The following is a 72,089-nucleotide window of genomic DNA, read 5'->3' as shown; positions in this document are numbered from 1 at the left end:
AATAAGACAAAAATCATTTAAACTCATGAGAAATTCAAAAACTAAATCATATTTCAGATGTAAAAATTTTAACTACTTATTTTTTAGAATCCTTTCTATTTTCATATTTATCTTGCAATTGAACCTATCCTTCTTACACACACACACACACAAATTGCGATAAGAATAGTATTTTTTTTTGTTTACCACTATTCTTCCTTTTTAACATTTCCAAAGACCACCCACTTTCATACCTAATATATTATTTATTTAAAGTTAAAATATGCTTTGATTCTTTGTATTTTGTACATTTGAAATTTAATTTTGTTACTTTTATTTTAAGGAATTTAATCTCTTTATTCTTTTGGTTTAAAATGCAAATTCAATTGTTAACATTGTTAAAATTCTTCATTAAATTCAAGTTTATTATAACATCATTTTTTTGTTACATGATTATCAATTGAGAATTTGTTTTGATATTAAAAGGCCACACCATCAAATTTAGCAAGATAATTTTAATGTTGTTAACAACTTAACCTAAATTTTGAAATTTAAAAATTAAAATTAAAAAATTAAAAGACTAAATTTTTAAAATAAAAGTAAAAGTTTTAAATTTTAAATTTTAAATATATGAAAAATATGGAGAGTAAAAGATATTTTAAAGCCAAAACCTTTTCTCCTTTGCCTTTTCCGCTTTTTACATGGACAACTAATAAGCATAGATTAAATTTTCACTATTAATCATAGATTAAATTTTTACTGTACAGAAATTTATATTTTTTAATTATATCTATATTATTATTTAAGTGTTTGATTGAGTTAGTGTCGCAAGTTAATTCAATATCAATTTAGTTAAAAATACTAAAATAACCTTATATATTTAAAATAAATTATCTATACTATTATTTAAGTGTGTGATTGAGTTGATGTCACGAGTCAACTCGACATTAACCTAGTCAAGAAAATTACTAAAATAATCTTATATATTTAAGATAAATTATATTATTACGAGAATGTTTTTTTTCTTTTCCTTATTTTTTAAAGGCAAAGATAAAAAAATTACAAATGTTAAGATTTGAAACCATGCCACCAACATTTATAAATTTTTTTACCACGAAGCTTATATATATATATATATATATATACATTTCAATGTTATTAAACAAATTGTTTCACCCACTTTATTTGTATATATTGATTATATCGTTCATTGAATAAGTGTCAAAAGTAAACTCGATACTAACTTAAGAGAAATGGCAATCTCCTAATAAACAATTGGATTACATATAATAATTTTAATTTAATGTTTAAATTTCCGTTTACTCACAATTTAAATTAATTTTTTATCAAATTTTGAATGTATTACATGTATTATTATTATTAATTTGAAACATTACATTTTATTATTTATTTTATTCTATCTTTGAACAAATCCTCATATTCTAAATATTTGATATTCTTTCTATTTATATAGCTAATAACTTTGCTAATATTGTGGAACCTTACCACAAAGTTGTTTTAAAGAGTAGAAGTACTCCATCAAGAGTCTCTAATTTAATTTCGGTTAAATTTTGTTATTAGTTTTGTATTTTATAAAATTGTAGATTTGGTTCTTATATTTTAATTTGTTAAACTTAAGTTCTTATACTTTTCGAATTGGTTAATTTTAGTCCTTATACTTTTCAAAATTTGAAATTTTAATCTGAGCTAAACAATAACAATAAATTTATTTAGTTTAATTCCATTGGTTTAAATATGTCAAAGGTTCATGTACTCTTTCAAAATTTAAAATTTAATCATTATCCCTTAATTTTGAGATATTGAGTCCCTGTATTTTTTATTTAAAATCTTGATCCATCCGTTTAATTTTGTCATTAATGTTAACAATGTAAAAGGTAAAATAACTTTTTTTGTCAATATTTACAGTTTTTTTGTCAATTTGGACATTACATTTTAAAAGAACATAAACAATTTAAAATTATATTTTTCATATTTTAAATAAAAACATAAAAATAAAAAATATTATTTTAAAAAATAAAAATATGAAAAGTAAAAATCTTTAAAATTTAAAAATAATAAAAATATTTTTATAAAATATAAAAAATCCAAAATTCAATGTTATCTAAAAGTATGGATTGGTTAATCCATGAACTGGTATGGATTGGTTGAATCGAGCTAAAAAAACTAGTTGAACTGGTTTGTATAATTTTTAATATTTTTTACTTTTGATTTTTAATAATTTATTTGCTTTGAATTAGTTGGGTTGGTCGTTCTAAAACCAATTGGTCAGGTTAGTTCAAAATCGAATCGATTTTTTAACTCAGTTAAACCAGACCATATTAGTTTGCGGGTTACCACTCACTAGATCGATACCCTATTTTGTTCCCAGTTTGATTGGCTGGTCCAATTCAGGTTAGATAACATTGAATTTTTGGAATTTTTTTATATTTTTAATTTTAAAATATTTTATTTTTATTTAAAAAATAATTATGTACTTTTAAAGGATAATGATCAAATTGACAAAAGCGTAAATCTAAAAATGTTATTTTACCTTTGACACGTTACCTTTAATGATAAAATTAAATGAAGAGACCAAAATTTTAAATAAAAAAAAGTACAATGACTTAATGTCTCACAATTAAAGTATAAGAACTAAATTTTAAATTTTAAAGATTCCGAAACTTTTGATATATTTAAATCAATTCAATTACTAATCCTTTATTATAATTACCTTGTAAATTTAATCATATTTTTCATTTGAAAATTTTAAATTTATATGAATTTTAAAATTTCAATTAATAAATTAACAGAAATTTTAATAAATAACATATACAAATAATATATTAATATTGCATTACACATAATAATAATCATCATATTTTGAAAATATCATAAATAAACTAACACTACATTTGGTTCACTGTAATGGAATAGAGCTGTAATCAACAATTCAACTGTTTGGTTGAATAAAATGGAATAGAATTGTGAATGGAATGATGTTGTAATAACATAATGTAAAGAATCGATATGACCAAAGTACTCTTAGCGATTTTTAGGTAGATGATTATTGTTATTAAATTTTAATAGGATAATTATTAAAATAATTTAATAATAAATAATAAATAATTTAATTATATTTTAATATAATTATTATTAATATAATTTAATAAAAATAAAATATATAATTTAATAATATTTTTAATATAATTATTTTATATTAAATTATATTAAAAATTTAGTTTTATATTAAAGTATTTTATTTTTATATTTTCTAAGTCTAAATTTTATAGGACTAATATGAAAATTATTTTTTATTAAATGTTACATGAAATAACCATTTTTTATAATACCAAAAAAATTATATGGAAAGACAAGATGAAAAATATTGCTTTCAACCAAATAAAAAAATAATTTATCATTAAATGAATAAGGGATTACTGCATTCCCCAACCCAACCAAACATGGTCTTAGTGAGTTTAATCGCAATGTTTGGTACGGTCATTATCCGTCCTTAGTAAAAGAGGTTTGAAGTGCTTCACACTACTCGTAGGGCTTGGTTTTTGGCTACTGAAGAATGCAATTGAAGAATATATAGGTAAAAGAGGAAAACAAAAAGCAATTGAAGTTGTTAAATTTTTACTGGAACAAAAGGCTTCAGTCTAGAATTAAAACTCCGGTGTGGTGAAATGCATTTTCAACACAATGAAGAATGCTTTTTAATAAGCCTTGCGTTTACTAACATTTTAGTTGTAAATTTTTTTAGCCTAAAAAAACCAACGCAGTGTGAATCAAAATCAATGCTATTTGTCGATTGCTATTGCTATGCTACCTAGGAAAGGATGCAAAGTACCAATAAATAAAATATATAGAAAGGACGTCGCTTTGAACTGGTTTAGCATAAATTTTTTTCTTTTTTTAGATACCTCTGCATCTGCTGCAGTCGTCAATAGGGGTGTTCATTCGGTTAACCGACCGGTTAACCGACCCGAAATTACTATAACTGAATTAACCGACCTTCCAAAAATTTTAACCGTTAATCGAACCGATTTTTTTAAAAAAAATTAACCGAACGAAATTTTTAGGTTAATAAGGTCGATTAACGAATTAACCGAAAATTATGTATTTTTTATTTTGATTAAAATTACCCGAATTACCCGAATTACCCGAATTAACCGAATTACCAAAAAATACCCGAATTACCCGAATTTTTTTATTTTTATTTTTAAAATTTTTAAAATTATAAATTATTAAAGTAATTTGGGTTTTAGACTTTAGTAAATTGGGTTGTCTTTTAGTTTTAGTTTTATTGGATTGGGTAATTGGGTAAACTTTAGTTTTAGTTTTATTGGGTTGGGTAATTGGGTTGGGTAATTGAGTTTGGGCTGGGTTGGATAATTTTATTTATTAATTTTTTCGGTTAACGAAAATTTTCGTTAACCGACCGGTTTGAACCAATTAACCGTTAACGAAAAATCATAAAAAAATTAACCGACCCCGACCGAAAAAATTCGGTTAACCGACCGATTAACCGAATGCGGTCGGTTAACCGAATTTTTTCGGTTTTACCCGAATTATGCACACCCCTAGTCGTCAATGGAGAGATTAAGGGCTTGGTTGCTTGCCTTGGCAGTTGTGGTCGTATGCGGCGTAGCGCAGGTCAGATCCAGTGCTTCTGATCATCGTTACACAGCTGGAGATGAAGTCCCTCTCTATGCTAATAAAGTGGGTCCCTTCCACAATCCCAGGTCTGATTTTTCGTGATTTCTGATGAACTTGGAAATTTTATGAAATTTTGACAGAATTTAGCTAACATTGTTTGCTCTTTTTTTTTTGCTTCCTTTAATTGACAGTGAGACATACCGTCTCTTCGATTTTCCTTTCTGTTCCTCAGGTTTTTGAGGGTCTATTTAATCCTTAGAATATAACTTTCTTTAGATTTCCCAAGGTAAAGTTATATAAATAAAGAAATTGAGGGTTTTGCATTGCAGCTCCCGTGAAGGAGAAGAAGGAAGCTTTGGGTGAAGTCTTGAACGGCGATCGGCTAGTGAGTGCTCCTTACAGACTTGACTTTTTGGTAACAAGGAGGCTGAAGTTGCTTGCAAAAGGAAGCTGGCAAAGGAAGAAGTTGCCAAGTTCAGAACGGCCGTCTCTAAGAACTATTACTTCCAAATGTATTACAACGACCTTCCCATTTGGGGCTTCTTAGGGAAAGTTGATAATGAAGGCAAGGCTGATCCAAGTGAGTATAAGTATTATCTCTTTAAGCATCTGATATTCGAAATCCTTTACAATAAGGATCGCGTGATTGAGATTACTGTTCGATCTGATCCCAACTCCCTTGTGGACCTCACCCAAGATGAACCTGTAAATGTTGATTTCATGTACACTGTCAAATGGAAGGAAACTGAGACTCCCTTCGAGAAGCGGATGGACAAATACTCACAGTCTTCTTCGATGCCGCACCACTTGGAAATCCACTGGTTCTCAATCATCAATTCTTGTGTAACCGTTCTGTTACTGACTGGTTTCCTTGCTACCATTCTAATGCGAGTTCTGAAGAATGATTTTGTTGAGTAAGAATTATTTCCTTCTGCTCCATACATCAAAAATCCATATTTAATACAAATTACTTGGTTTGACTTTCCACTTCCTGCTTTACTTGTTTAAGAGGTATGCACATGATGAAGAATCTGCAGATGACCAAGAAGAGACTGGGTGGAAGTACATTCATGGTGATGTGTTCAGGTACCCAAAGCATTTTTCAGCGGCTCTTGGTTCTGGCACTCAGCTCTTTACTCTGAGTATCATCCATCCTAGTTAACAGTTATTCTCCGAACAAAAGACATAGAAAAGGGAGAGTCAATGGTTTAGTTAAATTTGGCCTTCCATTAAAAGTTACTTTTGGGCTATTGTTTCTGAGCAATCTGTTGACTATATTTATTTGCATGCTTTCCAGTACAAGTTTTATATTTATCCTCGCTCTTGTTGGGGTCTTTTATCCATATAATCGAGGAGCCTTATTCAGTGCTCTGGTTGTCATTTATGCCCTTACATCTTTAATTGCTGGCTACACTGCTGCCTCTTTCTATTGCCAACTTGAAGGAACAAATTGGGTATGCGATACTTGTCTCTTTTCCTGTTGCCTATCTATAAATTATTATTATTTTGGTATTAGAGAAAGAGATGATATTTTACATTTTGAGGACTCCTTTTCTAGTTTATAATCATCATCCTTTTTGCTAAAAATAAATTGGCTCTGCTGGTTAAACCAACTAAAAAAATGTAAGCCATTGTGGAGAAGCAAAGAAGATTGAGGGAGAAACCAAAGATATGACAAAAGCAGAAAGGCTTCGGAAAAGAAAAAAGAAAAGAATGAATCAGTAAAGGCTGGAAATGTCAAATATATATGAGGTTCAGTTGGAGAATTGACCAGTTTTTCTTCCATACATTCTGATAGGAAGCCACAATATTTGCGCATGTTATCAGAAAGGATTTTAACTTTTTATAGCACTGATTCTTTTCCATGACACTTGTCCAAATTCTATGTTTTACCATATGAGAAGAGAAATTTATTGACCTACAGTAGGACCTTTGTTCAAAAACCTAATAGCCTGACTTGATAGAATAGTTTCATTGATCATCTTTAAGCCCAACCATTTTATTGACAGCACATGGCAGATTGAGTTTTATGGTTGAAATAATTTATACATATGAATTTTCTCAGTTGGTTGACATCTCAATAGCTGACCCATTGACTTGTTTCACTCAACCAATTCATGTCTGTCTGTGGGTTTTAACTATTCATGTAGCGTTATGGTCTTCAAGGTATATAACTATGTTATAAAATCCAAATATTTTTGCATATGGAGTGAGAATATACTTAATCGGAAGTGTTTACAAAATGGCATAATATGTGAATTCCAGTAGTTAGTGTTTGCCAATGAGAACATTTTATGCTCCCTCAATTTTCGGTTTTTGAGAAAAACTGGAAACAGAGAAGATTGCCTCTGAATGATTTGTTACTATAATGTGCATCCTTCCTTGGAAAATTAGAACTGAAAAACATGAGATGAAATTGGTACATAGAAATTTCAGCTGATAATCATAGATGTCAAGCTAAAATTATAATTTTTTTGTTAACATTGAATGAATTTTAGTTCCTTAATTGCTATTGTATTTCAAAATTTGAAATGCCACATTATATTTGAGTCTTATAAATCTCTTTCTTGAAGCTGATTTTAAGGTTGCTATTTTCCTAATCTAAGCTCATGCAATGGAAATTGAGCAATTCCCTTATCTTAATCCTGCCCTCTCTTTTCTGCTGAATCTCAATGATAGAAAGTAGGAACTTGGAACGCAAACATGCTAGCCTCCTAATTTTAGATTGGTAACAAAAATGAAAATGTCTTACTTATTATATGTAAATATCTTTTCGATCAGATGTAATATCTATTTCTATCCTTTTCAATGACAGGTGAGAAACTTACTACTGACCGGAAGCTTGTCCTATGGGCCTCTTTTTGTCACATTTTGCTTTCTTAACACTGTCGCAATTGCTTATAAGGCCACTGCAGCATTGCCATTTGGAACCATTGTGGTGATTTTTCTCATATGGACTCTGGTCACATCTCCTTTATTAATATTAGGAGGTATTGCTGGAAAGAATACCAAGGCAGAGTTTCAAGTGCCTTGCCGCACTACAATATATCCTAGAGAGATCCCACCATTGCCTCGGTACCAACAAACTCTTCCTCAGATGGCAACGGCAGGGTTCTTGCCATTCAGTGCCATCTGTATTGAACTTTACTACATATTTGCCAGTGTGTGGGGACATAGGATCTACACCATAGACAGCATCCTGTTTATTGTTTTTATCCTTCTCTTGATTGTTTCTGCTTTTGTCACCGTGGCTATGACTTATTTTCAACTTGCTGCTGAAGACCATGAGTGGTGGTGGAGGTATGCTGTTTTTAGCTTTCTGATTTGCATATATAAAGAAACAGTGAAACACATGCATTTGCAAGTAGGCACAAACATCGTACAAGAACATATAGATGATTGGTTGAATGGAAAATATTTTAAAAATTCTCATATTAATATTATTATTTGGTGCTCAAGTAATTTTTTTTGTCTTTTAGCACATGTTTGGTATGTTTTTTCTTTCAGTTACAATATGCTTACATTCTTGTGGTATATTGGTAGGTGTGCGATAACCATGTCATAATTGGCGTTTTCTCTTCTAGAAATCTGAATCACACTCCATTTGTTATGTTCCGAAGAAAATATAAGTGACCCATGTGTAAATCTAAATGCTGCTATTGTTTCTACTCTGTGGTATAGAAGCATTTTGGAGATACATATAGAGCCGGCGATCTTATGATGACGTTTTATAAGAGTGTCAGAAGAAAATATTTTTCTTTAAGTTGGTTATTTTTTCTTTAAAAACTTTCCTGAACCAGATTCATGTTTTTTTAGTATGATTTTTAGTTACTTTTGTCTTGAAAAAGTCATAAGCCGATAAATTGAAACTGGAAGTATATAATCAGTAGCTGGCAGGAGGATTTCTTGAGCCAAATTCTGGATTAGAAATCTTTGGGTTGGGGAATTCATGTTAGATGTATTTATTTTTTCTAAGGTAAACAAACACTTGTTCGAAGCTTGATTCGGAAGGGATAAAAATCTAATATACTTTATATAAAAATATGCCCTAGAAACCTCCTCTTTTCAGGTGCATCGTGAAAACACACGCACACATTCACTCGCTCACTCACCCTCCCTCCCTCCCTCCTGATCTTGCAGAGATATTTATTTTTCTTGCTTCTCCAAGACATCCATCACATCCAACACAATATTCAGCATTACATTCTTCGTTTTACGTCAGTTAAATCTAGAGTATATTTTGAAATATTAATTTCTTATGTTTTTATTCAAAAGAAAACCGGCCAATTGGATCTGCCTCGAGCAAGGTTTTCCCAAAGCTAACTGGGTCTGAATTCGCCCAGTCCATAGATGTCTATATTGCACATACTTCCCAAACAAGGGCTCTATTAACACTAATATGTAATGCTATGTAAGCTAGAACGACATGGCATTTAAGCATTGCTGACACTATTGTGACTATGATAACACTCACACAGATACTTCTGTGGTAGAATTATTTATATGAATTATTTTTATAATTGACATTTAGATAGCATCTAGACTCTTTTTCGATAATCAGCTGATGTTTAAATGATATTCTCTTTGTTCTGTTAGGTCCTTCCTTTGTGGTGGGTCTAAGCCTAGTTATAAGACTTAGACAAAATTGCATCGTTCGCAAAAGCATTTATCATTAATGTTGTGTGTGCGTTGAGACCGTTATAAAATGTCTCCAATTGGATATAATGAGGAATCCCATGACGAGGACATTTACGAAGTAATTCCTTGAATCTTTCCCACGCTTCTTACAAGGACCCGTCATCCAATTGTTGGAAAGTAGTTATCTCATTACGCAACTTTGTATTTTTGCTTGGTAAAAAATACTTTACCAAAAACCTTTCTGCTAATTCTTGCCAAGTATATATTGAACTTGGTGGCAATGAATTCAGCCATACTTGTGCTCGATCTCGCAACGAGTAGGGAAATAATTTTAACCTCATTTATAGTTTTGCAATTTTAATCTAAATACAAATTATCTAAATGTATGAATGAATGACTTTATCAAAAAAACAATCAACATTAAATGGGTTAGGATAATTATATTAATAAATTCAATTTACTTTATCATGCTTAACAATGTTCGGAAATACTTCCATGACAACTCAATCTTTTCTGAGTTTGGAAACCAAATTAAGTCTTCTCGGATATTTTACTTAGTGAAAATATGCATTTTATTGATCATATTAGACTAAGGGTTTTTTAGCATTTATGCAAGGTCACAGAGACATTTACGTTTGCAACAGTTTAATTACATAAACCTAAAAACTATGTAAGGTAATAGAGCTAACTAAAGATATTATGAACCTCAACTTAGTCAGGTTTAAGGATTTAAATTGAGCATTGCACTTTTCAATTATATGTCTACTAGCCATTGTCTAGTTAGGATCGCTCAGCTAATCTGAGTGCACCCAATCACGTATGAATGAAATGCATCATGATATTAATTGAAAACATGATCGACTGAGGCCCAAACATATTAAACATGAATAAAATAAATCTTATTGAATTAACATAATCATCTTAGAAAATAGAATTTAAAATATCATAGTTGATATTAAAAACAATAAACTCAAAGCAAACATAATTAAAATAGATAACAAGAGGAAAGAGTAAACTCTATTCAGTTCAGCAGCCTTTCGGATCTATTCTAACTGATGCGCTCCTCTGTTCTGATCGATGCTTCTTTACTAAGGGTTTCAAGGTGGCCGACCAAGGAATACTTTTGACAAAGCTTTTGTGGCTAAAGGATGGAAGGGAAAATGGTGGTTATGCAAAGGAAAGGAAAAGGGAAATGAGAGAGAGAATGATAGATGAGAGAATGAATGATGAATGACTGTTGAGGGATGATGGATGAATGAAGGGATGCATGGTATTTATAAGTGAAGGTAAGGGGTAGAGTTTGCTAAAAATTGAATTCAAACTCCTTTCTTTTCTCTCACATATGGCCGACCACAATTCATGGAAAAGTGGATGACTTAGTCTCCCAATTTTGAATTCAAGCGAAGGTCATTCATAGCCATAGGGTGGACGGTTTCAACAACAAATTTGTTGGGTTGATTTCTGGTTATTTTCCAACTGTAAAGACCTCCAATTAAATACCCCAAATCTTGCTTTTGGGTAGCTATCTACTTGTCCCGAAACTGGATTTTAATTCCCCCTTGTTGGACAGTTTATCAGTTTAATAATTTAGCAGACATGTCCATCTTTTACTAGGTCAAATTATCAACCTCATGACCCAATTTGCATGGTCTTGCCGTCCACATCAATTGATTTGTGCATGTCTATGTCCATGTTTCATTCATATTAATCACATCTTCAATGGTCCTCTTACATAGTAAAAAATCACATATTAATAAATTAACATGAAATAATATAAAATATGTACAAAAGTCATGTAAGTAAGTACAATTTCACATACTTTATAAATTCATGCCCAATATTACTAATTAAATAAAATTCACTTATTTTAATAACAATTAATCAAGATTAACATATTTATTAAGTAAAAAGGTGGTACAAATATATAAAAAAAAACCTATATAATTTCGTGTTTACACTCGTTCATTCTCTTCATTTTTTCATAGCTTTTACACCATGTCTAGGCCACTCCCATTCATCATTATAACACTGATCCTGTTCTTGCTAAAGAGACATCATCTTGTTATAATAAAAAGTAACTTCCTTTTCCCCTTGTCTAGCTTTCCAGAGTTTTATTTTTTACTCAAAGATCTATGAAGCATTTTCTAAATCTGAATAGGTGTCTTTCACAACGTCCTAAACATCTTTAACAGTTGGGAGAAAAAGAAAAGCTTTACCTATGGATGCTTCCATGGAATTAATAAGCCACACAATTATCATAGAATTTTCTGACCTCCACTTGCTCATCTTTGGATTGCCCACCTCTGGTGGCTTGACTTCTCTAGTTAAATGACCTAGCTTGACGCACCCATCAATTGCTAACTTTACAGACTACGACCATTCGAGATAATTCTTGTCATTTAGCTTGTGAGATGTCAGCTGAAAAGAGAAGTGAGATGCCTCTATCCCTTGAGTCATTGCACTCTCGGTAGTTGTTTCAACAACAAAACTTTCTACCTCCATTTGATTGCTGGATCTCTTATCTCCAGTAAAGGCTATTTTAACCATGATGTTACTAGAGATTTAACTTAGCTCAAATGCCATAAAAGTTTTCAAGAGAGTATTTAATAAAACTGTTTTGTATTTTATTAACTGAAAAAATAAATTTAAATAGAGAAGAGAGTCATATCCTAATTGGGAAATAATTCCTTATTCTAATAAACTACTAAAAGAAAAACAAATTATTCCTAGAATATCTCAAATGATTTATTATAATATTTGTCTACCCAAATAAGATTTATCTACCTAAATAACTTTAAATGTATCCCTAAAATATATGGATTTCATATATTTCAACACAGGGAAGTTAGAATAGAGATTTGGTATCGATACATTTGCTCGAGTATCGATACTCGAGATAAATATATCAATACTCTATAACATGAACCATAATTTTTGATAGTATGATTTTTGTGCAAGAAACAGAATGGAAGTTTGGTATCAATACCATTTAAAGAAAATATCGATACCCTAGGGTTAGTATGATACCTACGTGTTTAACTTTGAAATTTTGCTAAGAGGTCCAAATGCTTGAATTTTTTTAACACGGTAAGTTACATTGATGTATGTTCAGCATGATTCAAAGATGATTAATGTATGTTTATCTTAAAACCTATGCAAATGCAAAGAATAACATGTGTCGACTCTAATAAACTAAACATTGTAATGTACAAGTAGTGAGACGGTGGTGTGGAATCTTTATATTCGAGCTCGGCAACCGAGCTGGGTATAAGGTGTTACATTTGGTGGTGTCAGAGCCTCAGGTTTATTACACCTAGACCTAGGCAATTTTTGTGTGTTTTTGAGTCTCGAAACTAATGGGTCTAAATCTCTTTGTTTCCTTAAAATTGTTGACATAATTCTAATTGAATTGCATGAAATTTTTTAAAGTGATCTGATTGAATTACATGTGGGGTAGGAATGGGAACACATTGCCTTTAATCCTAAAATTTACTTGTAGGAACGAGACTTGGATAATTTCCCTGCCACTCACACCATTTATTTGTTTGTTTGTATGCTAGATTATTAGACATGCCTTATAGACGTATTAATGTGAGAGCTAGTGCTTAAGAGGATAGTACATCCTCTGCATCTCTTGTGCTGCCACGTAGAGTGAACATACTTGACGAGAGTGTAGGCCCTCTCAAGGAAGCTATGATAGGAGTGTTTCAATGGATTGTTGGTGCTAACCTTACTTTTGGACGTGCCAATCCTGCACCTATTAAGTGAAGGTTGTCGCTTGAATGTCTTCAGGAGTTGGGTGGTAAAAATTTTTTTGAAGTGAAAGGTACTGATCCAACTGTAGCTGAGTACTGGTTGGAGAGAGTTGAAAGGATCCTCGAGCAGATGTCCTTTTCTGATGAGGAAAAGTTGGAATACAATTAGGAGAGGTATTTTTTTTATAGGTTGACTTGGGGATACTTCCTTGAGGTTTTTAAGTAGAAGTTTATGGGCGAGTAGTAATGGATGCTTGTAAGTGTGAGTTTTTGGATTTGATTTAGGGTATTTTTTTGTGGCTGATTATGAGCCTGAGTTTGTGTGGCTTAGCCAGTATGTTCTAGAGATGATACTTTTTTAGAGGGACCATTATAAGAGGTTTCAATTTGGGATTAATCGTGAGATTCGAGTTTATTTAGTAGCACAAAATGTAGAGATGTTTGATGATTTAGTTGAGAAAGCTAAGGCAGTTGAGGAGACCTTAGTTAAGCCGCCTCGTTCTGTAGTTACTAATTCTGGTAAGAGAGCTTTTGATGGTGCATCTGGTTGACCACCTAAGAGAGGGTGTGATAGTCATGGTTCTGGTAGGGGTACGAGATGTGAGTCTCAACTGAGTTAGTCTAGGCAACAGAGTAGTGATATGGTATGAAGCTGTCTGATTAAGTCCAATGGTAGTTGGGAGCAATATTTTTCGTTGGCAGAATTTGCTTACAACAATAGTTATGAAGTGAGTATTCGTATTGCACCTTTTGAAGCATTGTATGGAAAGAAGTGTAGAACTCATTTGTGTTGGACAGAATTGGATGAGAAGTGAGTTCTTGGATCTAATTTAGTTCATAAGACTAAAAAAAGGTAAATTTGATTTCTGAAAGGTTGAAAACAGTGTCTGATAGGTAGAATCATTAATGTAGATTTAAAACATCAAGATATCGAGTTTCAAGTTAGTGATAAGGTATTCTTGAAAGTTTCACATTGGAAGAGGGTTTTGAGGTTTGGTAGGAAGGGTAAATTGAGTCCAAGGTATATTAGACCTTATGAAGTCGTTTAGAGGATTAGTTTGGTAGCTTATCATCTCAAGTTGCCGCTAGAACTTGAGCAAATTCACGATGTTTTTCATGTGTCGATGTTGTGAAAGTGTCGTTCAGATCCATCATAATTGTGCCAGTTGAGGAAATTGAAGTTTGAGATGATCTTACTTATGAGGAAGAACTAGTTGAATTTTAGCTCGTAAAGTGAAGGTTTTGTGTAATAAGAGAGTACCGTTGGTTAAGGTTTTGTGGCGTAGCCACAAGATTGAAGAGGCTACTTAGGAAGATGAAGAGGTGATAATGCAACAATATCCTTATTTGTTTAGTTCGGGTAATTTCGAGGACGAAATTCTTTTTAGAGGGAGAGAATTGTAACACCCCAAAATAGAACCTAGGAGTTTAAGGGTTTTTTAAAAATTTTAGCCTTAGAGTGTTCAGAATTTTGCGACATGGTATATCAATAATGTTTTCGATTATGGTTTCTAGAAAATCAAATCAATTTTTGAAAAAGTGTTTGGAAACCTTTAATTTTAAAAAAAGGACTGATTTGTAACAAAGACAAAATTGTGAGCATTTATGTTGTAGTTTTACCAAATTTTAAAATCGAACCTATTATCACCCCCACCTTCAGCATATCACGTTAGTTTTCTTCCCAAAACATTACTTTGTCGTCCCTTGCTCCTTAAGCTTGTCCCTTGCACTTTTGTTCATCAAACCTTGATTTCATTATTTTTCTTCATCTTTAGAGCATAAAACCTTCATAAATCTTCAAGGAAACAACATAAAACTCCATAGAATCCATCTTCTTCATGTGTAAGCTTTCTGAGTTTTTGACAAATCTCTGTTTTTCTTCCATCAAAGAAAACCATTCGTCTACCCATTAGTTTTTAATGTTAATTAGTCTTTAAAACTAAATTAGTAGCCATTAAATTGTATGTTTTGATTAAAAGCCAAGAATAGAGTCGTTAATGGTGAATTTCGGGTTTTGAGTAACAACGTGGTTTCAAAATGTTTTTAAATTAGTTTTGACATGATTAAGAGGTTTCTAAACTTTTTTTGGAGGTTTGATAAAGATTTCTTGAGTTTTAATGAATTTTTGAAAAATAGCCATAAAACATGTCGAAAAAGTTGATACCATGAATTGAGTATTTTATTGTAGTTTAAAGGTTGGGAATTAGTCATAGATGAATTATAATATGAACGGAATTAGTTTTAGGCGGAAAGACTGAGTATAGACCGAGATATTTGAATTTAAAGCTTGCTATGTTAAAAGTTTCAATTACTTGAAAACTTAGTTTAGGCTTATGTTTTTTATTACTTGTGGTAAGTCCTTGGCTGATTTTTGAATGTATTGTTGTGTGAATTTGTTGTGTTTAAGTTTCAGATTCGCTAGGACCATCTACGAGCTAGGAAAGTATAGTTTGAGCTTTTAGTATTTCGGCAAAAGCGTATTGGTGAGTGTTTGGATTCATTGCTCGTAGACACAAGTCATGTGTTATTTGACAATTTAGTAGTAGCCTAAACCCCTACTTTAAATTCTGAGTGTAAGGTTTCTCATACCTATGTTTATCTTGTGAATTATGTGCTTATGTGAATGTGAATATGAATATGTAAATTAGGATGAGATGCTATAACATGTGATATGTGGTTGTGATAATTGTTGTGAAAGTGCAAATGTGCACATATTATGTATGTGTTAAATGTTAGTGATAGTGTTTTGCTAAAAATGAAAATATACAGTGATAGTGCATGGATAATCGATAAGTGATATGTGTTTGTTTCTGATATTTTGGCCTTGAAATCTTGAAATTGTTGGATATAGTTGGCATGCCATAGGATTGTGAGTACTCACCTATATGTACAGTGATTTTGGGCATTGGGGCCTGGGACATGTTGGAAAGATAAGGGAATGTGAACTAAGCTCCATTCGACGAGACATGTGAGGAGAAATAAGGAGAGTGTTAGCTATATGCTTCATTTATGAGATATGTTCGACTTTATGAGTCATTTGGTGTGATTGGAGATCTGTGTATCCGATGTGTGGTGATAGTGCCCACTTTATGTTTCATACTTTAAATGTCAATTTATCGTTATACATGATTGTGTGAAATGTGATACATGATTAATGGAATAAGAGTTATGTGACATATGCTTGAATAAGTATGTAAATGCTATATAAATGAACTAATAGATAATGCATGAAGAGGTATTATATGACACTAGACATAAGAATATTGTAATTGTATATATACATGGTTGTTTTGTGGATGCATGATGACATATTTGCATAGTGATTATTCTAATCATCCACTCTTTTCAACATATGCAGATTAGTGATGTTTCGGTGTGGGCGGTGTGGTTATTCGAGGGAGTGATCCAAGGAAGACTTGTTCGTATTTCGTAGGTGTTCATTATTTATTTATTTACATTTTGGGGAATAAGGCAATATGGTAGACTTGTTTATAGTCATGTTACTTCAGAACATTCTGTTGGTTATTGCTTTTGATTAAGAGGTTTATGAGTTACAAATATGCTTAGGTTTATGAACATTGATGATGGCATGATGTTTCTTGCTTGGACATGTTTCTAACGTTTGAATTGTTAAATTTAGCCGTTTGGGTGATTATTTATTGATGTATTTGATGCATGATGTTTAGGAACTAATTTGGAATGAACTATATACTTTTATATGCTGTAATTTTGTGGTCTGAGGCAAAGGTATCGATATTATTTGTTTTAAAAATGATACCTCTGTGTTTTGAAATGTGTAGGGAAGTCAGAATAAAGATTTGGTATCGATAATTTTGCTCAAGCATCGATACTCGAGGTAAATATATTGATACTCTATGACAGATACCGATAATTTTTAACAGTATGATTTTTGTGCGAGAAACAAAATGCAAGTTTGGTATCGATTTTCCAGGTGGTATCGATACCATTTAAAGAAAATATCGATACCCTAGGGTTAATATCGATACCTACGTGTTTAACTTTGAAATTTTGCTAAGAGGTCCAAATGCTTGAATTTTTTTTAACACGGTAAGCTACATTGATGTATGTTCAACATGATTCAATGATCATTAATGTTTGTTTGTCTTAAAACCTGTGCAAATGCAAAGAATAACATGTGTCGACTCTAATAAAATGAACATTGTAATGTACAAGTAGTGAGACGGTGGTGTGACATCTTTATATTTGGGCTCAGCGATCGAGCTGGGTATAGGGTGTTACACTTTTCATAATGATGACATGATTTTTCATATACATTTTTTAACATGCTGTAATTTCTTTCATGGCAACCTTTGTAGCATTTTCAGTTATTTGGCCACAAAACCTCACATGGTCATTCATACTTTTTCTACCACATTTTGTGCCTCATCTTTTCATAATTTGCCATGCAAATTCACATTAATATTAGCTCAAATAAGTACTTAATTATAACATTAATGTCATAAACCCTAAGCTTACTAACTTAGAAGGAAGATGAGTATCCATGATACTTACCTTGATGGATGCTTTTTAACACTTAATCAAGCTTCCATGATCACCAATCCATCACCAATTAAGCTTGAAATTCCATGAATCAACCTTTTCATATTTCTATACAACAAAAATATATTCAAAATTTAATATAAATTATTTCCAAGCTTTTTCATAAGATCTATCAATAAATATCAAGCTAACGGAAGTGTAGGAAACAATTTCTTACCTTGTTGAAGCTTTTTCACACTAGCTTCAACTTCTCTCACTAGAGCTCCACAAAACCTAGGCTGGTAATAGTGAAATTAATGATTGTAATGAGTTTAGACAGTAGTTCCCATAGAAATTTTAACTAAATCTTAAGGTATGTAGTGGAAATTTTGAGAAAATTTGAAGAAATGAGAAAGGAAATGAAAAAGGAAAAATGGCAGCCATGAAAAGCTTGCTGGTGGCTAGAGAATAAAGAATGAAGTTGATGGGTTTCTTTCCCATCTTTAAAAAAACCAACAAATGGGCTTTGTTTCAAGTTCATTTTATATCAATTTGAAGACCGTTTCTCTCTTACGAGGCTTCAACAATATAAAATAATTTCAAACATAAAAGATTATATTTAAATATTATTTCCACCATAAAAGTATTGAGAATTAATCAAATTATCCTTTTACGAAAAATTACCATTTTACCCCTTTTACAATTTATTTTCAAAATTTAGTACTTGAACTAATCCGAACTCTTAATTCTTAATTTACCTTTTTCTCAGTGAAAATGGAAAAAATTATAATTCAGTCGTTGTACTACTCAAATTTTCCAATTTAGTCCCAGAAGTGATTTCCATCTCACCACCTCGTATTACAATCCGTTCAATGGCAAATATTCCTTACTAATTCATGTTTTCCATTCTGGATAATTTTGTGCATTAGTCATCATACTTTTCAAAATTTTAAATTTGGTCCTTTTTGTCAAATTTTAACTTTTGCAATTCTTTTCACATGTTTTCATCTTTAATATCAAATTTTTTCATAAAATTTCTCATCCGCTTAAATTCAAAATTATGCCACGTGTTATATACAAAAATTTTGAGTTGTTACATTAGGTGATTTTCTTAAAATTGAATTAATTTCTTGTTTTTTTTTTGAAAATTATATTTACCTTCTTGCTGTTATCCTTGCAATTGCAGTTCTTGAACCAAGGATGACCAAGTCAAATTAATATTTGGTTTCCCTTTTCTTTCCTTTAATCTATAGTTATAAATTCTATTTTATGATACAATTTCTAACTGTCAAACAAATAACTCCTCTTTATAGATATTATTGCAATTTATTTGAAAACTGAAGCATACAAGAGTAGAGAAAAATTGAACTTAAGAATAATTTTGTTATGTCCAATACTTTTTACTTATAAACTAATGATTTTATTAATGGTGCTTACATACCATCAATTTAGCTTCATATAAAATAGTGTTGAATTTTGAAAGAAAAATTACACTTTTTTTAAATATTCTTTTAAAAAGAATTAATGATTTTATATTTGATGTTTGATTTTCTCACATGATAAGTAGTCCACTTATATAATTTGCATACTACTAATCAAAATTAATTTAAATTTAATAAAATATTGATAATAATTAATATGAAATTATACTTTGTATTTTTATGAAGATGTTTTTCTAAGGCTACCTTTAATTTCCTTTCGTGACTATAATTTATTTTATATGTTATAAGAATAATAGAACACTTTTTATATAAAATAATAGAACACTTTGTAAGATTTTTAGTCCTAGATCCAATTAAGTTTAAAATCATGTGACCAAATGTAAATGGAATAAGAGTTTTACTTTAATAGAAATTAAATCTTATCATTCATTTGGTTATTTGATGAATGTACCAGATTAAAATTAATTTTTCCTCTACCTATTAGGGTTATACACACAAAATACACGTAAAAATTATAGCCTCCATTGCTTGAGGGTTTGTGTGACATAATGGAAAAGGTTAAGAGAAGAAATCAATTTATGGATTGTTGTTCTTCATTAAGTTTAATGGTCAACTCAATCCCATATCACATAATTTTTAAACTTGTGAAAATCAATTATTTAAAAATACTAAAATTATTATTTGTACTATATTAGTGTTTTAGTTTACATGATATTAACATCATAAAGATTTTACACAATTTATCTAGAATTTAATTTTTAATTATAATACTATCTTTAAAATATCAATTTGTTTCAATCTTTATCTTAAAGAAAGGAAAAAAAGTTGATAACTGTTTTAGTTAAAATGTTGTTACATTTTTCATGCAAGCAATTTCAACATTGAAGGAAAGATAGAAAGATAATTAGCTTACTTAAGAATGTATGAGATGTTCACATTTAATCTTTGTGTAACAAAAAAATAATAGAATTGGAGATATCTATATTTAAAATTTATCAGAAAAACTACAATAGATTATTTGGAGATCTCCATATTATTTAGTATTTAAGTAGAAAAAGAAAGAAAGCTACAAACCTTATTGAACATTATGTCATTTTCAATCATTTTCTCCGTCTATAATATCATATTTTTTTATTTAATTCAGAGTAATTAAATAGGAGTAGTGGGCTTGTAACTAAATTATTTAAATAAATTTTGGCCAAAAAATTATTTGAACAATTAAAATAGTATTTTCCCAGCTAATTTAATTAAGTTTATTAATTGGTTTTGTTTTAAAATTAATTACTTTTATTAAATTTATATAATATTCGTAAACATAAATACTTAATAATTTTCATTCTTCTAAAACTGTTTTTCAAATTCTTAAAAGCATGACTTCACATCAAATTAATTTTTTTAATAATATTCACTAAAACAATTTTATCACACACGTCCATATTATTTTAAATACGTATTTGATCTAACCATAAATATTTATTCTTATGAATAATGAAATATGTTAATATTAAAATATCTTCCTTTAAAAAATAAAAGTGAAAACATTTTAGAGATTGCTGATTACTCAATTAGGAAGTTTAATTCCTTAAAAGGTGAAACTCTAACTATAGTACTTATACATATAGATTTGTGCATGTTTAATCATTTACTTTTATTTGCTTAAAATTAATTTTTTTTACTTTTTGAATTATTTAATTTTTATCTTTTGTTAACTTTTTGTTTCCGTTACTTTAAGTATAATTTTAAATTTAACCCTTATTCTTTACAATTTGTTATTAATTTAGCCTCTGGTTAATTTTTCCAATTTTTTTTACTTTCACATGTTTTCATGGGATAATCTATGAAAAATCTAAAATTTTAAAAACTATTAAAACTATAAAATATAAAAAATATATAAAAAGTGATATATATCGAATAAAATATATACCCTTAGTTTCTTCTTCGAAGTAAAAATTCTCATTAAGCAAAAAAAAAAAAAGGAAAAAGAAAATTTATGATCATAAAACTTTAAACACATCCTTCTCTTCTTTAACACAAAACCTAATAATATCTTCTTCAAAGAAACCAATCACAACAATACTTCTTCAACAAACAATCCAATTTGATTTCTTAAATATATAAATAAAGCTTTAAGAATTTTCAATTTTGGGTGGTATTTAGACTATTTGTCTTCATTATTTGCAATAACCCATAGGGCCCTCAAAGGTCTAAAACATTTTAATTTTCCCATTTGTATACATATTATGGTCCTCCCAAAAATAAAAATAGGTCCCTCCAATATTTTTATAGTATTAAAATAATTATTCTTAATAAGAATAAAGGGAAAATCTTCTTAAAGAAACCAAATTTGTGAGAAAAAATTGGAACTTCCATTGTTTCTTTCATATTTTTTTCATCCTTTATTTGTGAGTTAATACAAGTTTTGAGCTTTACAGGGTCTCGATACTGGCATTTTCATCAGTCAAGTCGTTAAGGGATATACCCTCAACCTACCAGTATGCTATCTCTTAATGGGAAAGAGGTATTTAGATGTACCGATAGTTTATTAGTGGAAATTGGGAAATCAATTTGCATGTAAAGTTTAGTATTTTTGAGAATCTAGTTAGTTATATGATGTTATCATGCTTCAAAATTAGTGAAACAATTGATTTGCATTAGAATGTTATTTATAAATAATGAGATCCACCACTGATGCAACCTTAGCCCAGGAAATTACTACTGAATCCATTGAGCTGCCACGAGGACCAATAACTCGATCACGAGCTAAGAGATTTCGAAATGCAATAGCAAGCTATTTGGAACGAGCAAGTGGCCGAATTCGATAGTCGTGCTTCGAACCGTTCAAAAAGCGTTACTTGCAATTTATTGCAAGCTGAATTTGTTTCTTTTAATTAACTTGTTTTAGTTTAATAAATGAGTAGCTGATCAATTAATTTAACTTATCTTAAGTTTTAATAAATGAGTTAGTTATTGAAATTTATTAAATAAATATGCTTCTTAATTGATCTAGTTCCTAGGATTATTTATTGATGCATAAATTAAGTTCTTTAAATTATGCTTCTTTAATTAAACTAGTTGCTGGAATAATTATTGCATATATGTTTTAGTTCATTTATTTAAGTAAGTTTAATGTTTGTTATGATTAATAAGTGTTTTCATTTGTTTAATAAACTCATTTTAATGTGTTTATTGTAGGTGACTTTTTAGCTTATAGTGGTTACAATTCAAGGCTGTTACTCATTTAATTAAGTGGCTGTTCAAGTTCTTTTGAGTTACAATTAAAGGGGCTATTATAAAGGGAGCTTAAAAATCATTAAAGGAGTTTTTAAAGAGCATTTTATGCCCTTTAAAATTCAGCAGCAACTCTTCCACTTCCAGCCGTTTTTGGAGCTTTCAAGAGAAATTAATCAAGCCTTTGAATGTCATTAAGGAGCTGGTTAAGAGATGGTGTCTATTCAACTAGCCAAGGATAACTCAAGAGTCATTTTCTAAGCCATTAAATACATTCAAATCAACTGAATTAAAGTGATTTTATGGAAGGAGTTATTTGGTTCAAAGAATAAGAAAAGACATCAGTTTTTATGGCACATTAAGTGGATGTTTTTGACCATTCGGTTACCTTGTTTTAGCATTATAAATAGATGTAATCAGCCATAGAGAGGAGAACTTTTTGCTGAATATAGATGAAATATTTGAATTGTGAGCTATCCAATTCTTTTTGTTCTTACGGAATTGATTTGACTTATCAAGCAAAGCTTGTGGCGTCCATCTTTTCTTTGTTGCTGAACTTATCACCTTTGGTGTGGCGTTCAATATACCTTTGGTTCCTATCATAGTTGATAGTGGGTCAAGGTTCCTTGTTGTTTCCTTTAACCTAAAAACACCTAAAGACCATTTTGAGATTCGGGTCAACAATTCGTTATTGTTGGTTCATTTTTTTGGTCTTAGCCATTTAATTTGTTACTGTTTCCTATCTATTTTATTCATTACCTTTGTTTGAAGCCATTAACTCTATTTTGTTACTTTTAAACCGAAACGATTCTATTCTACTCAATTCACGATCGGGCATCACTAACGACTCGAATCAATCACGAAATGAGTTCGTATCAAATTGGTATCAGAGCTAGCGAATTTGGAGTAAGAATCAACGTTGTCGGCATTACGGTATAGTAGTTTCTTTGAAAAAAATATGAAAAAAAAATTCGAAAAAAAAATTCAAGAAAAAAATTTAGTTTACATTCAAACTCAAAATATTGGATATCAAGCAAAAAAAAAAATCGTGAAAAAAAATTGTGAAAAAAAAAAGAAAAGAAAAGCTAGTTTTGAAATTTTGTTGTTGTTTGCTGCCCCAAATTTTTAGTCATTACTACCTTCTATTGTTTCGCCACACCCAACCTTTTCATTTCTTTGTTTCAAGCTTACTTTCCTTTGTCCTACAATAATCTTACCAAGCCCAAACATCAAGTTTGTAAGCCGACCCACAACAATTACTTTTTAAGTTTAAATAATTCCTAAGAACTTAGAGAGGAGGAGTGAGTGGAAAGAGGCAAGAGAGTGGTGAGTTTATTCGAGAGTATAAAAGCCAAGTGAGTGAGATTTCTTTGTGAGCGGATAGTGAGATTCTTTGTTGTGAGTTTATTTTTAAAAAAAAGTCACGAAGTCCGGAAAGAAACAAAATGTGGAAGGAGGGTTACGTCCCGTAAGAAATGTTGGAAGAGGAGTGCCAGATCTTACCCTTCAAGCAATTATGCGAGAGATGGAGCAACTATTTGATAGAAAACTTGAACCGATTGAAGATCGATTATATCGAGTCGAGACACGAGAACCACGTGAGATGACTCTGGAAGGTGCAACACGAGAGCGAGAACGTCCAATCCAAAATCCTTATGAAGCAAGTGAACAAGAAAGTGATCATTCATCTGCCCGAAGTGTACGACGTCGAGGCCGTCAACGACAACGAGGTCCTAGAGATCGTGATCGACCCGATGCCAATCTTAAGAATATCAAGATGACAATTCCACCATTCCAAGGAAAGAATGACCCTGGAGCTTATTTGGAGTGGGAAAAGAAGATTGAGCTTGTTTTTGATATAATTAATGGTGCTTACATACCATCAATTTAGCTTCATATAAAATAGTATTGAATTTTGAAAGAAAAATTACACTTTTTTTTTAAATATTCTTTTTAAAAAAGAATTAATGATTTTATATTTGATGTTTGATTTTCTCACATGATAAGTAGTCCACTTATATAATTTGCATACTACTAATCAAAATTAATTTAAATTTAATAAAATATTGATAATAATTAATATGAAATTATACTTTGTATTTTTATGAAGATGTTCTATGCGGAGAGTAAAAAGGTGAAACTCGCAGCAATTGAGTTTTCTGATTATGCCATAGTGTGGTGGGACCAACTTGTAACAAGTCGACGACGAAATGGTGAATGACCCATCTCTACTTGGGGAGAAATGAAATCAGTCATGCGGAAAAGATTTATTCCATCATACTACCATCGAGATCTTTATCAACGACTTCAAAACCTTACTCAAGGAAATAGAAGTGTTGAAGATTATTATAAGGAGATGGAGATAGCGATGATTCGAGCTGATATCGAGGAGGATCGAGAAGCAACCATGGCTAGGTTCCTTGCGGGTTTAAATTGTGACATTGCCAACATAGTTGAACTACAACACTATGTTGAAGTGATGGACATGGTTCACATGGCGATTAAGGTTGAAAAGTAACTTAAGCGAAAAGGAGTTAGTAGACCCTATGCCAATTCTTCAACCAACAAATGGAATCAAGGAGTCAACAAACCCCCAGTTAGAACAAAGGAACCAACTGTAGCAGTTAAATTAAATCAGCCCATTGGAGAGACAAGTTGAAATAAAAACGAGCAAGCGCCAAATTGCACGAGAGACATAAGATGTTTCAAGTGTCAAGGCCGAGGGCACATAGCTAGTCAATGTCCCAATCGACGAATTATGGTGATAAGAGCTGATGGAGAAGTTGAGTCAGAGGAAGAGGATGAAAATGAACCTGAAATGCCATCCGATGATGAAGATTTAGAGTTACCCGTTGAAGGAGAAATTCTTGTGGTGAAGCGTAGCCTCAGCATTCAAAGTGTTGAAACTGATCAACAAAGGGAGAATATTTTTCACACTCGATGCCACATTCAAGGCAAGGTATGTAGTATGATCATTGATGGTGGTAGTTGTACTAACGTAGCTAGTATTATGTTGGTGGAAAAGCTAGGTTTGGCTACAACTAAACATCCAACTCCATACAAGTTGCAATGGCTAAATGATGGAGGTGAGCTGAAAGTAACAAAACAAGCTGTGGTGGCATTTTCTATTGGAAAGTACCAAGATGAAGTGGTGTGCGATGTAGTTCTTATGCATGCAGGACATCTACTTTTGGGACGTCCATGGCAGTTTGATAGGCACGTGATCTATGATGGTTATACAAATCACTATACATTCAAGCATCGAGGCAAGAATGTAACTTTAGCGCCATTGACTCCAAAGCAAGTGTACCAAGATCAATTGAAGTTGAAAGAAAAGATTGAAAAAGATAGAGACAAGAAAAATGAAAAAAAGAAAGAAAAAATTAAAGGAGTGGAGGTAAAAGTACGAGAGGAACAAGAAAGTCAAAAAGAAATTGAGAGTGGTAAAATGAGCGTATTTGCGAGAGAAAAGGAGATAAGAAAATCATTGTTGTTGCATCAACCCGTACTTGTGCTTATGTACAAGGAATGCTTATTCGATGCTAACGAACTTGACAATTCTTTACCTTTGTCTATTGTTTCATTGATTCAGGAATTCAAAGACGTTTTCCCGGAAGATGTGCCAAGTGGATTGCCTCCTTTTCGAGGTATTGAACATCAAATAGACTTTATTCCCGGAGCTACAATTCCAAATCGGCCAGCTTATCAAAGCAACCCGGAGGAAACTAAAGAGTTGCAACGACAAGTAGCGGAATTAATGGAAAAAGGCTATATACGGGAGAGTTTAAGTCCATGTGCGGTTCCCGTTCTGTTGGTGCCTAAAAAAGATAGTTCATGGAGGATGTGCGTAGATTGCCGAGCTATCAACAAAATTACCGTCAAATACCGTCATCCCATTCCTAGACTTGATGATATGTTAGACGAGCTTAGTGGTGCAAAATTGTTCTCTAAGATTGATTTAAAAAGTGGCTATCATCAAATTCGTATGCGGGAGGGGGACGAGTGGAAGACTGTATTTAAGACTAAATACGGTTTGTATGAGTGGTTAGTGATGCCTTTTGGCCTCACCAATGCACCGAGTACTTTCATGAGGTTGATGAACCACGTTTTGAGGTCTTTCATTGGTCGTTTTTGCGTAGTTTATTTTGACGATATTTTAATTTACAGCAAATCATTAACTGAACATCTTGAACATTTGCATGCTATTTTGAAGGTTTTACGACATGAAGTATTGTATGCAAACCTTAAGAAATGTAACTTTTGTACTGAAAATGTTGTTTTTCTAGGTTTTGTTGTAAGTGCGAATGGACTAGAGGTGGACCAAGAGAAGATTAAAGCAATACAAGAATGGCCACGACCGAATAACATCAGCCAAGTTAGAAGCTTTCATGGCCTTGCAAGCTTCTATAGGAGGTTTGTACCAAATTTTAGCACTCTTGCTGCCCCATTAACCGGTATTATCAAAAAAATTCACCTTTTATTTGGTCTGATGAACAAGAATCTGCTTTTGTTAAAATCAAAGATTGTTTGACTAATGCTCCACTTTTATGTTTGCCAGATTTTAACAAAATTTTCAAGGTGGAATGTGATGCTTCTGGAATAGGAATAGGTGCGATTTTAACGCAAGATGGGCGACCGGTGGCTTATTTTAGTGAGAAACTTAATGGAGCTACACTCAATTATCCCACCTATGACAAAGAAATGTACGCATTGATACGTGCATTAGAAACATGGCAGCATTACCTTTGGCCTAAAAGAGTTCATTATACACACGGACCATGAGGCTTTGAAGCATTTGAGAGGGCAAACTAAGCTTAACAAACGACATGCAAAATGGGTAGAATTCTTAGAATCCTTTCCATATGTGATTAAGGATAAGCAAGGTAAGGAAAATATCGATGCAAATGCTTTATCACGAAGGTATGCTCTTCTAAATTATTTGGATGTCAAGTTACTCGGTTTTGCTTATTTAAAGGAATTATATGCTGATGATTCTGATTTTGGAGAAGTTTACAAGTTATGTGTGCAAGGTGCGTATGACAGGTACTACCAACAAGATGGGTTCCTATTTCGAGAAAATAAGTTGTGCATACCCCAAGGATCAACTAGAAATTTGCTGGTTCATGAAGCACATAGTGGGGGTTTAATGGGACATTTTGGTATTGCCAAAACTTTGACCATTCTTCAAGAACACTTTTATTGGCCAAAGATGAACGAGATGTGGCTAAAGTGTGCAATCGTTGTATTGTTTGCAAGAAGGCGAAATCAAGGGTCCAGCCACATGGACTCTATACTCCATTACCGATCCCAGAAATGCCATGGATGGATATTTCTATGGACTTTGTTTTGGGTCTTCCTAGAACAAAGAATGGCAAAGATTCTGTGTTTGTTGTAGTTGATCGGTTTTCAAAAATGGCTCATTTCATAGCATGTAACAAAACTGACGATGCTTTAAATGTTGCCAATCTATTTTTTAGGGAGATTGTACGATTGCATGGCATTCCAAGAACCATTGTTTCGGATCGAGACACTAAATTTCTCAGCCACTTTTGGAGGACTTTATGGGGAAAGATTGGAACTAAGCTATTATTTTCCACAACAAGTCATCCCCAAACTGATGGCCAAACGGAGGTTGTTAGTAGAGTTCTGTCAACACTACTATGGGCCATTATACGTAAGAATTTAAAGACTTGGGAGGAGTGTCTACCTCACATTGAATTTGCATACAATCGATCGGTACATTCAGCTACCAAGTTTTCACCATTTGAGGTAGTGTATGGATTTAATCCCTTAACTCCATTGGATTTATTGCCTTTACCTTCTGATAAATTGGTGCATGTAGATGAAAAGAAAAAGGCAGATTTTGTGAAACAATTACATCAGCGAGTTAGGGATAATATTGAACGAAGAACGGAGCAATATGCTCATCAAGTTAACAAGGGCCGTAAACGAGTAATATTTGAACCTGGTGATTGGGTTTGGATTCACATGCGCAAGGAGAGATTTCCCGTTCAAAGACGTTCCAAGCTTTTACCACGAGGAGATGGACCTTTTCAAGTCTTGGAAAGGATTAATGATAACGCTGATAAGTTAGATTTACCTAGTGAGTATGGGGTTAGTGCTACTTTTAATGTTGCTGATTTATCCCTTTTGATGTAGGTGACGATTTGGGAGCAAATCGCCTCAAGAGGGGGAATGATGCAACCTTAGCCCAGAAATTACTATCGAATCCATTGAGTCGCCACGAGGACCAATAACTCGATCACGAGCTAAGAGATTTGAAATGCAATAGCAAGCTATTTGGAACGAGCTTAGGAAGAGCAAGTGGCGAATTCGATAGTCGTGCTTCGCATCTGTTCAAAAGCGTTACTTGCAATTTATTGCAAGTGAATTTGTTTCTTTTAATTAACTTGTTTTAGTTTAATAAATGAGTAGTGATAAATTAATTTAACTTATCTTAAGTTTTAATAAATGAGTTAGTTATTGAAATTTATTAAATAAATATGCTTCTTAATTGATCTAGTTCCTAGGATTATTTATTGATGCATAAATTAAGTTCTTTAAATTATGCTTCTTTAATTTAACTAGTTCTTGGAATAATTATTGCATATATGTTTTAGTTCATTTATTTAAGTAAGTTTAATGTTTGTTATGATTAATAAGTGTTTTCATTTGTTTAATAAACTCATTTTAATGTGTTTATTGCAGGTGACTTTTAGCTTATAGTGGTTACAATTCAAGGTCATTATACATTTAATTAAGTGGCTATTCAAGTTCTTTTGAGTTACAATTAAAGGGGCTGTTATAAAGGGAGCTTAAAAATCATTAAAGTAGTTTTTAAAGAGCATTTTATGCCCTTTAAAATTCAGCAACAACTCTTCCACTTCCAATTGCTTTTGGAGCTTTCAAGAGAAATTAATCAAGCCTTTGAATGTCATTAAGGAGCTGGTTAAGAGATGGTGTCTATTCAACTAGCCAAGGACAACTCAAGAGTCATTTTCTAAGCCATTAAAGACATTCAAATCAGCTGAATTAAAGTGATTTTATGGAAAGAGTTATTTGGTTCAAAGAATAAGAAAAGACATCAGTTTTTATGGCACATTAAGTGGATGTTTTTGACCATTTGGTTACCTTGTTTTAGCATTATAAATAGATGTAATCAGCCATAGAGAGGAGAACTTTTTGCTGAATATAGATGAAATATTTGAATTGTGAGCTATCCAATTCTCTTTGTTCTTACAGAATTGATTTGACTTATCAAGCAAAGCTTGTGGCGTCCATCTTTTATTTGTTGCTGAACTTATCACCTTTGGTGTGGCGTTCAATATACCTTTGGTTCCTATCATAGTTGATAGTGGGTCAAGGTTCCTTACTGTTTCCTTTAACCGAAAAACACCTAAAGACCATTTTGAGATTCGGGTCAACAATTCGTTATTGTTGGTTCATTTTTTTGGTCTTAGCCATTTAATTTGTTATTGTTTCCTATCTATTTTATTCATTACCTTTGTTTGAAGCCATTAACTCTATTTTGTTACTTTTAAACCGAAACGATTCTATTCTACTCAATTCACGATGGGCATCACTAACGACTCGAATCAATCACGAAACGAGTTCGTATCAACCACTTAAACTGCTATTTGTCTTGATTGGTTGCGAAATGTGATTGTTGAAAAATGGCCAACCATGCTACTCAAATGATTTTTGTTGAGTGCATGCAGTTTGCATGTATGTTGCAACATGTGTGTATGCTTCTCAATCTTAGTTTCATTGCTGTTTTGAATCGATTGTTTGTTATTTTAAATTGATTCTCTGCTTTTTGAATCGATTGTTTATTGTTTTGACTTGACTCTTTCCTGTTTAACTCGATTCAAACTTCAACAATGATAGTTTCATTTATTTTTTTTATGTTTTTCTTATTGTTGAATCAAGTCCTTGTATATTTGAAAATATAATGTAGAAATTTTTTTATCTAATTATTTGTAATATAATTAACATACATAATATATGTTATAGGAAAAAGAATTTACATATTACGTCTAATTTTAAGTTGATGCTTCTAAAATTAACATCTTAATTCCGCAACTCGCAATAGGTGCCTTCTTACTTGGATTTTCACCATTTAAGCATTTTGGACCTGTGAGAATTCATCAAACTCTAACAACTTCTAGGTGTTGGGGTGGGGTCAGACCTGGATTTTTTTTGTCATTTTCTTTTCAATTCTAAAGACGAATCCATCTGTTGACTCTCATGCTTTCTTTTACCATCTTTTACTCTTCAATTTTGTAATGGAGAAAATATTTTTTGGGTAAAGAAAATTGAATAAATAAATTTGATGAATTTCCTTCTGTTTGAAAATTGATATTTTAAACTACTAGAAAGAAAAGTTAGCACTGTAAGATTTTTTGTTAAATTTAAATAAGAATAAATAAATAAAAGTCGAAGGAGATCTAACAAAAGATTTTAAAATTTTAAAATTTAAAAGTAGAGGTTTAAAAGTTAATGAAAAAGTTAACAAAAATTGAAATTAGCAATTAGAAAAAGGTAAATTACAAAAATAGTTATGCTTATTTGCTTCAGTTATATTTTAATAATTTATGTTTGAAATGTTACGTTTTATTCATTAAGTCGTTATTTATCGTTAACGATGTAATGTAAGCCGATGTAACACGTTAAATCATCATTTTAAACGAAAATTTTAGGTTAAATTATATTATAGTATGCCCAAAGACCAATCATGAGATGATTGTAATTACATACTTGTTTTACCTTATTTATTAATATAAGGCATTATCATTATTATTTTAATTTATTTTTCTATGTATATAAATAAACTGAATTGTAATAAAATCTTAAGAAAATATGATTATTCTTAAAAGGTTCTTAGTCAAGTATTATTGTGGACTTGGACAACAATAATGCATTAAGACTAATGTGTAGTTAATTGATGACATAGTGTTGTCATTGACATAGGGATGTCAAAATCAATACATGAGTATGTGCTAGAGAACAACATATTTGACTGACTCACTATGAATATGTTTCTGGATTATTATGTAATAGTCACAACATTACTCATAGTGATTACTATATATACGATTCTTAGACTTAAAATCATCATTATCCCAACATTGTGAGTCGTATATTTTGATACAGTCAAACGTCTTCCGTAATAGGTTGTACTGAAAAGACTAATGTTGAATATGCCATAATCTATATAGCGGGATATGGTTGATCAATATAAGATTTGTCCCTCCTACATAATGGGAGCAATATCTTAGGTCACTTGATTGAGTGAGATTAAAAATGCATGGTAATGCTCGAATAAGTTGATATGAGATATCATACTTATGTGTTTATTGTAGTCTACTCGAGATATCAAGAAACATGAGATTAGATTATGCAAGTGTGACTGTTCTATGACTTGTGTCTGATCTAGATATAAATGATAAAATGATGTAATACATGAAAGATTTATCATAGAAAGGTTATATCGAATTACGACTTCTTGTAACTTAGGTAGCAATGATGCATTGCTAGATGCCACTCATTGCTTGTATTATTAGAAATGTTCTTGTATTACTACTAATGTTACAAGAACCTACAGGGTCACACTCTATGGTTAAAACGAACAAAATTCAAACACAGTTGGTATTATGTTTAGCTATCACATGAATTAAATTAATTATTGAATTAATATAATTTAACAATTAAATATTAAATGAATTAAATGTACAAGTTTTTGTACAAAAATAGAGAACATAATTAAAATTAATATATGAATTTGATTCATATAAAATTTAACAAGATATAGTTTACGAAATTATTTTTATAAATTGTTATAATTATGATTCGGTCAAGCATTGAAACATGGAAGTTATAATTCTTTTTGGAAAGAATATAACGTTTTTAATACTTTCCATATGTTCCCTACAAGATGATTTTATTTTCAATATATGGATACCAAAATTTTGAATTAGAGTTAAGTGTGTTTTAAAAGAAAAATTAAGAAAAAGGTCTAGCAGTCGTTTTGGGAGATTTTCTCTAGAAAAGTTCCAAAAGAGTTTTTTTTTTTGCCGTTCGTTTTAATATTGGGTAGACTACGTAGAGGCCGGGACGTTTTCGTTGTGGCTTGGAACAACCTTATGTCAACCTATTTCATTCCTTGTACATGGATCCATGGATGAGGATCGTCGGACTATATTTTTCTGCTGTGCCATGGGGCGTACCGGCGGTCCCAACAAATTATACAATTATTCCCTATATTTTTTCGTTTTGAGCAATTTTTTTATGTTTTTAACTTTCTTCTGTTTTTATTTATTTTTCATTCTCTTATGCTTCTCTCCTCCCTTCTCCATTTTTTTAACATAGTTTTTCTATGTTTTCTATTTGTTAAAATTAGTCCTTATACTTTTATTTTTTTGAACAATTTATTTTTTCTTTTTATTTATTTATTTGTTAAAGCCAAATATAAGGACTAGTTTTAACAAATGGAAAATATAGAAAAAATTGCGTTAAAAGAAATGGAGAAGGGAGGAAAACAAAGGGAGAAGCATAAGAGAATGAAAAAAAAACTTAAAAGAACATAAAAGAAAAGAATTAAATTGCTCAAAATGAAAAAATATAGGAACCAATTGTATAATTTAACCTAAAATTTTTGTTTGAAATGATGATTTAATATGCCACGTCAGCTTACTATTACACGGTTAATGGCAATTAACGGCTCAATGACTAAAATGTTACAACATGATAACTTAAGTGACTAAAACGTAACATTTGAAACATAAGTGACTAAAATGCAACCTGGGGCAAACAAAAATAACTATTTTCTTAATTTACCCTTAAAAAAGTAAAAAAAAAAAAATCAACTCAAATCCGGTTACTTCCTTTCTACTTTCCTTCTAGTAGTTAAATTTATCAAGAAGTACAACAGCAAGATTAAGCTCCTTAAGAAATTTCGTTTTCAATCAAATCAAACCAAATTCCTGCATTAAGTTTTCATTATCATAAAAACCACGAGGAAAAAATAAAAATAAAACTAAGTTTCAGCGTTTCACATTTACAAAATAACAAACGTTGGACACTACAAAAATTCTCACACAACCAAACATGAATTGCATCCTGATTCCAATATCTTAACCTCTGGAAAATACTTTTCCACAAGTGGAAATTAAAGCTTTTTCATTTTTTCTGAGCAAGAAAAACTATGAAGCTAAATTCCAGCATATTCTGTTTGTGCTTGTTCTGGACAACATTGTTTGTTAGCATGAACTCGGATCTAGCTTCCGACAGGGCAGCCTTGGTGGGTCTTCGAGCAGCTTCCGGTGGACGCACACTTTTATGGAATCTGTCAAGGAGCCCATGTAATTGGACTGGTGTACGTTGTGTGCAGAACAGAGTAGTGGAGTTAAGACTCCCTGGAGTGGGGCTGTCAGGTCCGCTTCCTATTGCCATTGGCAACTTAGCTCAACTCCATACCCTTTCACTTCGTTTCAATGCTCTCTCTGGGTCAATCCCCTATGACTTTGCCAAGCTTACTTCCCTTCGGAAACTATACTTACAAGGAAATCGATTTTCTGGTGAAATTCCTGCCTTCTTGTTCACTTTACAAAAACTTATTAGACTTAATCTTGCAAACAATAATTTCACAGGTACAATCCCTGAGAGTATTAACAATTTGACTAGGTTGGGTACTTTGTATTTGGAGAACAATCACTTATCTGGGTCAATACCAGATATTGACTTGCCTGCACTTGTGCAATTCAATGTTTCTTTTAATCAGTTAAATGGTTCAATCCCAAAAGGGCTATCAGGGAAGCCAAAGACTGCTTTTGAAGGGAACTCTTTATGTGGCAAGCCTTTGGTTTCGTGTAATGGAACTGAAAATAGTAGCAGTAGTAGTGGCGATAAATGGTCAAGTGGAGTCATTGCTGGTATTGTTGTTGGTTGTGTGACCGCTGTTTTACTGATTTTGATTATCTTAGTATTTTTATGTAAAAGGAAGGGTAGTAAGAAAATGGAGACAAGGGATATTGCACCTCCAAAACAGGCTGAGGTTGAAATCCCAGCGGCTGATAAGGCAGCTGGGGAGAGTGATAATACAAGTAATCGTTTATCTGGGGTAGTAAAAAAGGATGCTATTGCTAAGAGTAGTGGGAGTAAGAAGTTGGTCTTTTTTGGGAACAGATCGAGGGTATTTTATCTAGAGGATTTATTGAGAGCCTCTGCTGAGGTATTAGGGAAGGGAACATTTGGGACGGCCTACAAGGCCACCTTGGAGTTGGGGATGGTTGTTGCAGTGAAGAGGTTGAAGGATGTGACGGTGTCAGAGAAGGAATTCAAGGAGAAGATGGAGGTCGTTGGAGCCATGGATCACCCGAACTTGGTACCAGTCAGGGCCTACTACTTTAGTAGGAATGAGAAACTTCTAGTTTATGATTACATGCCAATGGGAAGCTTGTCTGCACTTTTGCATGGTGAGTTATGTTAGTTCTTTCTAACTAGGCTTTCTTCTGTGTACATTATGTTTTTTGCTTCTTGTGTTGTTATTTCTTCCTTTCATCTTTTGATTGCTGGAATCTTAGTATGCCTCTATTTAGCAATCCTTTTGGTTGTAAATTTCAACTGGCGTGGTCCAACGTTATCCGTTTCTTTATCATGATGCAGATCTTCTTTTGGATTCATCAATTGCTTTCTTGTCTCTGTCTTGTCTGATGAGTAATTTTAGATTTGGACAGTCGATAAGTTCTAAAATAAAGGAGTTTGAATCTTTGAAAATAAAGTCTATAATTGCTCAATTTCCTTGTAATATGTTTGTTATATAAATGACTTGGCCTTTAGCATTTCTGAATCTGATAAGTATTCTGGTATGTGTAGGTTTCTGTTTATCATCATTTGCTATGCATTTAGCAGCTGGGAAAGAAATCACAGAGTTTCAATTTCTGACATTCGGCTATTATTTTATATAAGCCAGCTGAATAAATTTTAGGCATGTTGCTTTACTGAGCTTATACTGAAACTCTTATTTACAGAATCATGGAATGGATTTGTGCATTTCATTTCTGACATATTCGGATTCACAAATAAGTATATTATTATTGTTTCGTTATTTATCATTATTGATCAGGTAACAGAGGAGCTGGTAGGATTCCATTGAATTGGGAAACAAGGTGTGGCATTGCCCTTGGAGCTGCCAGAGGCATCGCATACCTCCATTCAAAGGGACCCGAAATCTCCCATGGAAATATCAAATCATCAAATATCCTACTCACCACGTCCTATGAAGCTCGCATATCTGATTTTGGTCTTGCACAGCTTGCTGGCCCCACATCGGCTCCTGACCGTGTTAATGGCTACCGTGCTCCAGAGGTAACGGATGTCCGTAGAGTTTCCCAAAAAGCTGATGTCTACAGCTTTGGCATCCTGCTTCTAGAACTTCTTACTGGTAAGGCACCCAGACATGCCTTATTGAATGAGGATGGAGTAGACCTCTCAAGATGGGTCCAATCCGTAGTTCCAGAGGAGTGGACTACCGAGGTCTTTGACCATGAACTTCTGAGACACCAGAACGTCGAGGAGGATATGGTCAAGCTACTACAGCTTGCCATAGATTGCACAGCTCAATATCCCGATAAACGCCCTTCGTTGTCTGAGATGACGACTCGAATAGAGGAGCTCCATGGGCCTACTACAGAAAAGGAGATTCATCAAATCCATGAAGCAGAGAATGGCTCTTCCGAGCATACTTAGTTGATGCAGATGGCCATCTTCACTAAAGGGCTAAAAATATCGGCAGTCTTTGAATTCTTATTTTTCCATCTTTCCCATGCATTTAATCATCATTGTTTGTTTCTTTCAAAAAAAAAATTGTCATTGTTTGTTTATTCCTGGGCACACACACACGCACACGCACACGCACACATGCACATACATGTAAATAAGAAACAGGTATACGTACTTCTCATTTTTCCTTCAATATATTACCCATCATTCATTGCTACATTTTTTTCCTTATTTCCTGTAATTTCCATTATTCTAATTGGTAAGGAATTCATATGTTATTAAATTTAATTGAGTTTTTCTGTGAAGATTGAATAATGAGTATTTAGGGATTATGATTTTAAAATTTGAATTTGGATTTCAAAAATAGTGTAAATTAAGTAGTAAGCTATTTAGATACATCAAATTCAAGATGATTTTTCAAATACATGAATTTGTTAATAAATTTAAAATCTTAAAATTATTTTGAATTTGACAAATAATGGTTTTATGTTTTTAATGTACATTATATTAAATTTCAACTAATCTATGGATAACATAAGCATTTTATTCTTACAATTTATATAATAAATAAAATTTAAATCTAATTTTTAAATTCATTTTCCTAAATCTTAATTTTCCAAGGAATTTTCCTTTTATTTTTACCCAAAAAATGAGGAAAAAAGTCTCGAAGCCAATGCCAATGGCTTGGTATTAGTAAAAGTAAAAGTGAAGAGAATAAGATAATTTAGATTCTTACATATTATAACTAAAATATAGTTATATATATTTCAAATTTCCTAGAAAAATAGTTTATTATATGAATTTATTTATTAGTTTGTTAAAATCTTGCAATTGGAGTTTTAGATAATTTTTGAGAAAATAATATGGAATAAAAGACCAAGAGACTTTTCTTTTTCAGTTTTAGCATTTACATTTGCTTTTATTTTCTTCCTTTTAATACCCTTTAACATTCATAGATGGAAGATGGATAGACACAAACGATTTTATTGGGAAATCTATTCTCTACTAATGTCATCACATATTTAAAAATTTAATTGCTTTTAAAAATTATTATACAGAATCTCACATTGTAACATCCCATATTTAATTTGGATGTGGATTCAAATGTACGATGCTACATCCATTGCTAAAGCAACTCAAACAAAATAGAAATGTAACACCAAAGTTAAACTAATTAGTGTAGTGTTCAATTTAACGAGTAAATATTATGTTAAATACATAATATTAACTCTAGTGGGTCCTCTTACAAAAGTCCGAGGTCAAAGACAGTAAAAAACGGGACCAAGTTACAAATCCTAAATCAGTTTTTCAAATTGAACATCTAATAGCATGCTAAAGGTAATCTAAACACTTGTAACATGCCACCAAATAATTTTATATAAAATGGACTTTCGGCAACTCAAAATGCAATCAACGCATTCTTGTATAACTCAAAACAGCCGTGATGCTATCCAGATGGTGTTTTAGTCAAGTTCAACTTTTAGGACAGCTTGCTGTCCATCTGAATGGATAACATCCATCATCTGAACGACGTTTTAGTATAACTCAAGTACTAGGAAAGTTTGCTCTCCATCCGAATGACTAATATTCGCCATCCGAATGGCGTTTTGATATAACTCAACTACTAGGACATTTTGCTCTCCATCCAGATGGCTTTACAACTGTTAGCCTAAATAATATTAATCAATGATACTACATTTCTAAAGCTTTATGAAAGAACATAAGATCATGCACTACACCAAAACAGGTTTTTAGCGGCATTTTTAGTGGCGTTTGCATAAAAAATGCCGCTAAAAATCGAGCATTAGCGGCGCTTTAAGGAAAACGCCGCTAATAATGAGTATTAGCGGCGTTTTTACAAAAAACACCGTAAAAAACCTAAACCCAACGGCATCGTTTTCTTACCTTTCAGGGCTTTAGCGGCATTTTTGTAGAAGCGCCGCTAATGCTTAGGGCTTTAGCGGCGTTTTTGGAGAAGCGCCGCTAATGCTCAGGGACTTTAGCGGCGTTTTTGGAGAAGCGCCGCTAATACTCAGGGCTTTAGCGGCGTTTTTGGAAAAGCGCCGCTAATGTTTCGAAACTTTAGCGTTTTGTAAAAGCGCCGCAAAAACATTTTATATGTCTAATTACTATTTAATTTGTTTATTTTATTAATTAAAATTCAATTTATTTTAATTGAATATTTGTTAAAATAGATAAATTTGAAACAATGACACGTAGAAATAATTTTAAATAAAAACATAGAAAAATATTTGTTAAAAATGGAAATATTAAAATACTATTATTTAAAATAATTTTAAAGTTTGTACAATATTACTTGAGTGTTTTTAATTTACATATTAAATAATTTCTTATATAATAGTATAAGAGAATATTAATTTTAAAATATTGAAATAATTATCTCTATAGTTTAAGGTTTTTGGTTTAGGGTATATGGTATAGAGTTTAAGGTTTATGGATTATGGGTTTAGGGGTTATGGTTTAAGGTTTAGGGTTTAGGGTTTATGGTTTATGGTTTAGGGTTTAGGGGTTACGGTTTATGGTTTAAGGTTATAGATTAAGGGTTGGGGTTTAAGGTTTAGGAGTTAGGGGTTAGGGGTTGAGGGTTAAGAGTCAGGGGTTTAGGATTTAGGGTTTAGATTAATTAGTTTTTAATTTATATATTAAATAATTTATTATATAACTGTAAAAGAGATAATATTAAATTGATATATTAAAATTATTATTATAGTTTAAATAAATTATATATTAAATAATTTAATATATTAAAATAATGATTATAGTGCTCTTGGTACATGACTAATTGTTTTTCAATTTATATAATCGTAAAAGAGATAGTATTATGGTTTATGGTTTATTGTTTAAGGGTTGGGATTTAAATTTTAGGGTTAGGAGTTTAGGGTTTTAGGGTTATGTTTTATGATTTATGGTTTAGGGATAGGGTTTAGGGTTTAGATTAATTAGTATTTTTAATTCATATATTAAATAATTAATTATATAATTGTGAAAGAGATAATATTAATTTTAATATATTAAAATTACGATGATAGTTTAAATTATTTAAGAGATAATCGATAAACTTTATATATATTAAATGATTTAGGATTTAAGGTTTACTTGAGATTTGTTAAATGATGAAATTTTATACAATCAATAATTAATGCATTTATATTTAAAAATATTTAATCTAAACCATTTGATATATTTAAATATTAGATTTAAAAAATTGATAAATAAATAAAAAAGTAACATAGTATATGGATAGATAACTATCTATTTTGGATAGGACCAAATTATAACAAATAAAAATGAAATACAAGTACTAAAATAATTCCACATCGAATATCTAGCAAAATAATAGTAATTATATTTTAGTTAGAAAAAATATCTCTAATAAAATGGAGATTAGATTGGAAAAGAATAATTTAAAATCATGATTAACGTCTCAATCTTTAATAGAAATTTGATATGTGAGAGATTAATTGCTTACATTGAATAATTCTAACTTAATAATTAATTATAGTCATTTTATTATTTTGTTTTCTTATTAGAATATAAAATATTTATTTTGAGAGTACTTGGTTTTTTATTTTATAAAAATCAATTTATAAAAATAGTAATAAATTTTTTTTTATAAAATTACTTAACTAATAATTTTTAGGAGACAAAATAAAATTTTGTGTCATTTTGTTTAAAATGAAATAATTTTTTGCGGCGTTTTCAAAAAAACACCGTAAAAAATTAGCAATAGCGGCGTTTTTATAATAAACGCCGCAAAGAATAATTTTACTCCAAAAAAACGGCGTCGTTTTGTTTAAAATAAAATTATTAATAACGGCGTTTTTTTATCCCGCTCAGTTTTTTGGTTACCCGCTCGTTACTCCCTCTTTTTTCTCATCTCCCAAATAAAAGTTTCTACTTAATTCTTTTTCCCTTTTAATCTCAAAATTTGCCCCAAAATTTCCCATTTTCAGCAACACCAAGTAAATACACCTACACTAATCACACTTCTTTTTCCTTTTCATTTCACTGCACTGAATTCACTCACCATAGCTACTCATTTTCTCTCGATTTGTTAGGGTTTCTTTTAATTTTAGGGTTTCAAGGGAAACATACAGTTTCCTTTTAATTTTACTGGTGATTTCTATGGAGACGGAAACCCTTGATGACAAGAAACCGGAGGAAGAGGAGGTGAAAGAGCGACTGAAACTTCCCATTGAATAAGAAATCAATAGAAGGAAAAAGAAATCAGATCTTTCTGAATAAGAAGAAGAAAAATCAGTACTTTCTTTCCATTGAAGAACAAGAAGTGAAAGAGGATATCAAGGGAAAATGTCAAGAGATAAACTAAGAAGAGCCGCACTTCCTCCTGTTCAAAAGGTGTTCTTTTTTATTTCTATTGCTTTCAGTATTTTTTTTTGAGATTATTTTCAGTGAAAGAAAAAATTTTGGAAATAACCCATCATTTTTTTTTCGTGGAAAATTGGAAAAAAAAATAGAAACAAATTGATAATTTTGTATGTTTTACATTTATGTCCTTGTTCCCTAAGCTTTTGTTTGGTTGGTAAGAAAATAGAAGTGTAGGAGGTTGGAAGGATGGAAAGTTTCATTCAAAAGGAGGAGCTTTTAAACCTTTTTGTTATTTTAATCTTGGGTTTGTAGTATTTGCATGTGGAAAGTTCTGTTCTTTGAAAAACAAGCTCTTTTTTTCTTTAATTCAAGAAAACCAATTAAGAGTGTAGCTTTAGATTTAAGTATGATTTTACTCTATTTTTATGTTGAGGAATGGTTTCTAATTAGACCAATAAATACTGTAGTTTTATATCGAAGTATGAGTTTATTTTTTTGGTGAAGAATGATTTCTAATTGCTTTGGTTTTTGCTTTTGATATGAAATGCAGAATATTGATAAATTAGAAAAAGCTATAAATGAGGGTAATTTCTATGGAGCTCAGCAGATGTACAAATCAATAAGTGCACGGTATGACACTATGACTGCTTGCCATCACCAATTTTATTTTATTATTTTTAAGAGTTAAAAATTTCTAGAACTGTTATTGTTCTATGTTTCTCGGGTGTATGTCTGGTTGGAATGCCATGCCCATTGTATATGTCAAACAGAGGGACTTCACAAATGAAGTAAAAGAAAAGAGCCTGAGCAACAAAGGATTTAACTGTACTTAGTCTTGGATGGGGCTTAATGGGGTAAATCCCCTTATGGTTGGATAAAAGGCTTGTAAGATTGAGTAGGTTAGCATCACGTGATTTACTGTGTATGAAAAATTGGTCTGCAAATTATTAGTTTTGATATACTGGTGTAAGTGTTCAATTATTAGTTTTGGCATTGACTGCAGCAAGTGTGACTCAACTGATCTGTTAATGTGCTTTTGTTCTTTTTAATTCTTAGACATCATATTTGTACATTTAAAATCATCTGTAGATCCATCTGCTTTAAGAGATAAAGTTATATTTGCAAATTGGCAGAGAAACCGAAGGAAACCTGAAGAACTTAATGGGGGAAAAAGGTGAACAGTAGGAAGGTATGCTAATGAATTATGTAATTTCACACAACACTTAATATTGATTTCTTAGTTCGTTTTCCCCCTAAGTAGTGTAAGACAAACTTTTGGGTAATCTTCCAAGATGATGTTTATGATGAATTTAGGATTAAGAAATTATGATTTTGGGGTTTTAAGTTATAGTATGATGTGGATTACAATTATTATTGCTGAAATCATGAGATTGATCTGTAGTCTTCTGAAATAACTGGAAAATAAAATAATTTTGTAAATGTTTCAAGCATATGTGTCGACAAGTTTTACCTAGGAAAAAGTTTCAATATTTTATCCATAAGTGAACATGGGACTAGGTGTCAAAGTTCAAACATGATTTTATCTTGAAATTTTACACTCTAATGGATTAGTTTTGTGGAGAGATTGATTACGTTTGGGCTAGAGTTTATGATCTACTTTGTGCATGTTGTCATACCAACTGCTTAGTTGACTGCATGTGAACAGCTTTCGTAGTTTTTTTTTCACAGTCAACAACTGTAAGATCTTTCATTCGTGCTTCATTAAAAAGCAATGTTATAATAAAAGAGAAAAGATCAGCTGTTCTTAGGTTAATAATTTATATTATGTGTATTACTTTTGGTTCTTCGATTGTCAGTTCTCTATAGACTGTAGAGGAAATGTAATTTATTTTCTTGGTTACAGGTTGCTCTTTACCTCTGCTATGTCATAATATTTTATAAATTGGATATAAGTGACTATTTAATCTTTGCATTTCAAGGAGGAACTTATCTGTTATTTAAACTGGAATATGTTATTCAATTTGCCAAAATTTACAGTCAATTGCCGACTTGTTTTTAAATATAATTATAAAACTATGTAATTCCTATCATGCGACTCATTTTGCTTGTTTTTACCTGGCACCTTAGGCTTCTTCATGAAATTTAATGTCAATATGCATTACCAGAACTTGCTAAAAAACCCGTGTTTCTGGTTTTCATGAATCATGAATTGAAAGATGCTAGTTTTCTTAGCAGTTGAAGATTATTTTCTTCTATCGATATGTATGTCTTTATGATAATGATGTTTGTTAAATACTTCATAGATCCTAATGCAATTTGAGCAAGATCAAAAGGAAACAAAAGATATTCTGTTGAAGTGCTTCAGGTACTCATCGTGTTCAAATTTCTTGTTTTTTTGTTTATAAATTTTCCCCTCAAACATATTTTATTGAGGCACTTAATTTTTTTTCTTCTGAAAAGTAAGCAGATGTTATATGTAATTTTCCCGGTCCCATCACTGCTATTAGCTTCAACATTTATGTTAATGCAGGAAAAGTATGAAAAGGCCATTGCTGCGCTTGCTGAAATGGAGAAAAGAGCAGTAATGGCAGAATCAATGGAGGAGGGTACCTTACATTACCATTCTGGACAAAATAAAGCTCAGCTGTCTCTTTCTCCACGGTGTGTAGTTGACTTCCCACTTTCAAATCTTTTATGCTTGGGTGAAAAACATTTTATAATGGATGATAAAACCAAACCAGACCAGCTGGTTCAACTAATTCTACAGAGAACCTGGTAGTTTGACAGTCATATAGGTAAGCTTATTTGCATACCATTACAAGCCTAGTTGTAAGGTACTTTGTTCCATTTTTTTGTACTTAATTGCCACTTGATTTTATATTCTATAAGACACGATACCCTATTTGTTAACAACTTAATATCAAATTGCAGATATGCTATTGCTTTCCTAAATTACAGATATTGCGCTGCTATCGCTGGGACTGATTACTGTGTTATAATAGCTGATACTTGAATGTCTACCGATCACAATATCCTCACCGGTGACTACTCCAAAATCTCCAAAACTGTATGTTCTTTACCCATCCTTCGCTTTTACAGTGCAAAACTTAATAGAGAAACTTGATTGTAATGGTGTTTTGGCACTGAAGGGCTTTTCTTTTTTGCACTTTTATGTCGTAATTAGTAGGAAGGTTGGGTTTTAGTCTCCAAAACTGGTAAGCTACTTTGAATCAAAGGAATAGAAAGCTTTAGAGAGAAATTAAGAAATTTTGTGAAATTTGCTACTAAGTGTCTTTGAATCAAAGTGAAATTAGCTGACAGAATAAGAAAATAGGTATTCTAATAGTGTTTTTTAAATTTCCCTTATTCTAATAGTGTTTTGGTGGATAGTCATGCACTGAATTTGTACCTGAAAGTAAAATATTAAAAGTATGCCGGTGATGGAATTAGCTTTTATAAATCACTTCTGGACTGTTGTGTGATCACATGTTTTGATGATTGATGTTAATATATATATATATATGGTTTTGCTCTATGAAAATCCTTTTGTTTTCACATGTTGCCATGCTAAACTAGTAGCACTCTTATTTTAATTTTGCAGTCATTACTCAAAGGTAGGTTCTTGCATGAAAGACCTGTTGAAGAGGAGAGACCACCTTCAGTGGCAGTGAGTGAATTAAATCAATTAAGTCACTACTCAGAAGTAAAGTATCCATTAGCCTTTAGCCTGTTACTTTATCAGAATGTGTTAGATTTCCTCAACAATGTCTAATTTGAGTTTATAGAATCAATAAACTCATGTAGTAAACAGTGGATGTAGTAAACCCATTTCAGTATAATTTCAAAGGGTTTTTGAATTTCTATTTTAGTCTATAAATTTTCAAGTTTATTATTGTACATTTTGAAGTTGTGCATTTTATTTTTTTTGCAATTAATTAGTTGGACTATTTGAACTTGTAATTTTTCTATTTAATTATTAACATATTTTTCAATATTTTGACTAAAAAATTAATTTATTTATATGATTAAATATAGTCTTTTTGACTAAAAGTATATATTTAATACTAATTAATTTTTTATATTAATAATGTTTGATTTTAATATTTAATATTTTTAAATGTTTTTTAAAAGTTAGTGGCGTTTTTCCATAAATGCTGCCAAAGAACGGTATTTTTAGCGGCGTTTGTAATCAAAGCGTCGCTAAAGGTCTTGAGCTATAGCGGCGTTTTTGAAAAAAGCGTCGCTAAAGATTATGATCTATAGCGGCGTTTGTGAGAAAAGCCGCTAAAGGTCTTGATCTATAGCGGCGTTTGTAAAAAAGTGCCGCTAAAGTTTATGATTTATAGCGGCGTTTGTGGAAAAAGCGTCGCTAAAGGTCCAAATCTATAGCGGCGTTTGTAGGAAAAAATGCCGCAAACGTTTGCGGCATTGACAATGGCGGCGTTTTTTGCGGCGCTTTCAAAAACGCCGCAAATACTTTTAGCGGCAAGCGCCGCTAAAAACCTGTTTTGGTGTAGTGATGGCAACCAATACATTATATCTTAACATTTATAGCAATTCATTTAGTAACATAAAAGCATACATAATTAAATTCAACCGAGCTTCAACCGAGCAACTGGTGTGCTAGATGGTAATGGCTCTTATGAGCAACTGGTGTGCTGGATGGTACTGACTCTTATGAGTATTTGATGTGTTGGATGGTTAACCGTGTGCTCGTATCTGTATATCGTTCATCAGGCATTATCTTTAATGATCACTGAATGTTATTGAAATGTGGAAATTAATTTATACTATTGTATTGAGCATTACTCACCTGTTGTGAGCTGTGATTAACAGGAACTCTGTTAAGAACCTTATCTCCAGGAACCCTGTTCAGGACTTCATTGTCAGAAACATTGTTTATAAATTTTATTAACCGAATTATTATGCGTAATTTAGTAAGATTTAGTATTTAATCGATGAACTTACTAAGCTTTATAATTATTATGCGTAATTTAGTAAGATTTACTATTTAATCGATGAACTTACTAAGATTTATAAAAGCTTACTCGTATTTTGTTGTGTTTCTTGTAGATAACATTTTATGGATCGGGAAATCAAATTAGTATGAAGAAATCATACTATCCGGTGATTCTTTTAGTAACCCTTGAATTTATCTTGGCTTATATGGCATGTAATAGGGAAAATTCAGTTATGTTCTGTAATGTTTCATAAGTACATGTATTGTGTTTGATGGTGCATTGAGATTTTGGGTATGTATGTTTAAATCCATGTTAGAGTATAAGTGAACAATCATGAAAATGGTAAGTGTGTCTTGAATTAGGTATGATATAAGTGAATTGAAGGTAAGTTAAATTTGAATATGTTGAGACTTGTGTGATGAAACTAAAGTAGTGAAAATGTTGGGTAATTGAGATGAGGTGTCATTATGGACCCTCCAAGAACCAATACCCAACTTTTTCTTGAATCAACATAAAAAATGATTGAGAACTTCATTCACAATAATGAAGCAAATCAAGAAAGAATTAATAAAACAACGAAAAATACAACTCATTTTATTTCAACTATAAAAACCTCACTTTCTTCACTTTTTAATATTAGTATTAGAAATAAAAATGAAAAAGCTTTTTGTGACTTATCCTCCCTCTCACAAGCATATGTATTTTAAAAATTATCACAAACCCAAGTTATTAGTTTTTATAAATTCAAAACTATCCTTCAATATCATGGAACATCTCTTTTCTTAAAAATGAAATAAAAGATTATTTTGAAGAACAAGGAGTATCTCATTCCAGATTAAGACATCATTATGGGTTAAGACAGAAAATCGTTTGGCATTCTGGAATGAATGAATGGAAAAATTGGTTAAGGAGTCGTTATCAATATGATTTAGTTCAGAATAGATGGCTAAAATTAGTACCAAGAAAATGGCGAAATAGAGTCAATCAAAACTATTTGGCTCAAAATAAAGATTTAACAAAATGGGATTCAGATGAAAAAGAAAGATTAATTCATTACAAAAAAAAAAATGATTTTCAAGCAAACTCATTTAGGTCTTAAATGGATTGAATTAGCATGTTTTGGATGTTTTTGTATGTATTTGAAGCCTTGTGATTACATGTTTTGTAATTGGTTTAGGTACATATGCAATTGGGTGAAATTTGAGCTTGAAGTAGGACGTTTTTGAGTTCACACGGCCTGGGGCATAGGTTGTCACCCGGTCATGTGAAGCATACAGGTAACCCACACAGACGTGTGCTTAGAGTGTGTTTAAAAACAGTATAGGTGCCATTTTCACACGAGCAGAGACACGGCCTGTGACACGGTCGTGTGAGGGTACTTCGAATGTTACATGGGCTGGCACACGGCTTATGACACGGCCGTGTGATCCAAATCAAAGAGTTGCATGGTCCATGCACACGGGAGTGTGAGGTCGCACACGGACGTGTAGGATAGCCACACGACTATGTTTAGAGCCACAGGAGCTAGGCTCTGTCGCACGGCCTGGACACACGACCGTGTGACCCCTAATTTGAAAATCTTTGAATTTGTCCTGAAGTTTTGATTTGTTTCGATTTTGTCCCTGAATGTTCGTAACTTATTTTAGGGTTTTGAAAGTCGATTTAATGCCGTAATAGAATGTTTTATTTCACTATGAATATTATATGTATTTATGGAATTAAATTAATAATTGAATACTATTTGTTATGAAATGTTTCGACTTGTAGGATAATACTCTATAACCCTTTTTTGACAATGGAAATGGGTTTTAGGTGTTGCACACCTGGCTGAGCTGAGATATGAGCCTTTGGATGTCGTTGAATGTCACGAGCAATTCAAAAAGTCTGCTTAACACTTCTGCATAGAAACAAACACATCCGCACTGAGCAGTGAAAGCTCAATGGTACTAACATAATTCTATTTCAACACATAAAACATTAAACAGTAAATCATGCTAACATAACATTATAACATATCATTACACCAAGTTCCATTATATTCAAAAATGAATATGTATCAAGATATCAATATTTGAAATAATCTTTAGGGTATTTATTCAACCTTTTCATATGCCAAGTGATGCGATCCGGCCTCGGTGATGAGAGTCGAGTCGTAGATGTGCCCGATGGTGAATTGGAGTAATTTGAAAGCTTTACAAAATAAGCTAGAAGAAAAGGAATTATTTAGGCTCAAAAGAGTTTTGTTGGTTTAGGAAATGAAACATAAATCAATGGATGAAGTTTGGGCTAAGTATTCAAAGCCGAACTAACACAATAGGAGTGTGTTAACCCGTAACTTAGGAGAATGCTCAGGTTGGTAGGGTGTTGATGGAAGGTTTGTTAAGTGGATAGAAACTTGACCCGCTATCAATGATGATAGGAACCTCGATTTAATCGAACGCCACACTTTCGGTATTAAAGTGATAAGTTCGGATAGAAAGACGAGTTGACGCCACAAGGGTTACTTGATAAGTCAGACGAGTCTTTGGAGAACAATGAGAGTTGAAAACAAACTCACAAAGTAATCAGATTTCATATAAGTTTCAAAAGTATATTGTCTAACCCAAAAACGATTACAAAACAAACTATTTATAGTCTAAGAAGTGCCCAACCGAATAGTCACAATAAACTGATTTAATTGAGCTAAATTAATAAGTGAAATATCTTAATAACTAAGCTCAATGCTTTTTGAAATATTCTAGGCCTTGGAAGCGGTAATGGGCGAGCTTAAAGTCCCAATTCAATTTGAATAAATGAGTTGATTTCTTAGGTGGAAGAGTTCAACGTTTTAGTAGATAATGACTTAAATTCTCTTCATTAAATCACCTTGAGAATCCTAATGATCAAGAATAAAGATTAGTGACGTCTTGGCACACAAAAAAACTTCTTTAGGTAGTGTAAAGTTCAGCCTTAAAGAGAGGAAACGCCAAGCATGTTGTTGGCTGAATGGCTACTTGAAAATACCAACCAATGACCTTTGATGTTCACGAAAATAGCACTTTTAATGCTTCATGTATTCTCTTTTCAAGAACTAATTAATGGACGTCCCTTGCATGTCGGACAACTCCTTTAAAACATGTTCTCAAGACATTGAACTCGCCACCACTTTAATGCATTCCAAAGATCTCATTGAATGGCCGACTCTTGCATGCCCAACAAAGACCTTAAATACATGTCTATGCTTTACATTAAATTCGCCAACACCTCCTTTATTGTCATTGTTGAACATCACCTTAAATGCATGTCTATGCTTTACATTAAATTCGCCAACACCTCCTTTATTGTCTTGATTTAATTCATGTCTTTGCTTCCCTTTAAATGCCGTTCCTTGCATGTAGAAAAACAACTTAAATGCATGTCTCCTTTGCCATTAAGTAGTTCTTTCCAATGAATTAATTACTGCAGACACAAAATAAATTCGGTCAAGACATAAATTAAACCTCATTAAATTCGTGACCACAAGACACATTAAAGTGGTTCATTAATTTGGTGAATTAAGTCAACAATTAGACATATTAAATTCGCACTTTAAAGCACTAAAGACACATTAAACAACAAGATTAAATCTGTCCGCACACATTAAAAGTCGTACTAAATAGAACACATTTAAATAGGCTTAAGACAAATTAAAGCATGCATTAAAACAAATAAAACATATTTAAAATGTCCGATTTCTTAATTAAATACTTAGTAATTATTTAAGCTAAAATAACTAACTCAACTAATTAATTTATTCCAAGAAATTAAATTAAATGAGCTAGTGAGCTAATAACGAGCTCAATGAATCGAATTGAGCTCGAATGAGCTAAATCAAAATGTTTCCAAGGTGGTCGTATCATCCCCCTTCTTCGAAGCGACTTGTCCTCAAGTCGAGCTTCTTGTCCCTCATAAAAAGTTTGTCCTTATACAGCCCTTTATGATAGCATGGAATGGATAGGCTCACAAAATCAGGTATGTTAAAACGTTCATTTGCCTTGAATCTTTTCCAAATTTCTTCGTTCAAACATAGTAAGCTTTCACAGCAATTCAACGACCACACATTTTCTACATTATCAGGTAAATAAAAAAAACCATTGGATTCATGCTCTTGTTCGATTGAAACTTGTAGTGGACGTTTGCCTATTGATTTACCAACAAATTTATCAACAATAATAGTCTTACCAACATATTTCAAATGAAATGAAGACACCACCAGTAATCCTTTCATCACAAACAAATGAATGGAAATCTCGCACAATAAAACTTGGCAATGGAAATTGAACGATGGGTTCTTCCAAATTCGCATTATCGGCATCAATCAAAATAGATAAATCACTTTCAAATAAAGTGAACAATTAAACACTTCACGATTGAAATACTTTGCAAAAACCAATTCTTCAAAAGATGTTTATTTCCAAACGAATAGGCGAAAGATTTTAAAGTTCTCATGAGTCATACCTTGTTCACCTCAAGAATGGAAAAACAAGGATCATTTTACCTTCGTCGATCATCACAAATCTTCTCTCCTTGGACTTGTAATGCAATCAAGCTCCTTGGTGGAATTAACCTTGTCGAAATGAAATACGTACTTGGTATAACCACAGAAATAGACTAAGGATTGAATTGAAATCAAATTTATCATACCTCGTTTCCTTATTGAACAACCAAGCGTCAAAACAATAGAAATTGTTCGCACACAATTGGTCATGCTTGAATTTCCCAACAAATGTACTAAAAGCATTCGGGTTTAAAATTTGATTTTGATTATTTATGCCAAAGAGTAGCAAAGAGTTCATTAAACCAAACTTGTCAATGCAAAAATTTGTTTTGGGAAAGCTCGTCTCACCACCATTTGAGATTAAAACACTAATCGATGAAGGAAAATCAACCACTTTTTGGCATGGAGCTTTTACAAAGATGAAGTCGACATTATGTTTATCCACATTCAAGGAAGATAATGGAAATTCAAGTGCTAGGTGTTCCTTACCTATCTTACCTTCGGGCTCATGTGGTTCAATTTCAACTTCATCCTTACCTTTTTCGGTCAGGCAAAAACGTCGCTCGTCAGGAAGATATTGAAGTTGATATTCGTCATAGAGATTTGTCGAAACCTGAAAAGAAGGAACAGAACAAAAACAAACATCTCGGGGTTAGTTAAAATTTTCCTCTCTTTTCTTGTTCTCGCCACCATCTTCCTTTTCTCTCATTTCTTTTCAACATCTTTTCCTTTTCAATTTTTTCTCAATATCAATATCAATCTCAATCTCAAATTCTTTTTTCTTTTCTTTTCTCACTCTCATTTTCTTTTTCTTTTATTTCTTTTTCCTTTTCTCTCATTTCTTTTTTTCTTCTCTCAATTTCATTCAAGATTCGTTCATTTTCTTGCATCAACATCTCTTGTCTTTCTTTTCTTTTATTTTCTTTTTGACTTGTTCTTCCATTACAAGAAGATGATAACTTATAAGAATCATAACAACAAGCTTCTCGTTCGAAAGAAATGGCAGATTCATCGTGCAAGTCACGATCATCTCTTTGTGAATAACCCTCCGTGGGAAAATATCTCGATGCATAAGAAACTCGTTCATCTCTTCTTGAATAATCATGGAATGTGTGCTTTCGAAATGATCTTGTCTCCGTCTCTTGATTCGGTGAATTTGGCTTCCGTCGGAATCTTTCCTCCACTCGATCCAATCTATCATGCAACTTATCAAATTTTGATTTCACCATTCTACGCATCTCTTGCATCAAATATTGGAAGTCTATTTCGGAAAATTCTTCTCGAGACATGATTATACAATAAAAGAAGAAATGTTAAAATAATAATAATAATAACAGAAAATTAGATACCTCACCACAAAACCTCGCAAGTCACTCAGAAAGAAAATTTTCACTCCACTCGTGTTTACGCTCGCTTTTGGCTTTTCTTCTCTCGAATGAACTCACACCAATCACTCTTGCCTTTTTCCACTCGATTTTTTGCCTCTCGAAGTTCTTCGCAAACTAAGTCGACGAATCAATACCGTTTGGCGTCGGCTTACAAAATTGATTTAGCTTGGTGGGTAATGATGTCGGAAATGGTAGGCTATCAAACAAAATAGAAATGGTTAAGTGTGGCTATATAGATATGGTCCTTCAGGCAACAAGCAATGCTTTTACAAACCCAAAATGAATTTCAATCACTCTTTTTTTTTTTCAATTTCGATTTTTTTTCTTCTTTTTTTTAATTCCGAATTTTTTTCTTCCTTTTTTTTCTTCAATACTAAATACAAATAGTAAAAATAAATTGAATACAAACTTTTTTTTTGAATTTTTTTTTCGAATTTTTTTTTCAAGTTTTTTTTTATTTTTTTACAATACCGTAATACCAATAACGTCGATCTTACTCCGATTCAGCTAGCTCTGATACCAAATGATGCGATCCGGCCTCGGTGATGAGAGTCGAGTTGTAGATGTGCCCGATGGTGAATTGGAGTAATTTGAAAGCTTTACAAATTAGGCTAGAAGAAAAGGAATTATTTAGGCTCAAAAGAGTTTTGTTGGTTTAGGAAATGAAACATAAATCAATGGATGAAGTTTGGGCTAAGTATTCAAAGCTGAACTAACACAATAGGAGTGTGTTAACCCGTAACTTAGGAGAATGCTTAGGTTGGTAGGGTGTTGATGGAAGGTTTGTTAAGTGGATAGAAACTTCGACCCGCTATCAATGATGATAGGAACCTCAGTACGAATCGAACGCCACACTTTCGGTATTAAAGTGATAAGTTCGGATAGAAAGACGGGTTGATGCCACAAGGGTTACTTGATAAGTCAGACGAGTCTTTGGAGAACAATGAGAGTTGAAAACAAACTCACAAAGTAATCGATTTCATATAAGTTTCAAAAGTATATTGTCTAACCCAAAACGATTACAAAACAAACTATTTATAGTCTAAGAAGTGCCCAACCGAATAGTCACAATAACAGATTTAATTGAGCTAAATTAATAAGTGAAATATCTTAATAACTAAGCTCAATGCTTTTGAAATATTCTAGGCCTTGGAAGCGGTAATGGGCGTAGCTTAAAGTCCCAATTCAAATTTGAATAAATGAGTTGATTTCTTAGGTGGAAGAGTTCAACGTTTTAGTAGATAATGACTTAAATTCTCTTCATTAAATCACCTTGAGAATCCTAATGATCAGCAGCAAAGATTAGTGACGTCTTGGCACACAAAACAACTTCTTTGGGTAGTGTAAAGTTCAGCCTTAAAGAGAGGAAACACCAAGCATGTTGTTGGCTGAATGGCTACTTGAAAATACCAACCAGCTGACCCTTTGATGTTCACGAAAATAGCACTTTTAATGCTTCATGTATTCTCTTTCAAAGACTAATTAATGGACGTCCCTTGCATGTTGGACAACTCCTTTAAAACATGTTCTGCTGCACATTGAACTCGGCCGACCACTTTAATGCATTTCAAAGATCTCATTGAATGGCCGACTCTTGCATGCCCAACAAAGACCTTAAATACATGTCTATGCTTTACATTAAATTCGCCAACACCTACTTTATTGTCATTGTTGAACATCACCTTAAATGCATGTCTATGCTTTACATTAAATTCGCCAACACCTCCTTTATTGTCTTGATTTAATTCATGTCTTTGCTTCCCTTTAAATGCCATTCCTTGCATGTAGAACAACAACTTAAATGCATGTCTCCTTTGCCATTAAGTAGTTGTTTCAAATTGAATTAATTACTGCAGAAACAAAATAAATTCGGTCAAGACATAAATTAAACCTCATTAAATTCGGCAACCACAAGACACATTAAAGTGGTTCATTAATTCGGTGAATTAAGTCAACAATTAGACATATTAAATTCGCACTTTAAAGCACTAAAGACACATTAAACAACAAACATTAAATCTGTCCGGACACATTAAAAGTCGTACTAAATAGAACACATTTAAATAGGCTTAAGACAAATTAAAGCATGCATTAAAACAAATAAAACATATTTAAAATGTCCAGATTTCTTAATTAAATAGTTAGTAATTATTTAAGCTAAAATAACTAACTCAACTAATTAATTTATTCCAGCAAATTAAATTAAATGAGCTAGTGAGCTAATAACGAGCTCAATGAACTGAATTGAGCTCGAATGAGCTGAATCAAAAATGTTTCCGGGGCAGGGTCGTATCACCAAGTAAACCGAATTTCATAATAATATTTTATTCCCTATTAGCCAAATGCAGACTCAATGATCGAATACACAAGGTTCTTCCATCACACCAATAATCTCATAAGAGTATAACCATCTAACACACCAAAGTATACATAACTATAGGGCCTGAAGGCATCATATCATATCCCTCCATCACACCTAAGTGTAAAACCCTGAAAGCATCGCATCATATGCCTTCACACCAAAGGAACATAAATGCAAAGCTTGAAGGCATAGAACTCCAACAAGACTCTAGACACATTATATACCCTAACTGGCATGCCAACTATAACCAAACTATGTCTAACATCATTTAATTGGACATTTTCATGATTTAACATTATTAAACCATGAATCGTCATAATTTTAAACATGATGTCAAAATCAAGAACACATATACATACCTACCATCATACTGCCCATTTTCAAAGTCATCAAAACAAAGTGACACATTTCATACCATTAACCTGCCGCTAATTGTAGTGGTAGTTTAAGTATATTTTGACACTTAACTAGCTTATTTTCTTTGAATTTTATAATTAATTATTACATTTTTAGTATTAGTAACTTAGGATCTACATATTAATAAAATAAGCATTTTTACGCATTATTTGTTGTTTCGATGACTTGTTAGGCCAACTTGGGCCTCAGGAGTGACTAATGAGCTAATTGAGTGTGTAGGGTGCCAATTAAGGTCCAAGAATACAAGGAATGATTGTCGAGTTGCGATACAAGGAGCCCCATGTTGCAACATGGAACAACGATACTACCAAGGCTAGAAAGGCACTCCACGTCGTGACAAGGAGTTTTCCTTTGTCACGATGACGCGATAATCATAGGAAGGAATTTACGACAGCGACGTCATGATGAGGAGTTTCCCCATGTCATAATGACACAACGAAGGCAGGCCAAAATGAGTTGAATCCTTGGATGAAACTTTTGGGATATTTTATTATTTGGAACCCAAACATTTATTAGAATATTGCATTAATTAGAATACCAAAGTGTATTTCAGTTAAGTGGTCACCAAGTCGTCCGTAGCCTATATAAGTAACCTCAGGGTCACCTGAATAGGTGTGTAGACTTAGACAGATAGTTTTTACTATTCAGTTTTCTTTGTATTTTATTTTTATGTTCGTTTAGTTGAAACTTTTCTATTTCGATGTGAAGACAATTGAGAGCGGAGGTTGTTCCAGGATCGTGCTTCAATATATATTCATGAGCATTCTATTTGCTCTTCTATTATATTTTTTTTCTCTATACCTCATTGATTTGGCTAATTAATTGTTGTATAAATATTAGAATAGATTATTGTGCTTTACTTATATCTTGCATGGTTCAGTTATTAAATTAATTTATCTATTAAGTAATTATTTATCTAAAATTGGTTGTTTATTCAAGAGTACTTAGTATATTAGGGAGTGACACCCCTAATAAAATATCTAGGCAGGTGAGACCAGAAGGGTATCCGTCATGTATAACTTGTGCCAAGCGGTGAGATCAGGAGAGTATTTGTATGCCTAGGAAGAGACCGAAAGGGTAACCTAAGTGGTAATCCTTAGTGAAGATGAAATTGGAAGGGTGATGAATAACTCAATTGAGGATAATTAATTGTTTAATTAGATAATTACAGATTTAATCGATCACAAGCTAGAAGCTCGCATCGTTAACACTAATAATAGGAAATTTCATTATGTTAATTTAGGTTAATTAATTTAATTAGTTTAACTAATATTTTGATTTGGATTAACACTACTAATTCGTGACTTGATTATATTAGTAATTATTTTTTGTAATTAATTTAATAATAGTTTCTCCAATCTGCAATCCCTTGGGTACGATCCTTAGAATACTTACCAGTGTTCCATTATAACACAAATCTATATTACAATTTGACCTTTACATTTACAACTACCATACATAAATATTTTTATTTTCACAATTTTTAATCTAAACGTTCACATGTTTAGAGGCGGTCAACCATCAATCATCACTAATAATTCCTTAAGCCAAGGTGCTAAATAAGACCAAAATCAAATATACGAGCTTCATGGGACGTAGGGAGTAGGATATCTGAAGATTTGATATTTCCATGGGAGATTTCGAGTCACTTTGAATGGAGGTATGTGATGCCTCTTGCAGCTCGAAAGGCAATGCCAAACCTTGTTTCCCAATTCAATGGAGTCCTACCAGCTCCTCTATTACCTGATCAATAATGATAATAACACAACAATAATATACTTATTTGTGAATCCAAATATTTTAGAAATGAAATGCATAAATCCATTCCATGATTCTTTAAATAAAGAATAGTGTTTTAGTATAAGCTTAGTAAAGCACCATACCTAAATTTATTAAGTTGAAACAAAGCTTTTATAAAATAATAGCCTATTAATTTCATGAGCAATGATTCTTTAGATTAGATCATTAATTTCCCTAGATGTACATGATAAAGTCTCAATAATGAAACTCATAGGTTGGTTATCGCATATAGTATCCAATCCAACAATTGAAAGCTTTAGAAATAAAAATATTACTAGATGGGACTTGTGAATACGATATTGGTTTGCCCAAGAAAGCCAAAGTGTAAGCAGATGACTCAATTTTGAATAATAAAAAATCAAGTTTTAATTTGAACAATCTTATAGTTTCTATATGCATAATAAAAATTTCATATAGACTACGACATGCTAAAAGCTTCAAAGGTAGAAACTTTGTAGTTTCTTTCCAAGTCATTAAATGCATAGAAAATTATGATAAACAAAGTTATACATACCACGATACTTATCAAATTTAGAAATGCTAAATACTAAGTCATTTATAAAACAAACATATTACAAGGTAATTGAGCAATTATAAACTTTATTTTCAAAGATTTAAACTTTTTCTTTTAAAGCTTATTGACTATCAAAATCTTAAGTAACTCTTCAAACAACACATAGTCAAGAAAGCAATTAATGAATCCAAAAGATCTACATCATGTTAAAAAATTGAGAATGTTGGACCATGCTATTTGAAATTTACAAACAAAAGAATTGCTAAATAGAGGCATACTCAGATTCCAACAATGAAAATAATGAAAGGAAGAAATAAGCACAACACAAAAAGTAAATAACATAATGCACACAGAAGAAAGGTAGTAAGAAAGAACTAAAATAATGCACTCACCATGCATAAGTGCAGGCAAGCTTCCCATTGGAATGTAATCATAAACAAGAAGGTTCTCATTCCCACTAAAGTAGTAGGCCTTTATTGGTACCCAGTTCAGCTGATCCATGGCTCCAACAGCCTCCATTTTCTCTTTGAATTGCTTCTCTAACACTGCCACATCCTTTAACCTTTTCACTGCCACAACCATCCCCATCCTCATCCCTAAGGTGGCCTTGTAGGTCGTCCCAAATATTCACTTCCTTAATACATTAGTAAAGGCCCTCAAAAAATCCTCTAGATCAAATACCCTTGATATGTTCCCAAAAAAAGACCAACTTCTTACTCCCACTACACTTAGTAATAAAATTCTTTTTTACTAACCCAAATAAGCAGTTACTTGTATTATCACTCTCCTCAATTGTCTTATCAACTGTTGGGATTTTTACCTCAGCCTGTTTTGTAGGAGCAATGTCCATTGTCTCTATTTTCTTACTACTATTCTTTTTACATAAAAATACTAAGGTAATCAAAATCAATAAAATAAAAATCACACAACCAACAACAATACCAGTAATGGCTTTGTTTGTCTATCTATTTGTTGGAAAAATTAGTGAAGAAAATAGTCTTACAGTTACAACGAAAGTTGAAAAAATTTCAAAATCGAACCATTTTGTGATATTTATAGCTATAAACCCTAATAAGTTATTACTTGTGCTTTGTGTGAGACAAATTCAAGTTGATCCTGGCTTGTCAGTTCCTTTAAAACCATGGATTTCATCTTTGGCTTGTCGGAAGTTGGAGACCTTGTCGATATCTTGTTGGTAATTTATCCTTTCTCCAAATATGAGACATTCATCCTAACACCAAAGAGTTGCACTGCAAAAGAAACAACCCAATTAAATTTCAAACATGTGATGAAGTGTTATAGAGTGCCACAAAGTCTTATCTCTAATAAGGATACATAGTTCATTGGGAGATTTTGGAGAGAACTCTTCAGAATCTTGGGTTCTCACTTGAATATTTCATCCAATTATCACCCCAAATAGATGGGCAGAAAGAATGGTTCAACAAGTTGCTAGAAGAATACCTGAGACACATTTTTCAAGCAAATTAAAGGAATTAGCCTTCCTTGTTAGACATTGCCAAATTTTGTTTCATTGCTAAAAAGAGCTCATCCATCAACAAAAGTTTGTTTGAGACACTTCTAGGCAACAACCGAGAATGCCTCACACTGCAACTGAACCATACCTGGGGAAAAACCCTTGAGCCTTCAATCTTACAAAAGAATGGAGGCAAAACATAGAGATTGTTAGTGCCTACCTTGAAAAAGCCTCGAAAAGAGTGAAAAACAAGGTAGATAAGGGTCGAGGAGCACATCAGTTAAATGTGAGAGACAAACTGTTGGTTAGACTAGAGCTTGAACAACTTCGATTACTAAGGAAAAAAGACCACGGATTACTAAGGGAATATGAAGGGCCATTGATAATAATTTCCAAAGTGGGAAATGATGGATTTGGTACCATGAGTGTAGTATATTCATTTGTAAACTTGTAATTTTTTAAAATAGATTGGTTAATAAAAAAAATTCATTGATTACATTAATATACTTTGTATATGGTTTTCGCACGCAAAGTAAAATGGAAGCAAATGTTGCTCATGTGTTGTCTCATTTTTGAACTAATACTAAGCGGTATTGCATGGTTGGATCGTAATACGAAAAGACAACTTGTATTAGTAGATGAACTTAAACATGTCCTTAGTCTAATCGGAAATGAGCAAACCGATTGAAAGACTAATATGTCATCTATCGAGTCCAATTGGGGAGATGTTTTGTCTTGGGCATCAGAGTGAATGACTCCTTGAAGATAGAGGCATAGATGTGACTTAATGGATTGATAGTACATCAAACTAGACCCAAGAAGAATAAATCCTCAATCTGTTTATGGATTTATTCACTTGTGACATTCATAGTGTGGTGTACCTAAATCCTGAGTGGATGATGGATTATATATGCATGGCTCGTACACTTTGATGTAAGTGAAAGCCTAAGTTCGAATAAATAAGGAACCAAAAGCTGGTGTGTTGGGTTTAAGACTTCTGCAGTATATAGCGTCATTCATAATATTGGAATTCATAGCCCGAGACATGGGTAAATAATATCATCTTACTGGCATTACATGGTTGGTGGAAAGTAAACGTGGCCAAGGGTCGCTCGTCTTTGTGATGGATGACTTGATCACTATTTAATACTGATCAAATTTTCATGAAGGAAGATATAATGGTTACCATGAGATAAAACAGGATCAGATTGGGAGAACGAATATTGTCCCAAAATGATTAAGGATATCCTATAAGGGTAACACACTTATGACAATGTCATTGGACAAGCACTGACCGAGTTACTTTCGTAATGGTATGTTGTTGGGGAGAGCTCAGTCACGATACTATAGTGGAATGACTTCATGACTAAATGAGTTTATAACTAATAGGAAAAAAGTTGAAACTTAATTATAAATCATTTGAGCCTCATTTGCATATGTCCAATCGGTCCCTCTGTTAGCTCATTGAAACCAAAAATGAATTGCATTTTGAATCAAATGAACATAAATGAATAGAAATGGAGAAATAGAAAATATTTGGAAATGATAAGGTTTTCTCCAAATTGAAAATGAAAATGGAAAAATGAAATCATTTGGAAATGAATTTGGTTTTCTCCAAAATGGAAATGGAAATGGAAATGGAAATGAAAGTGAAAATGAGAAATCAATTCATTTAGAAATGAACTTAGAATACTAAAAATTGATCTAAAAATTGATATAATATTTTTGAGCTATTTTAAAGCCCCAAAATGAAAATAAACCATACGATCATAGTGAACAAGTTGAATGGTGAAATATTAAATACATTTTCTTAGAAATTTTATTATGGGTAAAGTCGTCATAATTTCATTGAGGGTAAAATTGAGATGAGAAAAATATTTAATATAAACATTGAAGTTTATCTTGGGAAATAGAAAAACAGAACTAGGTTGGATCAGATTTCAAAGTACTGAGTTGAAAAGTCTGGGAAATACTCATAATTGGACCTGATGTGAAGGAGACCAAAAATCTCCTCATGAAATTTGAAGGGGCGGCAACCCTAGTAGGAATACTCGGGGTGTGCCGCCCACCCTAGTCCTACTTTAAGTAGGGAGTGCTTTTTTATTTGAAATAAATTTTCTAATTCAAAAAGGTTCTACCTTCTTTTTCCATAAATAGATGACATCAGTAGGGCTATGTTAAAAACTTTCCGATACCATTATTCTGCCCGAAAGTAGAGAGACTTTTATTCTCTAAATATTAAATATATTTTCCAAAATAACAATTTTGTTGGTTTCTATTTTGAAGAGAGAATTCCCATTTTCACCCAAAAAAAAAAAAAGAAAAGACAACAAAACTATTTCTAGTTTCTATGTTTGATTCATTTTGTTCAAGCCCACACTTGAAGCAATTCGTGGTACAAGAATAGTGGAAAAGATTTTTTTGTTGAAAGCAGAGAACGATAAGGTTCCGTCTATCCAAAAACACAGGTACGATTCTGGTCTAGGGTTTATTACTATAAATATCACAAACCGGATCAATTTTCAAAATTTTTATTGTTCACTGTGCAAGAAAATCGTTTTCGAACTGGATTTTTTTCTAGCAATTGGTACCAGAGCCAGATTGTGTTATGTTTATAGTGCAAGTCGAAACTGAAATTCTCTCTTTTTCATGTATGATTATATTTGATAAGATGTGACATTCTCATAATTGTATGCATGTTTAGGGGATGTATGTGAATGAATGTATGATATTATCTTATTATTATGGATGATAAATAAAATTTTCCAAAGTTGTGATTCCTAGAAATTTAAATGTAATTTATTATTATCTCAAACATGTATCTTTTAGATTGTGGACTATCATCTCCACACAGGGTTCTATTTTATTATTTATTTAGAATAAAATATGTGAGCCAGGAACGAACATAGAAATTTTGTAACTTATTTTTTTCCCAGTGAAACCCGACAAATTGAAACACATCTAAACAAATCGAGATGACGCAGAACTGACCAAGCCAAACCGAGAAATGGTCGACGATGGTTTAGCGGTGGTGGGTGGTGGTGGTTAGTGATGGTCGACGACTACAACCCAATGGCAGCAGATGGTGGCGGTGACATGAAAATGATGATGGAAAGATAGCGACGATAGAAACGTTAATCAGTATTGCAGTAGAAGTCCATGGTGACAAAATTAAAGACCCAAAGTATGCTTTGGGGTAGATTTTGTAAAATTCGGAATTTTTATTTTTCTAGAATGAAATCATGGAGAGTCTGGAGTCATTTAATTTTATGCTTTTAATTTTATGGATACACACAATGATAATTATATGACTACGAATGAATGTTCATGCATATATGAGGTAAGAATGTCATATAGATTAGGGAGAATGTCACATTTAGTTATCATGCATAAATTGATCATTCATGATTGAAACTGGACATTAAAAAACCTTGCATGTTTTTAAAATATTGAGTGGGAGAATGTCCCTAAACAAGACCTATGTCCTCCATTAATGGTCCCTAAACTAGTCATGTGAATTTCACCAAGGAGATTTCCTGAAAGTAAGTAGAACTTTATTGTGATCGTATTATAATTGGATTGACTTTCATGGTAGGTACTATCATATGATATTTCAAGAAGTTTTGTCTTCAAAGAGGACAACTAGTCACAACATGCTACTCGGTGAGATTGCCCCACGATGACTCATTTGTGGTGTATGATACGGTGGGTGTTGAGTTGATGATTATTCACTCAAGATCTTCTAGTTAAGTAACTCCCCATGGTGTTTTACTTAAGTTAGAATGATGGACAAACATTACACGAATATTAGTACGTGTGAATTCCTAAGAAATTAGGTTCATGTGCTAATTGGATGAAAATCCACATTCTTACTAGTTGATCATAATCACCCAACGGTGGCTTGATTCAATAGGTGTAGGAATTATCGTTGCAACAACTTAAAGATGTTTTCAAGGTTTAATGTAAGACGCATGCATTATTTAAATGCATATTGTAATATTGCAAAACATTTTCAAACATTTTCTTAATATTGTAACACCCTATACCCGACCCAATCATCAGGTTTGAGTACCGACTGTCACAATTAAACTGCATTACGTAACAACCTTTTAATTTGATTTATTTATGGATAACGCCAAAATTTTTAAACCTATTTGTACCATGCAACTTTACACTAATCTCTTAGATAACAATATATTTAAAATTTAAACTTCAAATAAGTTCTCTATTATACAATTACTAGGGTTTTGACAATCAATTTGCTTCACTGGGCACGTGTATCTACACTTATTAAGACTTAAAACTTAATTTGGGTATAAATACACTTATTCAAACCTCGAGGTGTGTCCTCCAATGGCGCCCCTTTATATGCCTAAAAGAACTTTAATGCCCAATGCGTAAATCTAGCAGAGTCTGGCTTGTCCCTTCCCAAGGTCCTGAAAATCCTTTTCCCAGCATACAAGGTAGCATAAACGTAAGATCAAAATGAAGTTAGTGAAATTCTGAGCCACATTTCGTAGTAAATACTATATTTTTAGGAAAAATGAGTAAAGGCACAAAATTTAAACTCACAGTGCGTCATTGGGAACTCCACAGACTTTTCGGCGTGGTCAATCTTGCCCTTTTTGGTTTTTATTATTGGCTGATGTACCCATTGATTTAATCGCAACCATACTTTTCTGAATAGGAATTCTTTATGGAACTTGATCTTGACCCTCTTCATCTCAAATTCCCATTTTACCCTTCTTGGTTTTGCCTCCTTAAGATAACTATGTATGCTTGTATATAGTTCGGTTACTACTGTTGCTACTTGCAGACTTGCAATTGTCTTCTCCAAATCAATAGATCCTTACCTTGATCCGTTCATTACACACTAAACTAAACATATGCTTATTGTATTACCCCCAACGGTTAACTTCTTTGACTTAATCCCTGGCATAGACCCTCCTACATGGAAGACCTAATTCTAATATCCTCATTTGATGTCCTGAATATGAGATTTGGTTGATTTATACACTCATCTTCCTATGTAAACTCTTGCTTACAAAATAGTCCCATAGGACTTTCTCATTTTAACTCATTCTATAGAGCTATTCCAATTAACAGAGATTGCTGGGCGGTTTATCTCTTACTAAATTGCCCTTGGTGGACTTTCTCCATTTATAATCCTAGAAGACTTTCTCATGTTGTGCAGTCTGACTGGCTGTGTGTAGGTATATTAAAACACTGAATTTATAAAACTATTTTTAAAGTCTAGTTTTACTGCAAGCGTACAGTCTTAGTTTTAATATTTATAGTTCTGATGAGACACAAAGTATTCCAAGTGGTCAAACCCAAAGGAAGAGGCGATTGAGCAATAGCTAGTATACACAATAGAGTTTAAGCGAATACTAACACGATTTTATAGTATGTCAATTTATAACAAGACAAGTTTGCAAGAAAATTAAATATTCCATTCTAGAGACTAAATTGCAAGAAATTTAAAATTAAAGGACTATCCAACAAATAACTAATGGGGGTTGGTTGACCTCGATGTGGTTTATCGAACCTCAAACAATGGACATAAATCGTGAAAAGTACCAAGTGACTCCATGTATCTTTCGATCTCAATTTCACCGACTTAGACGAATTAGGTTTGATTTATCTTCAAATATTACTGGTTAATCCGTGACTAATGAACGGGTACAGGACAAGATTACCTTCCGGTCTCACTTTATCTTGATATTCCTTTAAGGGTGTCAATACTTAAGTTCTTTTTTCTATTTAATTTAGTCCAATTTATTACGATTTAGTCCTTTTGATATGCCCCGGCCTCGGTGATGAGAGTCGAGTCGTTGATGTGCCCGATCGTGAATTGGAATAATATTAAGGTTTGTCGAAGATAGGTTAAGAAAGAAGAGGTAAAGGCTCAAATTTAGTTCAAAAGAGATTATGGAATGGATTGAGGTTGATAGGTGAATGAAAACCAAGTTGAACCAACACAATATAAGTGTGTTAACCCGGGACTTATAGGAATACTTAGGTAGGTTAAATGTTGTATGGATGGAGAATGAATAAAATGGAACCTCGACCCGCTATCAAAGATGATAGGAACCTCGGTATAATTTGAATGCCACACTTTGGGTGCAAAGTGATAAGTTCAGAAAAGAAAGACGGGTTGACGCCACAAGAGTTACTTGATAAGTCAGACGAGTCTTTGGAGAACAATGAGAGTTGAAAACAAACTCACAAAGTAATCAGATTTCATATAAGGTTCAAAAGTATATTGTCTAACCCCAAAACAATTACAAAGCAAACTATTTATAGCTAAAGACTAAGCTAGCCGAATAGCCACTTTAAAAAGATGAATGCATCAGGAGACCAATAGTCATCTCTAGATTCGGCCATAGTCTTGAATGACTCCTTAAATTGGCATCTTTTGGCTGAATGGTGGTCTTTGAACAGCCAAATGAGTGTGAAAATTCATCCTTGAAGAGTCTTCTAGGTGTGAACACGTTCAGCTGAATGGTCTTTGGTGTGAACACCAAATGTGAACGGTATGATGCTGTTTTGGGAAATGGATCAGCCAAACTTGGAAAATTCATGGTCATTCCTTGGCCGAATGGTCACTTGGAAGAAAGAAAACAACAGCTCAATCCTTTTAATTACCGTTCATGCATGGGTCAATTAAAGATGAATTTAACACATTGAATTCGGTAGCAGCTTCTTTAATGCATTCCAGCATCCATTGAATGGCCACATGAAAAAAAAAACACCATCAGCAGCTTTTAATGCCGTCCTATGGAAGATGTACCAGCAAATTGAATCCATTGTGGGCACATTAAATTCGGCTATTTAGGAAAAAATGCAGCAGCCACCTTCTCTTTAAATGCCGTTCCTTGCATGCTGAACATCTCATTTAATACATGTTTTGCTGCTCATTAAATTCGGCAAACATCCTCATTTAAATGCTGTCCCATGTCCATGTACCTGCACCCATTAAAATTTAGCCTTTCATTCACGTTTCAGACACATTAAAAATGGTCAACAGACATATTAAATTCGGCAGCCACAATTAACTACAGCTGGACACCATTTAAGACATCATTAAATTCGTTGTAGCAAGACAAATTAAATGATGTAATGACAATGAAATTCAGCTGGTTAACTAAGCCAAGACAAATTAAATTCAATTGGAAAATAATCAATAAATTCGCAACCTAAGGCACATTTAATTCAAACCTAGACAAGTTAATTAAATTAATTTGAACATTAAATAACAGCTTAGGCATAATAAATCAGCAATAAGACACATTAATTAATTGTAATAAGACAAACACATTTATGCTATGTAATAATTAAAACAAATTAAACATGCATTAAACAAACATAATTAAAATGTCCATATTTCTGAATTAAATACTTAGTAATTATTTAAGCTAAAATAACTAACTCAACTAATTAATTTATTCCAGCAAATTAAATTAAATGAGCTAGAGAGCTAATAACGAGCTCAATGAGTTGACTTGAGCTCGAATGAACCAGGAATGAGCTTCATCTTGCACTTGGGGCCCTCGTGTTTAGGCCAATCTCGACGGCGTTGGGTTGTGTCATTACATGATGCAATCGGGATCACATCATACCCTCCTTCTTGAAGACGATTTGTCCTCAAATCGGGCCACTAGCTTGAAAAGTTTTTTTCAAGATCTCGACCCCTTTTGTTCATGACCCGAATAGAATCAATTCCAAAACTTTGAAATTCACAAATGGTTCGAGAAGAAATTGAATTATTTCCACGCCCTCCCTCTTTTGGAGGGAACCATTCTGAAGTGTCACCTACACAAGAAAGAGATAGGTTAGTGACACTAGAAATTATAAACTCAAAAGAATTTTTGAAGATCTTATTCAACAAGTGAACATACGAGTCAATGCCGGGATCAAAAATAGAAGTTGGTCTCACCTTATCATAATGAATTAAAAACTTCATTGATTGCAACAAACCTGAGTAACAAGGCACTCGATAGCTATAATTTTGGAAGTCAACTTCCCATGGTTCGAATCCCTTTGACAACAATTTAAAATGATATGCACCGGGGTCAAAAAAAAGTTTCCTCTTGCCATTCCAATTTGATATGACAATTTCAAAATCGGTATCATAAAAAGGAAACGATGTAATTTTAAGTAGTGATTATGCAAAACATATTCGAACCTTTTAAACCAAAGTATGGAGCAGTTACCAGAATCATAAATCAAATTTTGGCTTTGCAAGCTAACAATATTCACATGCTTTGTTCTAGAACAGCCAGATATATCAAATTTCACTTGATCTAACTTACACAAACATGCAGAATTTACAAAACAAAGCAGTAACATCTCACCACCATCACAAGCAAATGAACTAGATATTTTACTCATCAACGTTTTATCACACAAACGAATCAGCAAATTCAAATTGTCATCACATACAAGCAGATTTGACGTGTGATATGCCAACCTTTTATCACAAAAAACCAAATTTTGTTCGGACTCACTTGGACTTACTTCTTGATCAATCTTGACAATGTTAGGCTCATGAGCAGAAAGATATTTCGCATTACTATGTAAAATACATTCATCAACAATCATATTATGATTTCCAATCAAATCAAGATGAAAAACTCTCTCACAAACTAAGAATTTGGTAATCTTGTCATCAAGAATCAAGTAAGATTGGGAAGACTCAAATACAGTAGAACCCTTACATGGCTTACCTTTAAGCACTTGTGGACTAGGGTCATCTACGATCTTACCTTTCTTGACTAATCGAAATCGTCTCTCCTCAGAAAAGTATTGAAGTTGAAATTGATCAATGGGATTTCGAGAAACCTGAAAAGTAGAAACAATACAAGGAAAACTCATAGGATGGTTAGTAAAAACACTCCTTGCTTGTTCACTTTCATCCTTTTCGCTTATTTCTTTTTCCAACTCATTTTCAAATCCTCTTTCTTTTACCATATCACTCATTTCTTTTGCACTCTCATTTCTTTCTTCATTCTCAATCTCTTTTTCAGTTTTCTTTTTTTTTTCACACTCGTTTTTATTCTCAATCTCATTTTCAATTTTCTTTTCTATCTCACACTCATCTTCTTTTTCTTTCATTTCTTTTTGTTTTTCACATGCTATTTCGATTTCATTACAAAAGTAGAAATCATCAAAATGAGAAACCTTTTGTTGAGAATAAGAAAAATGTTTTTCATACAAATGACAATCTTCTCCTTGTGATAGATCTTCCGTAGCCGAGTACTTTGACACTCTTGTAACACGTTTGCCTCTTTGTAAATAATCCTCCGTAGATGAACGCCTTGATGCACTTGAAGAGAGATATCTTCTTTCTCGATTAACATCTTGAAAAACCTCATTCTCAAAACTTTCTTTTTTTCTACTCAAATTCTTTGATGGATAGTAATCTTGGTATGGATCTCTTCTTGAGTAGGAATCATGAAAATCTCTTCTCACCAAGTTATTAGATGTTTTTCTCCACGATGATCTTGTTTTCGTCTCTTGACTTGAAGAGATTTGCTCCCGTTGGAATCGTTCATCCAACTTCTTCAATCGTTCTTTAATTGGTCCCAATTTTCTTTGAAGCATTTGACCCACCTCGTGAATAATCGTTTGATATGTTGGGTCGATCAGAACATCACCATATTCTTCACCATCAATCCCTTCAAAACTTCTTGACATCTTTTTTAATCACACAACAAAACTCATACTTCTCTCACAAAGAAAATTCACACAATTTGGCTTTTACTTCTCTCGGATGGTCTCACCAATCGCTCTTGCCTTTCTCCACTCGATTTTCACCTCTCGAAGTTCTCCGCAAACTAGGTTGACAAATCAATACCGTTTGGCGTCGGCTTACAAAATTGATTTGGCTTGGTGGGTAATGATGTCGGAAATGGTAGGCTATCAAATAAAATAGAAATGGTTAACTGTGGCTGGAAATAATTTGAATACTACGGCAGCAACTTCACCTTCACAATTCGGCAACAATGAGTTTTGTCACAGTTGTTTTTTTAAATAATTTCGAATTTTTTTTTCAATACTGAATACAACAAGGAAAAGTGAATTGAATACAAACTCTTTTTTTGAATTTTTTTTTCAAATTTTTTTTCAATTTTTTTTTCAAAATTTTTTTGATTTTTTTACAATACCGTAATACCAAAAATGTCGATCTTACTCTGTTTCAGCTAGCTCTGATACCAAATGATACGCCCCGGCCTCGATGATGAGAGTCGAGTCGTTGATGTGCCCAATCGTGAATTGGAATAATATTAAGGTTTGTCGAAGATAGGTTAAGAAAGTAGAGATAAAAGCTCAAATTTAGTTCAAAAGAGATTATGGAATGGATTGAGGTTGATAGGTGAACGAAAACCAAGTATTCAAGTTGAACCAACACAATATAAGTGTGTTAACCCGGGACTTATAGGAATACTTAGGTAGGTTAAATGTTGTATGGATGAAGAATGAATAAAATGGAACCTCGACCCGCTATCAAAGATGATAGGAACCTCGATATAATTTGAACGCCACACTTTGGGTGCAAAGTGATAAGTTCGGAAAAGAAAGACGGGTTGACGCCACAAGAGTTACTTGATAAGTCAGACGAGTCTTTGGAGAACAATGAGAGTTGAAAACAAACTCACAAAGTAATCAGATTTCATATAAGGTTCAAAAGTATATTGTCTAACCCCAAAACAATTACAAAGCAAACTATTTATAGCTAAAGACTAAGCTAATAATGACCACTTTAAAAGATGAATGCATCAGGAGACCAATAGTCATCTCTAGATTCGGCCATAGTCTTGAATGACTCCTTAAATTGGCATCTTTTGGCTGAATGGTGGTCTTTGAACAGCCAAATGAGTGTGAAAAGTCATCCTTGAAGAGTCTTCTAGGTGTGAACACGTTTAGCTGAATGGTCTTTGGTGTGAACACCAAATGTGAACGGTATGATGCTGTTTTGGGAAATGGATCAGCCAAACTTGGAAAATTCATGGGGCTGCTGTTCCTTGGCCGAATGGTCACTTGGAAGAAAGAAAACAACAGCTCAATCCTTTTAATTACCGTTCATGCATGGGTCAATTAAAGATGAATTTAACACATTGAATTCGGTAGCAGCTTCTTTAATGCATTCCAGCATCCATTGAATGGCCACATGAAAAAAAAAACACCATCAGCAGCTTTTAATGCCGTCCTATGGAAGATGTACCAGCAAATTGAATCCATTGTGGGCACATTAAATTCGGCTGTTTAGGAAAAACTGCAGCAGCCACCTTCTCTTTAATTGCCGTTCCTTGCATGCTGAACATCTCATTTAATACATGTTTTGCTGCTCATTAAATTCGGCCAACATGCCTCATTTAAATGCTGTCCCATGTCCATGTACCTGCACCCATTAAAATTTAGCCTTTAATTCACGTTTTCAGACACATTAAAAATGGTCAACAGACATATTAAATTCGGCAGCCACAATTAACTACAGCTGGACACCATTTAAGACATCATTAAATTCATTGTGGCAAGACAAATTAAATGATGTAATGACAATTAAATTCAGCTGGTTAACTAAGCCAAGACAAATTAAATTCAGCTGGAAAATAATCAATAAATTCGGCAACCTAAGGCACATTTAATTCAGCAGCCTAGACAAGTTAATTAAATTCGGCTAAACATTAAATAACAGCTTAGGCATAATAAATCAGCAATAAGACACATTAATTAATTGTAATAAGACAAACACATTTATGCTATGTAATAATTAAAACAAATTAAACATGCATTAAACAAACATAATTAAAATGTCCAGGTTTCTTAATTAAATACTTAGTAATTATTTAAGCTAAAATAACTAACTCAACTAATTAATTTATTCCAGCAAATTAAATTAAATGAGCTAGAGAGCTAATAACGAGCTCAATGAGCTGACTTGAGCTCGAATGAACCAGGAATGAGCTTCATCTTGCACTTGGGGCCCTCGTGTTTAGGCCAATCTCGACGGTGTTGGGTTGTGTCATTACATGATGCGATCGGGATCACATCACCTTTGTCCAAAATTATTACTTGCCCCACATCTCTATCAACAACCTCCTTAAAGGTTTAGTTACACATGCTCAAGATAAAAGAAAGAAACATGGGAATGTAAAACAAGGCAGCCATAAAAATAAAGCTTAAGAAAAATGTAAAAGTTGATATTTTTATGCAAGAAAACTCAAATAGCATGAAACCAAAAGCATTTATCAGGAAAATGTAAAGCAAGAAACATGTAAGGAATAAGCTTTAATAGATTGAAAGTAAAATAAATTGAAATACATTAAACTAAAGCTTAAAAGGTCTTGGAAGCAAGGTACATGGGCTAGAAATGCAAATAAACCCTAGCTAGAGTATTAATTAACTTAACTAACATTAAGAATAACAAGAATAAGAAGTAATGAAAAAAAAAAAACTCTAATCTAAGGTAGAAGAAGAGAAAAATAGAAACCCTAGAAAAGTGTATAGAAAAATTAAAGAAAACCTAGAGAAAACTAAACCTAAAGCTAAGCTAATGTGTGTCTCCCTCCTTCTCAACAATTTTTGGCTATTTTGAAGTGTATTTTGATGACATTTCATTACCAAAAATGCCCCTACATGGGGCTTCTGTGATTGGTGGGCTGGGTAGACAAAGACTTCCCTTTTTGTCCAAGTTTTTTCCCCTGATGAAAATGATATTGTGGTATCTTGGGCAGTATTGAAACTTAGTGTCCTCCTTAGAAGGTAGATATCACAATAACTAAAGAGGATATTGCGATACCATTGAAAGTTGTCTTTAGTCTTCTATACTGTTGGAGGTATCGCGATTCCAAGGGTTGAATATTAGGATACCCTTGCGCTTGATGTTGTTCTCGCTCGTTTTTTACCTCCAACACATCCCTTCATCACTCAAACACACGTAATGCCTCCCAATGGTGCTATCGACCAATTTGGGTCACAAAATAGACAAAAATGATACATTTTTACTTATTAATCGAAAACATGAAAATAACAAAAAAACTATGCTAAATACACTATTTTGCTTGAGAAAAAGTTCTTTAAATTCGTTGGAAAAACCTAATTTGCCACATCAGTTTCTAGTGGATCACAATCCTTACGAACATCCGTTTCTTTTACAAACTCACAGTTAACTTTCCTTCCTAAGATAAAATCTTTAATAGATTTCCTTTTAAGAAAGTCATTGGCGGACTTCCACTTTTCTGGCAGCCTCCATTACCGATAACACTTAGAATTCAACCCTTAAGAACTGTATCATTACCTTGCACCCAATGATGGTTTATACATCAATACTAATGAACTCTTAGCGCTGGTACTTACTTACCAATATTTTGAAGGGAATGCCCCTTTCCTTCCACGCATAGACGCGATTAATACACTTCTACATGTTTTTCTTATCATCTTAATTTGGCGGATCCTCTTGGCAGCATGCTTACCATGTTTTTAAACACCATATTTATCAGATTAGGCTACTCATTGCATGAATCTTACATCGCCTTCCCTTTTTATGACCTAGTGGGCTTCTTGGTTTACTGTCCTGGTGGACTTTATTTCACCATAATGTGTACCTATTCATCAATGGATAATGTCATGGCCAACCATGGATTTCTAATTCTGAAGTATCGATAAAATTTTTTTGAAGTGTCACCCTAAAGGACCTGCATACTGTTTGCCCTGTGTCACCTCGAAAGTCTTGTATACCATTTACACAATGTCACCCCGAAGGACTAGTCAATAATCATCGTCACAGTGTCACTCCATAGAGTCGATAAACCATCATCACAGCGTAACTCTAGCGAGCCAGTAGATAACCATTCCACGTTACCACCAAACTCCCTTAAATCCCATAACAATCATCCCATTCCCCCATTATGCCAAGCTTTCTTCTACCCTGTCAAAGTAATTTCCTCTGTAGTCCACATATAATATATCCATGCATATCACTCAATTCAATGTACTTATTTCTATATCATATAGGACACCATTAATCACTTATTCAATTCATAATTATTTGACATCCAGTGTACATAATTTCATGTTGTTATGCATACTCAACATGCTTATTCACCGTTTCAAGCACAACAACATATTTAGCCAAATTCAAAACAAACACAAACATAGATCATTCAAATGCAGGATATAGAAAATCACCTTACTCCTTTCGTCCTTGTCAGGTTAGCTTATCTAAATGCCAGACCCTACTTTGTCTTGGCAACTTCTTTCTTTTTCTCTATTTCACGGGTACAGAGAGGCTTAGGGGCTTACCAACTTACTAAATTCTCTACTTTCTAGACTTGAGTCTCACATTCACCTCCTCATGGAGA

The 72,089-nt window shown here is 32.5% G+C and overlaps 2 protein-coding genes, 1 long non-coding RNA gene, 1 other non-coding gene and 1 pseudogene across 7 annotated transcripts; all 5 read left to right on the top strand.

Annotated features, from left to right (window-relative positions):
* Positions 1–4,581: 4,581 nt before the first annotated feature.
* On the top strand, positions 4,582–8,203 carry LOC105763548 (transmembrane 9 superfamily member 3). Its single transcript, XM_052633860.1, has 5 exons — positions 4,582–4,724; positions 4,968–5,552; positions 5,650–5,724; positions 5,936–6,092; positions 7,454–8,203. The coding sequence occupies exons 2-5, from the start codon at positions 5,149–5,151 to the stop codon at positions 8,201–8,203; spliced, it is 1,386 nt and encodes a 461-aa protein (XP_052489820.1). The 5' UTR covers positions 4,582–4,724; positions 4,968–5,148.
* A 1,166-nt stretch (positions 8,204–9,369) lies between these two features.
* LOC128042634 (small nucleolar RNA R71) lies at positions 9,370–9,476 on the top strand. Its single transcript, XR_008198149.1, has one exon. It is a non-coding gene; the product is annotated as a small nucleolar RNA R71 (small nucleolar RNA).
* Positions 9,477–23,726: 14,250 nt separating this feature from the next.
* Positions 23,727–28,411, top strand: LOC128042503 (uncharacterized; annotated as a pseudogene).
* A 4,852-nt stretch (positions 28,412–33,263) lies between these two features.
* LOC105800492 (probable inactive receptor kinase RLK902) lies at positions 33,264–36,195 on the top strand. Its single transcript, XM_012631672.2, has 2 exons — positions 33,264–34,674; positions 35,325–36,195. Exons 1-2 carry the CDS (start codon positions 33,405–33,407, stop codon positions 35,945–35,947), a joined length of 1,893 nt encoding a protein of 630 aa, XP_012487126.1. The 5' UTR covers positions 33,264–33,404; the 3' UTR covers positions 35,948–36,195.
* Positions 36,196–39,855: 3,660 nt separating this feature from the next.
* On the top strand, positions 39,856–44,152 carry LOC105800500 (uncharacterized). Of its 4 annotated transcripts, none has more exons than XR_001135814.2 (7): positions 39,856–40,360; positions 40,881–40,960; positions 41,464–41,519; positions 42,595–42,656; positions 42,822–43,086; positions 43,223–43,358; positions 43,893–44,152. It is a non-coding gene; the product is annotated as an uncharacterized LOC105800500 (long non-coding RNA). The 4 variants fall into 4 exon arrangements; XR_008197962.1 differs by having other exon boundaries at positions 42,822–43,125; XR_008197960.1 differs by having other exon boundaries at positions 42,822–43,358.
* The last annotated feature ends 27,937 nt before the right edge of the window (positions 44,153–72,089 follow it).

This window comes from Gossypium raimondii, chromosome 7, assembly GCF_025698545.1.
Source record: "Gossypium raimondii isolate GPD5lz chromosome 7, ASM2569854v1, whole genome shotgun sequence".
NCBI classification, from domain to species: domain Eukaryota; kingdom Viridiplantae; phylum Streptophyta; class Magnoliopsida; order Malvales; family Malvaceae; genus Gossypium; species Gossypium raimondii.
The sequence above is the reverse complement of the archived record's forward strand: the minus strand, read 5'-3'. Positions and strand labels throughout refer to the sequence as shown.

Bases quoted from the DNA above. Each gene is read 5' to 3' on its own strand.
- LOC105763548 (XM_052633860.1), top strand. From the start codon at position 5,149: ATGTATTACAACGACCTTCCCATTTGGGGCTTCTTAGGGAAAGTTGAT. The intron at 5,725-5,935 runs GTACCCAAAGCA...CATGCTTTCCAG, and splicing joins ATTCATGGTGATGTGTTCAG to TACAAGTTTTATATTTATCC. The intron at 6,093-7,453 runs GTATGCGATACT...TTTCAATGACAG, and splicing joins AACTTGAAGGAACAAATTGG to GTGAGAAACTTACTACTGAC.
- LOC105800492 (XM_012631672.2), top strand. From the start codon at position 33,405: ATGAAGCTAAATTCCAGCATATTCTGTTTGTGCTTGTTCTGGACAACA. The intron at 34,675-35,324 runs GTGAGTTATGTT...ATTATTGATCAG, and splicing joins CTTGTCTGCACTTTTGCATG to GTAACAGAGGAGCTGGTAGG.